At 46.5% G+C, this 72,089-nt stretch overlaps 1 protein-coding gene across 1 annotated transcript; it reads left to right on the top strand.

The window, feature by feature from the left end:
• The first annotated feature begins 36,527 nt into the window (after nucleotides 1-36,527).
• Nucleotides 36,528-61,526, top strand: PPP1R26 (protein phosphatase 1 regulatory subunit 26). The gene is made up of 3 exons (XM_069609601.1): nucleotides 36,528-36,668; nucleotides 54,746-54,837; nucleotides 57,437-61,526. Exon 3 carries the CDS (start codon nucleotides 57,492-57,494, stop codon nucleotides 61,071-61,073), a length of 3,582 nt encoding a protein of 1,193 aa, XP_069465702.1. The 5' UTR covers nucleotides 36,528-36,668; nucleotides 54,746-54,837; nucleotides 57,437-57,491; the 3' UTR covers nucleotides 61,074-61,526.
• The last annotated feature ends 10,563 nt before the right edge of the window (nucleotides 61,527-72,089 follow it).

The raw sequence follows: 72,089 nt of genomic DNA, 5'->3' as shown, positions 1-72,089 counted from the left end.
GGGACATCTCACAAGACACCGAGTTGATCTTGAAGTCCTGATGGTTGCCGAGAATTGGATTTATTCTGAGCACAAACTGCACAAGATCAAATGTATGTTTTAACGTCTTGTTGTCAACCTCCTTGTCCTGATTACTTGAAACGTCCCCTTTCCCCTCCTCCTCCTCCGTCTCCTCCTCACCTGAGTTGGCAGTGTCTTCTTCTTCTAGTGGGCTGAGAAATCGATGTGCTCTATAATCTTTTTCCTTTTTTGTTTGAAGCTTGCGTCTCCCACAGGAAGAAGCCACAATCAAGGCCGTTAGAAAGCACCACCTAGTGACCTCTTTCCCGGGAGGGACCAAAACGGGGAAAAAGCCAAAGGTGGCAGAAAAAAACCCTGTAGATGGAAGGTCACGGCAGGACTCCTTGTGGAACTTGGGCTCGTGATGGATTCGACCCAATGTGCATGGAATGCCCTCCGAAATCCGAGGAAAGTCGAGGAAGGTAGGTAATGAGCAAAACATAAATTGAGCAAGCAAGAAACTCGGAAGAAATGCCAGGAACTAGCGCAAAGGAAAGGAAAAGGGGATGAGTCAAGAGAGCGAGCTCAGAGGGGCAGAAGGAAAAGGGCACCGAACAGACCGAAGTGCGAACGGTGGAGGAAGAAAGAGGGGAAGGAATGAGAAAGAACGTAGAAAATAGGCCAAGCACAAGGGCTAAGCAAAATGTAAAGCAAAGCGCAGCATGGGAACAGCTGACTGTAGCGGTTGCAACGCAAGGAGTGCAAGAAAGGGCGTGGTTGAAATAGTGCTACGTACATCCACGCAGACCGTTGGTTGCACGAAAGTCCTGAACGTAATGGAAGTCAGGAAGAATCATGGAGGGGTGTAAGCATACGCGGGGCCACAGACGCCAGTTATAAAGACGGTGCATGACACTTGTGCCATCTTTGGCACCAGACGTGTCTTTTGAGGTTACACAGGGTAACCCTCTCGTCCCCAGTGACCTGAAAAGCTTGTATCGTGGCAAAGGAACATGACAAACCTTAAGGACTCTGTAGGTATAAACAAGGAGGTACCCATGAAGAGCTTCCCTTCCTTATCGGTGAGACACCAAGAGTTGGTAAGTGAATACTGCTGCCGTTCCTTGCAAGTAAGAGTGTCCTTGCGCACTTGTTCCAGGAAGTTATCAACATAACAGATAAACACAGTTTCTGGGAACATCGTGGGAAAACTTGGAGAGGGATCCATGAGGTAATCAGGATGGCGTGAGAGGGCTTCTGCTATTATGTTCTGTTCACCTGGAATATAGTTAACTTGGAAATGGGCAAAGAAGTAAGCCCATTGGGCATGTGTACTATTTCTGTATTCCAAGGACTGTAGTGCATGAAGTTTGTGATGATCAGTTCTGATCTGTACAGGAAACATGGTGCCAAGCATAAGATGTCACCACTCAAGGAATACTTGATGAATAGCCAATAATTCCTTTTCCAGGACCGAGTAATGTCTTTCACTTTCCGACAGTGTCATTGAAAAGTATGCAATAGGGTGTTCTGTCAAGTCGTCTTGTGTCGGCTTAAGTACTGCACCAATCTCTTGAATGCGAGGCATCAGTCTCGACAAAAAAAGGTTTAGAGGTGTTGAGTTGGCGAAGTATGGGGCCCTTAGTAAACTTCTTCTTGAGTAACTTGAAGGCGGATTCTTGAGTTGTTGCCCAAACAAAGGGAATACCTTTTTCAGAAGTGAAAGAATGGGTTGTACAGAGAAATTAGGTATGAATTTCCTGTAGAAATTGGCTAATCCCACAAAAGAATGTATCTGTTTCACAGTTGTGGGGGAAGGCCATGAGGTGATAGCAGAGATTTTATTGGGATGCAATGAAATGGCCTGAGGGCTTGGAACAAAACCCATATAAGGAACAGTCGACAAGTGGAACTGGCGCTTCTCGTACTTAGCCAAAAGCTTATTCTCTCGTAAATTAGTCAACACCATGGTGAAAATGGTCCTGGTGTTGTGTGGGATATTTGGAAAATATGAGTATGTCATCTAAGTATATGATGACGAAGTGAAACAACATGTCAGAGAAAATCCAGTCCAAGAAGCGCTGAGAGACAGCAGGAGCATTGGACAACCCCAAGGGCATCACTAAGTATTCAAAGTGTCCACAAGGGGTCCTGAAGGCTGTCTTCCATTCAACACCAGCTCTTATATGAATGAGATGATAGGCCCCCCAAAGATACACTTTGGAAAAAAAGGACTGCTCCCTGGAGTGCTTCCAAGATATCAGAGGCAGAGGGTACCTATCCTTTTGTGTGACCTGGTTCAATCCCCTGTAATCCGACAGGGACACAGTTCAGTGGTGTCTTTCTTGGGTAGAAAAAACAATGAAGCCCCAGCAGGTTACTTAGATGAACTAATCAGACTGTTTTTTAGGTTAGCCTCCAGATATTCCTTCAGGGCCTTCTTTTCCGAGGACGATAGTATAAACATTCTTCCAAAGGGAATACCTTGATCAGAAGTTTCGTTGGCACAATCTTCTGGCCGGTGCGGAGGCAAGGTCTGCACAAGAGACTCAGAAACAACATCAAAGAACCTGTGGTATTCCTGAGGTACATGATTCAAGTTAGATAGGGACACGGTCTGTACTTTGGTACAACCTACCAAGGGATTCTGGCTGTTGGCCGTGCTCTGAGAAAGACAATGGGAAAGGCAGTATTCTGAGCCTAGAAACAGAAAACAGTCAGACCAGTTGATGTAAAAATTATGCCTGTGCAGCCATGCCATACTTGAGACCACTGGATAATGAGCTGTCTATATGATGTCAAAACTGAGGTATTCCCGGTGGTTGTTGATGTTCATACTAAGGGCCTTGGAACGTTGTGTTATCGGTCCGGATGACAGGGGGCAACCATTGATTCCTTCAACAGCCTGAATCTGTTCTTTGTTTTCACAAGGTATCTGATGTATTCGGGCCCATTCATCATCCAGGAATATGCCCATGGCCACACAATTCACCAATGCCAGTACTGTTATGGGATCCCCAAGATTGGACTGAAGGGTGACCTGTGACAACCAGAGAGGAACGTAGCGAAGGCCCTAAATCGGCTGGAGAGAAGGAGCAAGTATCATCCTCCTGAACCTCGGCTCCAGTTAGGAATGGGAGGTGACCTTTCCCGAACGTCTAGGTGGAACTATGGGGCAATTGCATACCATATGTTTCACGGAAGCGCAATACATACACAGTCCCAACACAATCCTTCTGTTTCTTTCCTCAGTGGTGAGAGGACCACGTAGAGAACACATTGGGTTCGGACTGCCCTGCACCAGCAGGAGAAGATGCCTCACGTGGAGTGGGATACACCGGAGTAGGTTTAAAGAACGGGCGATGTTTCTTTTCTCAGCCTTCCTTTCCTGGAAGTGGAAATCAATCTGCATTGCTATATCGAGGAGGGCCTGGAAAGATCCTGGTCTGGCAACCCTTGCCAACTCATCCTTAATATCTTCATTTAATCCCTTGTGGAATAGAGTGAGGCAAGCATGAGCCGACCAATCAGCATCCTTAGAAAATTGCTTGAATCGGGTCACATAGGTCAGCATGTCCTGAGAACCTTGTTGAAACTCCAAAAGTTTAAATGTTGCTCTAAGCTGTAAAGAACTTGTCAAGTCGATCAAACGTAGCCTTGAAGGAGTTCACAAATGCATTGTAATCATCCAACTGTGGGTCTCCAGCGGCCACCAAAAGGGTAGACCAAGTAAGGGCATTACCGATTAGGTGAGATATTATGAATCCCACCTTACCTCTACCAGTAGAATAAAAATAGGGTTTGAAGGTGAAGTGAACCATGCAAGAATCCAAAAACGGGCGTAGCTTCTTGGGGTAACCATCGTATTTTTCCACTTTGCCCCCAAGGAAGTTCTTCCCTACATATAGGCATCCTGTGACAATACTAGTTGTTGCAAGTCAGCATTTTGAGCCGTCAAATGTACCTCAGTGGACAATTCCTGCATGCCTCGCAGTAAATCTTGAGCTGAGGGTTCCATCTCCAAGGTCTTGAGGGTCTGGTGTCATCTCAAACTGTCAGGATCTATAGGTTCCTGTTTGGGGCTCAACTGTTGTTTCTTGTGTGAGGACTTTTTAGCTTTCTTCTCCTCTGTGGATTTCTTTTTTGTGCGGGTTTCGTGGATGAGGGGGCGAGCCTCTGCTGACGCCACCCTGCCCAATGGTAAAACAATCAGGCAGAGTAACCCTGGGGAGACAACCCAATAAACAGGAATAAAACCCTGTGCAAGAGGAAACAACCTGTAGATGTCGTTCACGTGTTGTCCAGTCTGAACTTAAGGGTCCAGGAACTATGGCGGACTGAGGAACAGCAAGGGTCTGGAAGGTATAAAGGAGAAGGCAGAAGAGCAGCTGTATAGCTGTATGGAGAACCAGGATCCAGACGAAGGCAGGAAGGAAGGACGGGCAGGAGAGGAGCCGAAGGAAGGAGGGGGGGAACAGGAAGAAGAAGGTAACACACAAAGTAGCGCTGAGCTGGGCACCAGGTTTCCAAGCGTTGAGAAGCGAGGAGCTCTGGCACTGCGAGTGCATATGTATGCGATGCGCGGAAGACCTAGTCCTCGCGTAGTAATGCTAGAGTAAGCCAGTGGCGGCCTTGTTGTGAGGAGAAATGGCCCCTGCAAATCGGGAATCGTGTCTCCAACTGGCTAAATGGGTCCTGGGATGGTAAATCATGACACGCAGGGGTGGATGGCAAGGGGCATGAACCAATGGTAAGCCCACTACTCTACAACAATGTAATAGATCGTTTCGTGGGGATGGGACAGGCCAGCCACCTGATATGCAAGGACCAGTAGAATAACACCTATAGGATTCCCTATAGGTAGTAATACTCTCAATACCCAATCCCTTGCGCTGATAGGTTTTTGGGCGAAGGGCCCAAGTGGTGACGCCACAGTCACCCAAAAATATGCCACATGTCATGGAAAGCTGAGATGTACCAGAGAATTCTAGTTTTTCTTGTATTGATCCCTGTTGGTTTTATTTGTAATAAACTGCAGTATTACTTGCCGTTGGCTGAGTCCTCCATTTGTTCTGGGGAGGGTGTTGGACCCTCGAAGTCGGCGTACCCCCAGCCATACTCTGGCATGCCTAGGAGTCCCTCCCAACAACCTGATCTAACCAAAAACATTATTTTGACAGGTGAGGAACCTTACAGGTCAGCTTGGAATGTTGGGCACTCCTTTGTGACATGAACAGGGAGGTGGCTTGAGGACACAAAGAAAGGCCTACATTTCAGGAGAACAGTCACAGCCTGGTGGGGTAACCTGTGCATGCTCCACACACGAAGTTACTGTGCAACACAAGGTTTCGCTGCCACAAGCTCCAGCAGGAAGCCAAGCGTGTCGGACACCAACGCCAGCCCATCCAGAGCAGGAGGCAGCCCCACTGACAGGAGAAGTAATGTATTCAGGCCTGACACGCAGGAGGCTGCTCATACCACACTCATAGGACCATTTGAACCCTTCTCCTCAGGAGCTGCGCTTTGCTGGGCCATACGGCTGCAGCAATTTTAACTGCATTTGGAAGCAAGAGAGGTCACAGAAGAGAAAAAAAAGTGCACGCTCTTGCTACTTAACATCGGCACAGCAGCACTGCACCTATTTAACACGCTCCCCAACAACGGAATTGCTGATGACTACAACGCAGCCATGGTAGCACTAACTAGAACATTTAAACCAGACATCAACACAGATTATGAGAAATTTCACTTTTGCATGGCGAGGCAACAGGAAAAAGAGACAATGGACAAATTCCATGCAAGGTTGAGGGAGCTAGTTGTAGGGTGTGAATTCCCCGACAAGGAATTTGCAATCCGCCTTCAAGTCATAAACGGTTTGTCATCTGAGAAGTTAAGGAGAGCCGTACTATCAGAAAAAAACATCTCACTAACTCGAATACTAGGGATGGGCCGGCTCCGAGAGCAAACGGATGACCAAGTGGCCGTGATGGAAGCTGCGATCCAGCGTCTACCGCTAGACAGCCCACAAAAGGACGAGCACATTGCTGCAATCAAGAGGCGTCAAGCCAACTGGTCACAGGATGAAAGACGCCCAGACAACGCGACACCCAATCGCGCACAAGGGAGCAGTGACACGTGCAAATGGTGCGGTGGTCCATGGCACCGTGGCGAGAGGTGTCCTGCATAGGGTGTGACATGCCGCAAGTGCAAATGCCTCAACCACTTTGCGACCGAATGTTTCAACCCCCCTCGCCCGAGGGAAGGGAACCGACATCAACAACAGCAGTAAGAACACCAGAAAGACCGGAGGGGCTCCCTGCAATGTGAACCTTCCCGCCAACCAAGAGGAAAAGGTAGAGCAAGAGCGGTCGATAGAGCACCAGACTCATCCTGCAGCAGTGGAAGCTAGCATCATCAGACGAAAGCACATCCCGGACAGACGCCGGAACAGCAGATGGAAAGGATTGAGCAAGGAAAGACATCGGGTACACATGATATCCGCTGTGAAACCACGAACAATGAAGTATGGGAATGCAAAGAGACAGAGGAAGCGACTGTCATGCACCATCACGTCGGATGGGAATCCCACAAAGGTGGTCATCGACATGGGAGCAATGGTCAATGTAATGCCTGCCACCACCTTCAACAAGCTCAACCCGAAACCAACACTCCACGACAGGAGAGTACAACAGTTTGCATATGGCTACAGAAGCCTCTACCAGTGAGAGGGTCCTTCTGATCCGACCTGTCATACAACAACTCCTCATGTCGAACAAGGATCTACGTGGTCGAGGTAGGCCTAGAGATGCTACTGAGCTGCAGTACCACGGAAAAGCTGCATCTGATCCAGTTCGCTTTCAGCATACAGCCAACAGAGGTCGAAAACCTCCTCAAAAAGCATCACTGAGTATTCCAAGGTATCGGGTGCCTCCGCGGCAGGACCATTAAACTGCATATTGACCCGACCATTGAAACAAAAGAAGTGCACCACCACAGAGTCCCCTTCCACATGAGGGAGGCTTTAGAAAACGAGCTAGAGAAATTAGAGAAGTCAGGGATCATCGAAAGAACATCAGGACCAACTCGATGGGTGTCACCAAAGGTAGTCATGCAAATACCAAAGCAGCTAAACGCAGTCAGAATCTGCGTAGACTTGAGGCTCCCCAAATGGCCATCGGGAGGGAGCGACACGTGACACCTACCATTGATGAGCTAATTGTCGTCCTGACAGGGACTAAAGTGTTCAGCAAGCTAGACCTCAGGACCTTATCATCAGCTATGCTTAGCCAAGGAATTGAGATACATTATGACATTCTCTTCGCATCTAGGCCTACAGAGGAACAAACGTTTGAACTTTGGCATTTCCTCAGCAGCCGAGGTGTTCGGAAACAAAATCTGGAGGGTCCTGAACGGCCTATAAGGGACGACGAACATAAGCAACGACATTGTGTATGGAGCCACTCCCAGTGAACACCACGAATGACTCGCAGCAGCACTGCAGCTGCTAGAAGAAGCCAGACTCGCACTGAATGCCAACAAGTGCGAGTTCTCCTTTTTCGTCTTTAATTCCCAAGGAGTGTCACCCGACCCGGCTAAAGTTAGTGACATTAAAAGTGCCAAGGCCCCGATGTCAGCGACCGAAGTGAGAAGCTTTATGGGCATGGAAACTTACTGTGCACGATTTATCCTGGACCTTGCCACCCTTGCAAGCCCCCTCCAAGAACTAACGAAGAAGGACTTGTTGGGGAGAAGTTGGACCCTCACCCGGGCTACTGGGGGTCTGAGACATGGGAGACCCCAACATCTCCCATTTTGCCCAAAGAAATGCAGCAGAGTCCCAAGCAGGCAGCAACATATTCCAAACTGCGTTTATTTCTGGGCAGCAAAAAAAAAAGAAAAAACACACAGAGAGCTTCGTGCACAGCGAAAGTCCCAGCACCGTCTCCTCCGGGGCTGGCTTGCAAGCCAGCTTTTAACACACTGCAGGCTGACCTCACAGAATTGGACCAGCTCCCAGAAACCTATCTCATCCTGCTATTGGCTGCTAAGTGATAGGTTACCTCTGTAGCCCTTATAGGAAGCCTGATAATTGGACATTGTACTTTTGCGTCAGTGGGTTGGTTTAGCTGCGCCACCCCCATTACCTAACTCTGAAATTGTTGCAGTATGAATCTGTTCCCATCACTTTTAGCTGAAACAGGATTTTTTGCCCCTGGGCTCTCAGTGTTCATTGGCCAGAGCTAAGCCATTCTTGTTACAATTATGTTTCAAATGGTGTGTGAGTATTGCGAAAATGTCTTTCATTCCCAGGAAAAAACACTGGGCTCTGGATGTTCTGCTGTGGCTTACTCATATTTGTGAAGAATTAAAAATGGTTGTCTGCCAGGCTTCACTGTCATTCAAAGGAAGGAATCTTTTCTTACTGTGCGACCTTGGCTTCTCTGGGTTTGCGAGGAGAATTGCTGAAGTCAGCATGAATCCCCACTGCGGCTGGTGTTCAGTGAGACACATGCACTTGGCTGTGATTTTCCTGAAACATGGCTTTACATTGTGCAATTAGATCAGGTTAGTTCATATATAGGCATCTGCAGCCTTTAAAGGAATGGTTCGGTCAAAAGTCGCTCGATTTTAGAAATATTTCCTATGGACATTACCCGAGTTTTCGTACATTAAACGCACGTGAAAACAGGCATCAGGGAGCTGCCATTTTGTGATAATCCTATCATTTCCCCCATCGCCCTGGCTGACCTGCTTTTGCGGCACTAAATCATATCCCCCGCCCCTGAGCCTGTCATCAGCAGACGTGTTCCGCCCATTTCACCTCGCCAAAGCACGTCTCGTGTCAACATTCTCTGCGCTTCAGCTAATGATGTGTCGCCATGGAAATGGCAGGACGCCTCTTTCCTCAATAAGTATAAACAGACCGTTTCACAACACACAGCAGCAGATTTTCGATTCCATTCCTCTCTCTGTGTTACTTTGAGTATTCTGTGACTCGTTTCTGTGCTCTGAATACACAATGGCTACAATAATGCCCTACATGTACGAGCCCGAGTATACCGAGGAGGAACTACTGGAAAGGGAAACACGCGAAAATGATGGGTCTTCGGACGGCAGTTGGGAGGACGATTCAACAGCTGAAGAGCCTGGACCTAGTCGCATGGACGGTGTTTCCACCTGTTGCACATGCAATCGGTGCAAGCTAATGCCAACCGAGGACGAGAACTGCAGATGCTGTGAAAACTCGAGATGCGTGGCTTACATTTCGGAAGGCGAGCCACGACCGCAATGCATCACCGAGCTGCCAGACTTCAGGGCAGCCTGCCTCACACGGTCTGTGTTGAGGATGATGATGGTGCTTATGCACGAACTTCGCGCAACTGTTCGCCCCCGTAATCCGAGTAACGAGTAAGTATACTCTGCTTGTCATGCCACTCCTATTTCATGGTCTTCTATTATATCCAAAATTACATATACATATCATTGTAACGCATGAAGGTCGTTCAATAGTGTGCAGTGTCTAGATAGCATTTGTCCGAGCAGAATGCCATTAGTTACAAGAATTGTCATTGACAACAAACGTTTATTAAACTTATCTTGGTCATTTAAAAACAGTTTGTTTAATTCCTTTTCACAGGTGGTACAGGCTGGTGGCCTATCGTTCCTTTACGTGGTGGCTTCACGGGAGGCTTGGACATCGCGTTCGAAGAGTGATACCCGCCTGTGCCGTTCGTGCCATAAGAGAAACGTTCCCGAGTGACAGCGGTCAGTACAGGGGATTTTCTCTTGCTGTGCTGCAACCTGAACTGTACAATGTTTAAAGTCTTGTATTTTTGTGTCATCAAAATAAGATACAAAATAAAACACCACATACATTTTAACAACGGTTGTTTCGATTTTTTAAATGAATCAAGTGTGTCTCCATTCAAGGATGGATGTCAGACATCTGTGCTCGGAATGGGTGAAGTTCAGGTCGCTGTGAAGCGGGGTGGTCACTATCTAAGCTAACATAATATATTATCAATAATGCATGCGCTAAATAACACTTGTTCAAAGTCTTTCAGTCGGTTATGTCTCTATAAAAGTCACACATATATCTATACTATCAATTAACATTGGATTATACAGGCCTTAGGTCTGTTTGAAGTGTGGGTCTGGCTCACAAGAATCTGCGGTATGTGGCATTTGTTATTGATAGGCAACGATATACTGCAGTAGGGGTCAAATATTAGTTTGGGATCTGCTAGGTGGGCATCATGGCGTGGTCAGTCGTCTGGCACATGAAGAGAATACCTTGCAGGGACACAGGGTCAGAATGGCAGTAAGTTTCCACTGGCGAGGGTGTGTGGGCAAGGACACGTTTGTGGAGATGAACAAGCTATGTGCTTGGTTTAGGCCGGTTCACATGCAGGACCGTGATCTCAAAGGAAGAGTGATGTGTTACATTTATTAGCTGTTGCAAATACCTCTGGAGTTTTCCAGTCAGAGTGGGAACGAGGGTGTGGGCCATGTGCTCTGCGCGCTGTACTATCGCAGTGAGGCCTGGTCACCAAGATGGAGTGGAAAGGGGGTACAAAAATGGATGCCCCGCGTCCTGCTCAGTGTTGCCATCTATGCGAATGTCATCCAAAGTTAACATCACATAAGGGCAAGGGGCGAACCCACTACTGGAGGCACTTGGTACGAGTTTCTACTGAGAAGTAAAGGATTAGAGGGGCCTGATGGCCCCTCGCTCCCACACACTTGCCTGCACACCCCAGGCCCATCCATCCCACCCCCTCTATCAAAGGCGGTTCTCACCCGGGGATGAGCGCTGGCATGGGGGGCTGTCACGGGCACAAACGGCCAAGGTGCCAAACAGCATGTACACTTCAAAAGGTATCCCACGCCCAGGAGCTATCGCTCACATGGCCTCCTCAGACCCCGTGTCTCCAGGCAGGCCTCCCCCGAGGCAGGCCGCCCCCCTGCAATCCACATAAGTGTGTCTCCATTCAGCAGTCTTCCTGTGCCTTATCTGCACGCCCCAGGCCCATCCATCCCACCCCCTTTATCAAAGGCGGTTCGCACCAGGGGATGAGCACTGGCATGGGGACTGCCACGGGCGCAAACGGCCAAGGTGCCAAACAGCATGTACACTTCAAAAGGTATCCCACGCCCAGGGGCCATCGCTCACATGGCCTCCTCAGACCCCATGTCTCCAGGCAGGCCTCCCCCGAGGCAGGCCGCACCCCTGCAATAAACATAATACCACGACATACACACGTCATTCATTCACAAACACACCCCTGTTTCTAATACTTTATAAACCACTTGATATGTCTCATGAGAACATCTTTGTGCTTTGCAAGTCAGCTCCTGAACCTTCTACCTGAGAAGAACTGAGATCTATGTTAATCTGCTCGTCGCCGTGCTATCTGTGACCGCTTCGAGCAAACTCGTCAGTGTGCTACCTGTGGCCATCTACCTGTTCTGCTGCAACATACTGCTCGGCCTGCTGAATCCAACTGTTTGTTGGTCAAGGTAAGGCCATGTACCCTAATCATATTTAGGTCATTTTTACATTTCAATCTATTTGCTATTACAGTACCCAATAGAGCTGTGGTCATTGGTCTCATTGCTATTGACTTGAGTTTCAATTGTTATGCTATCCATAGATCTATTTATTTTCATCTGTGTCAATTGTCATCGAATGGCATCCTTCGGGGGTCCAGTCTATAATGTAAGCATGTTTCCTTTTCGTGCAAGACAGAACATCCAAGGGACGAGTCACATGTTCAGAGTTTAGTCACATAATTTAAAATATTTCTGTAACTTATGCAAATACCAAGCCGCACATGATGAACTTGTATAGTTCCGGCGACCAAAACAAACCTTGCATTGAGCATGGTATGGTTCATTTACTTTTTTATGACATTTTTATTCATCAAGGTTTTATAATAATCTTGATATTTAATTTTCAGGATTTTTAACAATGCCTGCCTGTTCGATTAGCGGTTGCCCTTCGAAGACCCATGCTAAATCTGAAGGCACTACAATGCATGTATTCCCGAAAACTGTTGATCGAATAAGAGAATGGGTCAGACATTGCGGATATCCACTGGATGAGCTGGAAAGTAGAGTCCAACAAGTCGTTGAGGACAAGAGGGGTGATTGATACCGCATCTGCAGCCGTCACTTTCCCTCGAACATGTACACCACATCTTGGGTAACAAAGAAGAATAAACGCTGATCGACACGAAAATTGCTCGCAAACGCTATTCCCACTCTATTCGTCCACAATCATCCGCCACTGGTGAGTCAAGTGTCCGTTTTTAGCTTTAGGCCTTGCGGTAGTGTGTAGGGAGCCGAATGGATTCATTGATATTTTAGGTGTTGTTTCCAATTTGTAATACTTTCGATATTGATATGAGTGTATAGCTTTTTGAATAATGACATTTATCAATATTTTATTTTTAAATTTCATGACCCACAAACAAAATCTATATATGGGCACAGGCAACTGTGCTATATTGCGCATTACTCAAGTATTCTGTCTCCTTACATGGCAATTTTAAATATTGGCATTTCATTATCAAACAATAATTTACCTTTACAACTTCTTGACTATCCCTTGAATCTGAAGCAAGAACATTCTACTTCCGTCACATGCTCGCAGTTATCAACCACTTCTAGCGCGTATCAGGTAATCATACTTGGCTATTCCGCAACAGACTTGTTTTATGCATGTCAAGTAATAGTTTTTATGTATCGTGTGATTATTTTACCAATTGTTTTGTTAGTGCTTTCCAATTGATATACACCTTAGTTGTCGTCCCCTGGTGTTTGTTTTCAGTTATAATTAGTGTTATCCATACTAATGCAAGTACTGTCTTTCAGGGAGATGCTGAAGCGTCCACCACATTGACAACAGCCCTAGATGTTCTTCAGCAGCACGAGGTATGGATACTGACAGCTCCATCGACCGTGATCATCAGGACTGGAACACTTGTTGTTTGATTGTTCTACACCATGTTTCATTCGTGGTTAGCCGTTGATATGTACCTGTGCGGTCAACCCCAAGCATGTGTTGTGTTTTCAATATTGTAATCCTTACTAATGCAAATACTATGTTTCAGGCAGTTGTTGAATCGTCAACCCACGCACTTGATGCGGAGCCTGACATTCAAGTAACTCCGGTGGAAGCGGGACAATGCGGATACGAATCGGCGCAACATCTTTCAGAAGTGCGCACCACATTGACAACAGCCCTAGATATTCTTCAGCAGCACGAGGTATGGATACTGACAGCTCCATCGAGCGTGATCATATAACGTGATTCCATTCGCTATACTTTCTTCCCTATTAACGCAAGAACTGTGTTTCAGGGAGGCGATGGAGCTTCCACTACAATCACAAGATCCCATTTAGATGATGCAGATGTAAAGAAATCGGAGAAATAAGTCAATTAAATCTTATCATATTTAAATATTCCTTGATTCTTTTAGACAATGCAACATATGTGGTTATCTCTTTAGATGTACCTGTGCCGTCGACCCCAAGTGTGTGTTATGTTAACAATATTGAAAACCATTCTAACGCAAGTACTGTGTTTCAGGGAGTTGCTGATGCCTCCTCTTCAATACAATCATTCGTGGCAGTCCATGCAGAGCCAGAGGTAGGGATACTGACAGCTCCATCGAACTAGGTCATCAGAGCTGGAATACTTGTCGTTTGATTGTTCCACACAATGTTTAAATCGTGTTTGGCTATTGAGATGTACCTGTGTGTTCGTCCTCATGTGTGTTTTATGCTAACAATATTTTGATACACAGTAATGAAAATACTATGTTTCAGGGAGTCGATGGAGCCTCATTCCGTGCTGTCTATGCGGATACAGAAAATATAGTCGTTGCAGCGCAAGAGGAAGGGTAGACATGCGGATATGTATCGGAGCAACAGCGTGCAGATGTTGAAGGTCGAGTCAAAAAAGTTGCAAAGAAAAGAAACAAAAATAAGGTTAGTTACAAACAGTTCATAACTGTAGAATTTGTTTTGTGCTGAGGACTATTTTATGTTTTTTTCAAGTCAATTGTACTATACTTTATCTTGTGTTTAAACTGAACATCCCTTTTCCAATCTGTCCTCTAGTTACCCGTGGGTTTACGAACTATACATACACAGACAGTAAAGCGAATGAAAGATGTTGCTTGCCAGACCATTTACACCATGGAGACTATGGAGGAACTATTAATTCAGACGTGGCGTGTTGAGACTGGGATGCTCATGTCCAATGTACAGAAAATGAAATTAATGTGTCCGGAGAATCCGGCAAAGTTGTATTGGACCATTGCTACAGTACGACCGCACCAACGCAACAACATGATACTGGATGTATTGAGGATAGCTCTGAAGTAGTCGCAGATCAATTCACACAATCTACACCCGCCAGAAAATTGCCACCAAAAAAGCTGTCGACATTGTTGTGTCCTCCCATCAATGTTGAAGTAGCAGATGTTGAAATGACAGAGAATGAACCAGCAGCAGCATTCACCGACGCATCAGAACTTGATAGCAGCAATATTTCTTTCAAATGTGGTGATATGTCCTCAACGTCACAGGCCGAAACAACTTTGACGCAGGATGACAGTCTAATGAAAGAGGACAAATACATAGTATTCGACAGTTGTTTGATGGATATTATAAGTATGCTGAAATGTGGGCATTCCGTCAGAGGGAAAGTATGTGGGAAGCCATTGATTCATGTGACTCGTCAAAAACAAGGCAGTAACGTCACAATACATGCCGCCTGTAGATTACATCATACGTTCTCATGGTCTGCACAACCGATGCTGGGGCAACTGCCAGCAGGCAATCAACTATGTGCAGCTGCATCACTTTTTAGTGGCTCCAGTTTTAGAAAGTTAAAGTCTTTCTTTCAGTTTGTGGGACTCCATTTCATTTCAAAAACGCAGTAGTACAAATACCAACATGATTATCTGTTTCCGGCCATTAGTGATGCTTGGAAAATTGAACAATTGTCTCTAGCAAGTACATTCGAAGGCAAACGATTCAGGCTAGCCGGCGATGGACAGTGCGACAGCCCTGGATTTTCTGCCAAATACTGCACCTACTACTTTCAGGACATGGATAGTAAGAAAATTGTGAGTTCGGTGGTCGTGCAGGTAACACAATGTACATCCTCAGTGGCCATGGAGAAACTAGGATTTATAAAATCAGTGGAATATCTGCAATCGAGGGGAATGCACATCGACCTCATAGCCACGGACAGACACGTTTCAATTGCCAAGACAATGAGAGAGCAGTTCCCACATATTAAACATCAATTTGACGTATGGCATCTTGCTAAATCAATCAATGAGAAAATCTCGGCTGCAGGGAAAAAAAAAGGTTTGGAAAGTATTTCAGAGTGGTCCCAGTCTATCAGAAACCATCTTTGGTGGCGCTCCAAAACTTGTGAAGGGTCAGTGGAAATACTACTTGAAAAATGGCGGTCACTGATGCACCACTGTACCAACATGCACCGTTGGTCAGAAAACCTACATTTCCACCAATGTGAACATGGCCCTTTGTCCCCAGTGGAGGCACGGAAGAAGAAGTGGTTGAATCCATCTTCACCGACACACAAAGCCATTGAGAAGATTGTTTTCGATAAAACTCTATCAAGAGATTTGAGGGGACTGACAGAATTCTGTCACACAGGAGGTTTGGAGGTGTTCCACAATATGTGCCAAAAGTACAGGCCAAAGCGCTTGCATTTCAGCATACAGGGCATGAGACATAGGACTCTACTAGCGGTCTTGGCCCATAACGAGAATCTCGGCCGTGAACAATCTAGGACTAAGGATAATGTAAGGATGCCTCGCTACACTAAGGCCTTTTCAAAAAGAAGTAAGCAATGGGTGATCAAACCATCTATGAGGAAATGGAGTTCGACTTTGTCAAAAGCCTTATTGTTGCTGTATTAGAGAAGCACAGATATGGAATTTTGAATGTTTCTGTGCAGAGCACTGATCCATTGCCACCCAACATTTCCACTGTGCCATGTCCACCAAAAGGAGAGCTGGTTGTGAAGTACAAATCCCGGTTTAAATAATTGTAATACGATTGTCTTTTTGTAAATAAATGTTATTGTACAGTGTGTATACAAAGTACGCTAACCCTAACCCCTACCTTCACCATCCTGGGTGCCGAACTACCTGGGTGTCATCTTTGAATTCTCTCTCTATTCATCTCATATTGCTGACCTTGTCTATATGTGTATGTATATGTTTTTGTTGATGTAATTAATTTTCATAATCTCTTCTAAATGCTGGGCACTGTTAACCGAGGGAAGGCTTTCATATTGCAAATAATAAAACAAACAAACAATAAATCTCATTTTCAACTCAACTCCTCGGGTACTTTATACTTTCCCTGACCTTCCCCAAAAAATTAAAAGTCTCAATAGTTATGGTTCTTTGGGGCTTCAAAGCTCGCAGACAACGAGGACAAAATTGGGGGCCTTAGAACGCGCCAAGCGAGCCGTTGCAGATGGGAGAGAAGCCAGTTCGCATTTGCACATTGAGGCGCACTACATAGATGGATTTGAAACTTCAAGTTCTCACAGATGGCTTTACTACGGGATGTTGCAAAGAAAGAATGTATGCTCATTTCTAGTGAAGGTCAGCTGCTTTGATTTTCAGCTCGCGCCCTGAAGAGGCCCACAACTCGCACTGACAGTATAAGGTTCTATTGTTTTTTGACCTTGAGAGACAGGGACCATGCCAAAAGACCTTCATTTGAAGGTGGTTTGGGGGGTACAATAACGTAAGAGACGATAACGCAGAAAATTCTGAAACTAGACTGAGTTTCATGTTAGTTCAGTATACGAAAAATCGTTGTCAAGAGCACAGTGGGATTTACGGACTGCATTACGCAGAGACACAATGGAAATTGCAAATATAATGTAACTCTTTAGACGCTCTTATACCGGAATGAAGAATTAATGAATGGATGCATGAATAAATGAATGAATGAAGAGCTTTGAAAACGTTTGTGGGATCGTCCTTGTAGCGGGCACATGGGCATGCAGGTCCACATTCCACACACATGTAGACAAAAAGTTGTTTCTCATTGTGTACTAACCTCGATTTATTTCGTTAGTTTTCGCATTGATTTTAGAGCTGAACATACTCCATTGCACTATCCGTGAAAGCAAATAGTTTCAGCTCGGCCGTAATAAATAAAATGAATAATATTAATAAAGATCGGCTGGCGAGACTAATTATACATTTTATGTTTTCAAAACAGGTATATCCTTCCCTTTTGCCACTGCCACCAGTTTCAGACACCGGCAGATGGTTTTTTTTAACTGCCAGCTGCAGCTTAATGTAAACAACTGCACAATCCTGATGATCTTATGGGACGATCGCCAAGGGCCCATATGCCCTTACATGGTAGTAGCGGCTAGAAGCAACATATCAACCTTTACGCTGGCCTAGTGCCTACTTGATGGAACAGCCTTGCGGTTCAACGTGCGACAAAAGTGCTTCTTTGAACGAAAACCAACACCCTATGTACCATAAAGGAACAGCGCGTGACTCACGATAAACTTTTACGGATTTGCGGTTAGAGATAAAAGAAAATAAATGACTTTCGGAGTTCATATGGCAATTGCTGAATATTCTATAAACATTTAATGTCAAATAAATGTACTTTACCAAATTTACCGTGTGACTGTTTGATTTTAAAGTACAGATTCATATTCCAAATTGTGGCGCGCTGTGTTGTGAGCTGATCTGTGTTGGTTTCCGGGTTCTGTGTGAAGTCGCGTAGTGGACGACTGGGCGCGTTTGCCTACGCAGCACAGAAACGTCACGGAGAGAGGCCGGGAATATGAATGTTTTGATAATGTCAGGCTCAGGGGCGGGGGATATGATTTAGTGCCGCAAAAGCAGGTCAGCCAGGGCGATGGGTGAAATGATAGGATTATCACAAAATGGCAGCTCCCTGATGCCTGTTTTTCGCGTGCGTTTAATGGACGAAAACTCGGGTAAGGTCCATAGGAAATTTTTCTAAAATCGAGCGACTTAGGCCTAAAAACACATGGCCGACCCGTAGGCGCAATAAAAAATTTTGACCGAACCATTCCTTTGAACAGGGATCCTTGTGTTTTGTAGATTATGGTATTGCTGCATTGATTCTAATGTAGCATGGAAGTTGCAATGTTGGCGAAGTGGGTGTCTTTCAGCATATTCAGAGAGGGTCTGCCTAAACACGGAGAGGGTTGCTAGGGAGACGTGTAAACCCACTGCCGGGCTGACGAAGGAACGCTCTTATCTGTTCACGAGCCGCGCGACGTAGAGATTCACACTTTGAAGTGACAAGCTCCTTTCCACTCGTTAATGTGGATCGTGCGATTCACACCGCTGAGTTTTTTTACAGAAACCGAATCTTTTTCTGTTCTAACTGTGCCTAACACTCCATGTGATTCGTTTAGGACATAGGATTTAACTCTTTCAGACCTCCAGATCTCCTGACCTGGGCGGCGCTCCGCATTCAGGATAGGAGCCTCGATATAAATGGGTGTGTTTAGATTTGGAACACATCCTCCTCAACCATCACCGGGGACGACACAGTTCTCATCCACCTCACACTTAAGTTAAAACCTGCTTGGCTCAAGAAGAAGGGATATTCTTCCCGAAACGCGTCAGCCATTACTCAATTGTATACATGGACTACCATCACTCAGCTCTCCGAGCCCCTTCTTCTTCCCACAGGGCTTGAGTCCCCACCTCCTGCGCACTATTCCGACGGATTTGCTTCACTGCTTCCTGGGCCCCTGTACTTCACTCAACCTCGGAACACTGTCTGCACTATGCTGGTCCCCGGCTGATCCATATTTATGCCTTCGAGAGACGCTGCGCTACACTAGTTCCACTTGTATAATTGTCGCTCCACTGGCTGTGTTCCAACTCTACTCCCACAGTTCCTGGCTTGCCCAGCTCTGACTTTGAGTTATATGCTTCTTCTCCCCCTTCTCCATTGTTTGTTCCCACACCTTTTCAGTTCTACCCTGTCACCACCCTCGGCAGTGCGGATATAACTTTGGACTCCTACTTTGTCATACATCAAGTACCACTTGACCCGTCCATCTACACTCTCGACTTCCTGCACCATCTGACTTTTTTGGATCCTTCTGGCTCTCTTTGTGAGGATAACCTGGTGCAATTACATTGTCCTGTCTCAAGCATCTCTGGTCCCCTCTTTCCACAGTATTGAGTTCTTGAACCTCCGTCTCTTTTGACTCCAGTTGGGCCTCCAACTTGAACTCCTCCTATCCTCACCCTTGCTGATCTATACCCTCTACATTCCCGTTACTACTATTCTGCTCCTACCTACCTGTCTGTACATAAGTCCTTGGTATGCGAGCCCCCTTATTTCCTTCTCACCCCACTCTCTCCCCTCTCTCCCCCATTCCATCTCCTCCTCTCCCTCCTATTCCCTCCTCCTGATGCCTAGTCCTCTCCACTATTTTCCCCCACACTCACCTCCCCATCCTCCTTCCTTTTTTCATCGCCCTAACCTTCTCTACCCCCCTACTGCCAACCAATCTGCCCTCATAAACACTGCTCTCTGGAACGCCAGATCCATCTGTAACAAGACCGCTGCTACCCTTGATCTTTTCTTTCGCCTCAATCTTCATTTCCTTTACCTAACTGCGACATGGATTCCACCTCAAAACACCTCTGTCCCTGCTTCCTTAATGACCTTGTCTTCCTCTTTCATCCATACCCCTCGTGCCTCTGGACGAGGTGGCGGCATTGGTCTCTTATTCCACCCTAAATTCATTTCCTCCTCTTCTTCTCCAACTCTCCCCTCTTTCTCTACTTTTGAATTCCTCTACAAGTCATTCTCTTCTCCCTACTCTATTTCCTTCCTGATCGTCTATCGACCCCCTGGTCCTCTCTCCTCTTTCCTTGATGATATGGATCACCTCCTCTCACTTATGTCTCCACCTGCCTCTCCTTTAATGGTACTCCCTTTGTACTCTACTCACTCCTCCGGCTCCACTCTTGACCTCATCTTTTCCTCCTCCCACTCCTCCTCCCCTGTCTCCTCTCTCCCTGTTTATCTCTCAGATCATGCTCTACTCTCTTTCTCCCTTTCCCCTCTCTCTACATCTACTGCCACTAATCCTTCTCCCCCAATCTACTTGCGTCGTGACCTCTGGGACTTTGACGCTACCCTCTTCTTAGACACCTGCTCTTCTTCTCTCCCATCTCACCAAAACTTTGCATTACTCTCTGCCGATGATGCTCTCTCTTCCCTTTCATCCTCTATCTCCACTGCCCTTGACCAACTTTACCCCCTTTCTCTCTTTCGCCCCACACTGAAACCTTCTCAACCTTGGCTTACCCCCCATCTCCGCTCTATGCGACGCCTTCTCAGGCGATTAGAGAGACTATGGCTCAAAACTCCCTCGCTCTCTAATCAAACCTCTTACTTTTCTTACCACGCTCTTTACAACTCTTGTCTTGCAACCATCAAGTCCTCTTACTACTCTAACCTCCTCCAGTCTCAAGCATCTCATCCTCGGTGAATCTTTCAAACTCTTGCCCGTCTTCTCTCTCCTCATACTCACGATCCCTCATCCAACTCCACGCTTTCTCCCTCTGATTTTGCTAACTTCTTTTCCTCCAAAATCATCTCACTCCGCCAAAAAATTAACTCCCCCTCTAACTCCCTCCCTTCTCCTCCCCCCTCTCCTCCCTCTTCCACTATGTCTGTTTTTACACCTGTCTCTACGTTGGATGTCTCCTCCCTCCTGCCCAAAGCCCACCCCACATCCTCTCCCTCTGACTTTCTCCCCTCCGTTCTCATCCCCAAAATCTACCCCCTTCTTATCCCATACTTTACCACTTTCTTTAACTCCTGCCTCTCCTCTTCTACATTTCCCTCAGCCTTCAAACACGCAACGATTATTCCTATCCTAAAAAAAACCCTCTGCTGATCCACTCCTCACCTCCAACTACAGACCTATCTCCCTTCTACCTTTCCTTTCTAAACTCCTTGAGCGTCTCGCTTATTCTCAACTCTCTTCTTTTGTCTCTTCCTCCTCTCTCCTTCCTCCCTTTCAATCTGTCTTCCGACCTAAACATTCCACTGAAACCGCTCTCACTTCTATCCTCAACTCTCTCCTCTCTGCTCAGCATTCCAAGCAATCATCCATCCTTATTCTCCTTGATCTCTATGCTGCTTTTGACACTGTTGATCACCCACTCCTCCTACGCACTCTCTCCTCCTTTGGTTTCAAGGGCCCTGTTCTGAATTGGCTATCTTCTTACCTCTCTTCTCGTTCCTTTACCGTCTCATGGGGGGGTCAGGCCTCTTCTTCCTTCCCTCTAATATACTTTGTTCCACAAGGCTCTGTACTTGGTCCTTTCCTCTTCTCTCTTTATACCTCACTCATCGCCCCTGTTATCTCCTCCTTTGACATCTCCCATCACTTTTACGCTGATGATACTCAACTCTTTCTCTCTTTCTCCTCCTTCACACCTGACCTCCATCTCAAACTCTCCTCCTGTCTCACAGCTATCAAGAACTGGATGTCCTCCCGCTTCCTCTCTCTTAGCACTGATAAGACGGAAGTCCTTTTCTTCCCTTCTAACTCACTTCCTCCTCCCTCTCCTCCCCCATTCATCCACTTTCCCCCCTCCAACCTTCCTATCTCCTCCCATGCTCGTAATCTAGGCGTTATATTTGACTCCACTCTCTTCTTCTCACAACACATTTCACTTACCTCTCGCTCCTGCCGTTACCACTTATACAACATTCGCAAAATCCGTCCCTCCCTCACATTCCATGCGACCAAACTCCTTATCTCCTCTCTCATCTTTTCCCGTCTATTCTACTGCTCCCCTTTATTCTTTGGACTTCCCGTATCCCAGCTTGCCCCCCTTAAATCCATTTACCACTCTGCTGTTCGTACTCTTTGTCTCCTTACCTCCCGTGATTCCATCTCCTCATAACTCTCTCATCTTCGTTGGCTACCTTTCCACTTACAGTTAAAATTCTGCTTTCTCTGCCTTGTTTTCAAATCCTTACATGGTCTTGCTCCTCCTTATCTCTCCTCCCTTCTCACCTTTTACTCGCCCTCACGCTCTCTTCGTTCTGCTGACCATTTCCTCCTCACTGTACCTCCTTCCCCTTGTGCTTCCTCCCGGTTCTGCTCCTTCCAACTCCTTGCTCCTCTTCACTGGAACTCACTCCCCCTCTCAATCCGCTCTTCAACGACCCTTCCTTCATTTCGCACATCCCTTAAATCCCTTCTCCTCCACTCTCCTCCTTGAAGACCTCCCTATTCTCTCTTCCTCCCCCTCTCCCTCTTCTAACTCCTCTATCCCCACCCCCTTTTCATTCTCCCACCTTTCTATTCTTCACTTGTTCTATCCTCCTCTGTTCCCCCTCACCAATCCTACTCCCTCTCCACTCCCCCCCAGTTAATTGCTTTTTGCACTGTTTTGTTGTCGAATGATTCATTATGTAATTTTGCTCCCAATGTTTATTGTTTATTGTTGTTCACTGTATGAGTTGTTCCATTGTACAGCGCCTTGGTATAAAGCGCTCTATAAATCAACAAATCAATCAATCAATCAATATTTGTCACCCATGGGTGCGCTGGGGCCTGGTTCAAATGATAAGTGTGCTGCTTATTCTTCCTGCTGTTCTTCTGTATATGCGCCTGGGGTGAAGGGGCAGGGGTTTGATCTCGATTTTCCCTCTTCAGTCCCCCCTCTGGTCGACTTTGTCGACCACACCACCAACCAACATTCACCTCCTTCCATTCTTCATATCTTTGTCAATTCTAGTGCTTCCGTTATCACCTTCAATCGACCAGCCAGTCATGATGGGTTCATAGACATAATTTCGAATACAAAATATTCGAAAGTCAAAAAGTCGAAAAAAAAACGTCGAAAAAAAAAATGTCTAATTTTTTTTTAATGACGTTTTTTTTTCGAAATGGGGGTGTTCCCCCCCAGCCCCCCCTTTTTTTTATTTTTACCTATTTTTTTTAACAGAAACTAGAGCCCAAAAAAAAATATCAAAAAAAAAAACAATTCGACATTTTTTTTTTCGACATTTTTGATTCGACTTTTTTGACTTTCGAAATTATGTTTTCGAAATTATGACTGGCCAGTTCTTGCCTTTCTCTGTTCACATGTGTTTTCTGCTCAACATTCTTTTGTGTGCTTGTACTTCATCCAATGTTGCTTCTGTCACGCTCGAGAAGTAATTCCCCCCTCTTTTCACTCCTCTGTCTGTTTCTCTTCTTCCGTTGTTTTCCATCTTGGGGAATGTGTCATTCTTCACATCTTCCTTGGGCATCACCAACAAGGACATGCTGATGCGCACCAACGAACAGTCTCCTCCCCAATTCGGTGGTAGTTTCTCTTGAGCTTTAGATCCATGTGCTCAATAGTAGTCCATAAGCAGTGGTGTTCCTGCTCTCATATCCCTACTTCTCTCAACCTTCTTGCATCCAGCATGATTGTCCACTTCTTTTCACTTTTGTGCTGGTAACATAAGGCCGGTGCCTTCATAGTATAAGTCCTTCTTCATTCTCCACCCGAGTCACCATCTTCGCTCTCCTGTCCTACCCTGTTCGGCACTTATCATATTTTTCTCTTTTTATTGTTTCTCCTCTCTTTTGTTTTTTCTTTCTTCTTTTCTTTTTCAGCTTGCTCACTGGTGCATTTGCTAGTTTTTTATTTTTTTAATTTTTTTTCATCAATCTCAATGTTGCTGTCTTCCCTTGCAATCTTTTTCACGTTTGGAACACTTTGAGATACATGGGCGTCGTGCTATGCTGTAGTAATTTCTGTTGTGATCAATTCTCTCAAGGCATAAATTATTAAAGAGCAGTCATGACAGCTTTCCCCAGTGGTGTCCCTACCAATTTTGTATATGTGTGCATGTTGTTTGTTAGTTCTGCTATGTGTGTGATGTGTATGGTTTACTCCCTTTGTGTCGGCGCTCACCTCTCCTTACTTTTTCAGCAGCTTCTTCCTCACCCACTGACACCGTAAGTCTTCTTGCTTGGGTTAGGGAATGTTAGTAGGGGATACAGCGGTAATGCTCACTATTACATATATTTTTTAAATGACCACCCCCCATTATTTCGTTCATCATTAACAGAATGGTTCAATGAGTAGGCCTCAGGGTGACTAATGGAAGATAACATTATGGAAATTTCCTACACAATTCTAACAGCATACATACGCAACAACCTGCATGTGCGAGACAAAAAGAAAAGAGAACATGCACGTGCCTACACAGTGTGGTGTAATTTTTCACATATTTTTACAACATTCTTTATTCAGGTAGTGCGGGCTTGGTGGGGTGGGACTTGTTGGGGCAGTGTTTGTTTTAGTCTGTGATCTTGTGACCATGGGGTGGGCAATGGGTAATTTTTCAGTTTTTTCGTTGGTTACCGTTGCTGCTGCGTTGGCCCTGTTGATCGTTGCTCCCTCGTTGCCAGGGTGGCCACCGCTTTGTCGGGCTTGACGCCTTACACATCTAACAAGGTCTGTCAGAAGGGCAAAATTGTCCCACTCTAGTCCATAGCCATTGGGTTTTAGTCATCCGTTGTCTTCAGGCCTGCCCTGGGTCCTTTGTATCTGGTGAGAAATGAAAAAGAAGCGCTTGAGACCTGAGAATTTACATATTCTTCAATTTCTTGACCTAACCTCTCTGCACTACTCTTGCACAATTCAGTGTCCTAGTGGGTGGAGCCAATTTATGTACCATCCTGTTACCACCTGGTGGCGTTCAATCACGGTCTGACCGTAACTTGTTGCACAATTCGAAATGTACCCGGAAAATGGGTAGGCACTTAATTTAGGTGAAGATACTCATGACACACTTTGATCATATATATACGTAATTTAGGTGGTGGTGTGCAATTGGGCCTTTGAGACTTGCATTTACTGTACTTTACTTTAAGCTATTTATATTGAGCGCCTTTGTCCCGGGGAATTAGGCGCTGACAAGCTAAACAGGGAAGCATCGGGGTGGTAAATCTGTCATACTGGGTGGCTGTGTGTCTAAATTAAGAGGATCATGTTACTTAGTTAAGATAATCGCAGGGTTTTTAAATCTTTTTTCTATGGCTCCTCTCACAACTTCTCAGGGTGTGCCCCGCAGTGAACTGCAGGCACTTTAAGCTGCTACTAATGAAATTTGCTACCAATTATTCGCTACCTGTCCCTCCTCATTTATTTATTTATTTATTTCCTCTTTTCTTTCAATCCCAACTGTCACAATTTACTCCCATGTCCTGTATCCCACTACATTTACATTTGTTAAACCCTAGTCTATTAACTACTCATGTATTTAAGCCTAGCATTGTAGTACTCCACTACTTCCATACTGTTAAATTAGAACAATATATTTCCCCCCATTATCTACTCCCAAATTTTAATACAACCATTATTCTCCAATTCGTGCAGCAATGACCTCTTTCCCATTGTGTGTTGGCTAATGCATTTGTGCCAGTGCTATGTTCACAAGCGCTAGTGGCATTACTACTTGTTATTTTGTCGCCAAATGGTGTCTGTTGGGAACATGGATCATCCACCCTTTACTCCTATTTCTCTCCTCCCGTGGTGAACTGTCAATGAAATGTACGCCTCCCCCCTCAAGTGCACCTTCCTCTACCTTGTGTGTCACATTCAAGTGCTCTGTGTTATTTTTGTATGTATGGGCCCAGTCTCCTCGCTGAAAGATGGGTGCTCAGAATGTAGCTGAATTTACTCTCTTGTAATGCACCCCCCTCTATACCGTGCACCCCCAACATGCCTAAACAATCTTCCTTACTTCCAACATGTGTATGCCTGGTGTTTAACAAGTTATGTCGTTCTCTGTTAATAAGGTGGTCATATCCACTCTGCTCATGATGTCACAAATGTCTCTTCTCTAATGCATGGCCTAGTTGCCCCACTGTCACCCAGAAAAGAAAAGAAAATGTTTTGTTACCTATCACCATCCCTATGCAATTGTCCTCTGCAGTATTGAGTGTGCGTGAGTGTGTGTGTCGGAGTGCGTCTCGCCCGCTCTGTTGGGGAGGTGGAGCATGAGCGTGTGTGACAGAGTGAGACAAATCAATTTTGTCTGGGGCTGTCCTATTAAGGGTATAATGTCAATCTATGTCCTTTGAAAAGTTTGTTCCCCATCAAAAAGACCCCTCCAAGTCATGTTATCGGTACTGTTGCTATTGTGTCAGTGTTCTGTATGGGTGCTGGCTGCTGTGCAGTGCCCCTGGGTTGTGATGCTTGTGAGTCCTGGGGTAGTGGTGCTGTCATTTGTTGTGTCTGTGCCTGTACATGTAATGGTGACAAGTGCCTGCGTTGGTGCTTGTGGTGTCTGTTGAAATGATCCCGTCCTGCCCCATGTATCCTCCCCACATGGGCGGTGCATATTGTGGTGGTTGTTGATACTGCTATTGTGATGCTTGTGCGTGTGAGTCGGGCTGATTTTAAGTACCCCTTCAATTGCATACTTTAATAATTTATTTTGTGCTTACTTGGCCTCATCTGCCTTTCTCTGCCTCTGCCGTTTGTTTAACTGTCTTCTCTTGCCACAATCTACAATGCGCACAGTCAATTTCTAGCGCGCTATACTTCCTGCTTCCCTTCCATAACCCCATGCATGCTGCACTACCCCCTACCGAACCTCTATCATATTTGGCTATTATGTCTTATTCATTCCTTCTCTCCTCCTCCCATCTCTTCCTTTCCCATTCCGGTGCAACCCACTCACTTACCACTTTTATGGCTCGTTTATCCTCCTGCTTTTGTACCCATTCCCCTGCCATCTATCCCTTCTCCACACTCTTTTCCCATAAGCTCCCTCTCATCCATCCTTCTCCATTCCCTTTCTTCCTTTTCCAGTTCCCCCGCTCTCTTCCTGTCTCTCTCTCCTCGCACTGCACTTTCTTTTCGTGGTCCCTCTCCCGTCTCTCTTCTCCCTCCATTTGTACTGGCCAGTCAAGCTTTTTGTGCTCCTTCTCCCCACTCTCTGTTGCTATTGTTACACCTTGCACCTCCCCCGTTATCTTCCCTTTAAATTTAATTCCTCTGTACCTGTGCCTTCAAATCTGCTTTCATGCACTGCAGCCCTCCCTTGCTCGCTTGTGTGCTGCTAATGGGTTGTTCTGTCCCTCCTGTTTGTTCTTTTTAGTGTATTGTGATTGTTTGTGTGTGGTGTTTAAATGTCCTTCTGCTGCTTTAAATTCTCTCATAGAATGCATTCCTTACTTACCATCTGTGTCCTCAAATATTACACTCCCGGAGGTACAGAAGGGTGAGACCCCTCTTCCCTCTGCTCGTGCTAGTTCAGCATCTGCTGACGCCCTGCATCTTCCCTTTCCTTCATGCGCACAGTTCAACTGTAGCCAAGTGCTTTTAAGCCTCTTCCTGTGTAAGTGCTGTGTATGTGTGTCAGTAGCAATTGCTGCACGTCTCTGGAGAAGCCGCCTATGCCAGCCATGGTCTTTTTTATTTTCCTTCAGTACTTTTGAATGTTTGCACACTATGTTTTACTAACTTATTTATCTTGGCATGGAAGCTGTGTGCTACACAACAGGTGAAGGGGAGTCAGTTCTCTATTGTGTGATACCTTTTACCTCACCTCAATTTGAAAATATTGATAGTCCGCTGTTCAGGCAGCAAAAGTTAGAAAATAGTGTAACATTTTTTTCTCTTTTTTTTTCTTAAAGTTCTATCAGCCTTCTTGGCTCTGCACCTTAGCCAGTGCACTCCACGTGCAGCCCATCTTCACCAAACCATTGCCTTCGCCGGCACACCCCACAATCTTGCGCATGTGTCTTCCACACACCGCCTCTGGGTCACGTCTTCTTCTCCAAATCCACACCACTAGCTCCTCACCATCAAAACTCTGTATCCTATGCACCAATCGAAAGTTGACGTCACCAACTAAAAACACAGTACAAATGAACAGACAAATGTGCATACACAGATCAATAACCTATTTCTTCCAACCCCACAAAAATCCCAAAATAAAACCCCACAATTCCCACAGCTGTCTTCCTGATTCAACTGGAACAAGGTAAACCACAATAAAACTCTTATAATCGGACTGTGCATGCTGCGTCGCCTCGCGTGTGATACGCCTCTCACCAGGGGAGCTTAACCAGCCAACTATCTACCGCACTCGGGAACAATCTAGCTACCTCCTGCGGGGAAACATTAACCACTCACCAAACTAAAACGCTCAATTAGCAGGGAACCTCATCTACTCATTGATCTACAACGTCAATTCATAGGAAAACCATACCCCCGTACATGTAATCGCCATCCAGACAAACCAGCGCGGCACTCCGTCCTATACGTGGGGAGTCACTACCGCACCCAATATCCTCATAAACACAAGAAGGGACCACTGCAACCGCTCCAGTCCCAACTACAATTCAAGTGCCGATCACCACCAATACGCCAAATTTTTGTGACAATGTACAATCTCCCACCACCCAATTCACAATACCTCCCCCCCCCTGAATCGATAATCAATGTGTCATGATGCCTAGCCCCGGACATCCAGACCAAGTCCATCAGTCCAGGGAGAAGGCATCCAGACACCTATTGAAAACCCAGCCACCCTGGCTAGGGGCTATCTGGGTTCAGTCCTGGCGCCGTTGACGCCAGGCTCACATATGGGATCAGTCCTGTCACCATAGGTGCCAGGCTCATATGAAGAAACTTAACTCATGCAGGCCATGCTGCAAAGAATCCAAGCCAACGTGAGGCCTGGAAGGATCTGCTTTGTTTCAGGGACTATTTTTTACTCGGGTGTGGTCTTGGGGAACTTCTTACCTGGGACTACTTTGGAGGCTATTTAAACCACGCCCGATGAGCAGCACACGCTTCGCGTTACTCTGCATCCTGCAGCATAACGCTCTCCGTGCCTGTCAGTCCAGCATCCAGTCTTCTGCCACGCCCGCCTCGAATCCGGAGCTCCTAGAAAGAAGGGAAATAAGAAGAAAAGGTTAGAGCAAGAACATTACCTTCATTCTTCATCTGATCCTGGATCCTTCGCGCATCCGAACAAGGAAAAGACTTTATTTTGTGCGCGTCGCACCGCCAGCTGCAGTGCCGTATTATGCTTACCAGTCTTCACAGCACCTCCTCGACCCGGCGCTGCTCATCATTCATCGCTGAGCTCCCGACATCTAAGGGGACGAAGAAAGACAATAAGGTGAGCCGAGAAAACCAACAAAGACAATTTCTATTATCATTATAGACTTACCGAGTTACCGCCGGAGATATTATTCTTCTACATGCCACATCGTTTTACGCTGCACCTGTAAGGAGAGAGAAAGCAACAGGTCAAGCACTGGCATTTTTTACCGGACAGTGTTGGGTAATACAGACTCTTACCTAAACGCAATCAGCTGCTATGGGACAACCTTTTCTCGAATCAAGCTGCAAGACAAAAGAAGGAATCGGACAAGAGTGAATAACAGACATTTTGAACTCTTAAGAACCAAATACTTACGGCTCCTCGCCACTTACCTCAGAGTCAATATTCGTCTGGAACTCACCCAATTCCTTCAGACCAGTGAAGTAACTGGTTATCTACGCGCCCCTGCACTCCACGCAGGATGGAGAGCTCATCATTCAAAACCATAATGTGAGACTGGTGAAAGGGAATATCGGAGGTGATTAGTGGGAAAACGGTGGGGGTGTGCTCACTCAATCCACGGGTGGCTAATTCCTTTTCTCCGCTTTCAGGAGAATACTCCTACGGCTCAAGCAGACGAAATTGAGCAGGCCGGTCCAGTCAGTCATCTCTGCACTACAATTCACGTTGGTGGAGGCCTCAGATATCCAGTTCTGACCGTCGCCCCTGTGGGAGCCAGGTGAGCATAACAGAACGCGAAGCCGCCCAACAAATTCCCACCCGGGCGTTATGGAGACCTCTGAAACTGACCAACTGGCCCAATTATTAGGGGAACTTAGGGCAGAAGTACATTCCACCCGCCAAGAAACTAATGCTCTCAAGGAGAGAACTGATTGTGTCTAAGGAACGCACTGATGATCTTGCTAGGCAACTGCTGCAAAACCAAGCTGGGCAAACACCCTTACCTGGACTCAGCGGGAACCCAACTCCTGCTCCATCAAGCAACCCTGTGCAAATAGTTTTACCTGGAAATATTCCTTTAGCACCACCCGAACGCTTTGCCGGAGACCCAAAAAGGTTCGCCGTATTTATGAACCAGTGCCGCTTGCACTTTTTATGTAGACCTGGAGCCTTTCCGAACGATCAAGCCAAAGTAGCCTTTGTACTATCGTATCTCAGTGGCAGCGCAGCTGATTGGTCAATTCCACTAGTCAACCAGGATGATCCTCTTCTTCGAGATTTTCAGGGCTTTCAAATAAGCATGGAAAGACTATTCGCCCGACATTTACAAGGACAGGCCTTGGATAACGAACTTTTGTCCCTACGACAGGGTAACCTGGATCTGCTCACCTACATCGTAACATTTAATAGGTTGGTGGTGGAAACCGGATGGCCTGAGGCAAAACGAATTACGTTATTTCATTGTGGACTCCGAGGAAAACTCAAAGATGTGTTAGCTCAAGTAGTGAATCCACCCCAGGATTGCGCTGAATATATAGACTTGGTAGTCCAGTTAGATCACAGACTTCAGAATAGAAAGGCTGATCGAGCTAAATTTGAGAATCGGGTATTTATTAAACCCAACGTTACCCCCAAGGGAACAGATGCATCAGAACCCATGCAGATCGGGGGGTTAAAGGACCCTTGACTCAAAAGGAAAAAGAAAAGAGATGACAATTGCAATTGTGTCTGTACTGTGGAACTTTCGGGACATTTTCTGCGAGATTGCCCTGTTAAACCACCCAAGAAGGTGGTAGGAGTTGCGGACAAAAGCCATATAGAGCCTGACTCGGGAAACAACCACGCCCGACAAGCGTAGAGGTCCGCTTGCCGAGCTTAAAAAAGGACACTCAGACCTTGCGCCTAATTTTGCCAATGGTCCTTATTGATCCAAGGCAGCCATCACGTATGCATGCAGTGAGAGCATACATTGATAGCGGGGCCATCGGAAACTACATGGACCACGAATTGGCTACAAGGATGAACCTGCCTCTTTGCAAAAAGACCACAACTGATGTCATCACCACTGTCGATGGGACTGAAATTGCCTCTGGGCCAGTAACTCACTCCACTACAGATGTGAAGCTGTTGGGTCAAGATGGGCATCGAGAAAGCATTGTGTTTGACTTAATCAATGCCCCGCAGTTCCAAATAATTCTGGGAATGCCATGATTGGAAAAACATAATCCTTGTATTGAATGGCGAGAGAAGAGAATGACCTTCCCGGATTGTGCACACACCTGTTACCCGGAAAAAACCTTGAATAAAGGATTGGCCACTGTTGTTACTCCAATTGCGCAGTTACCTCAGGAATATCAAGAATTTCAGGATGTTTTTCAGAAAGAACAGGCAAACACGTTACTGCCTCACAGATCATACGATTGTCAGATCCATCTTTTACCCGGTGCACAACCTCCATGCAGTAGGATCTACGCCCTTACGGAGCCCGAAAACCGTCATCTACGACAATACCTGGATCAATACCTTGCTAATGGATTAATTCGTCCATCCAAGCCCCCAGGAGCCTCAGCTTTATTCTTCGTGCCCAAAAAGGAAGGTGACCTTAGAACATGCATAGATTACCGCGCATTAAACAAAATTACGGTAAAAAACTGATACCCATTGCCTCTGATGCCCAAATTACTGGACCATGTAAAGGATGCTTGTATCTACACCAAGTTAGATCTCCGAGGGGCATATCATCTGGTACGTGTAAAGAAAGGTGACGAATGGAAGACTGCCTTTCGCACCAAGTATGGATTGTTCGAATATCAGGTGATGCCTTTCGAGTTGAGCAATGCACCGGCAGCCTTCCAGTATTTTATGAACTATGTCCTTCGAGAACTCATTGACGTCTGTGTTGTTGTATACATAGACGATATCCTTGTGTACTCCTCCTCAGAATCAGACCATGTTAAGCACGTTTGTGTCGTTCTTGAAAAACTACGCCAGCATAAATTATATGCAAAATTGGAAAAATGCGTTTTTCACTCTACAGAAGTCGAATTCCTTGGATTTATCCTGACCCCAAAAGGAGTTTGAATGGACTCTCGAAAGGTGGATGCAATCCTCAAGTGGCCATCACCTCGTTCAGTTAAAGGAGTACAAAGCATGCTTGGATTTGTTAATTTCTACCGCAGATTCATTCCAGAATTCTAACATATTGTACACCCCATCACAGCACTCTTGCGAAAGAATAAGCACTTCCTATGGACCGAAGAGGCTGAAAGGGCCTTCCAAGAAATAAAATTGAAATTCACGTCTGCACCTGTTTTAAAATACCCACGCCTTGAAACTGATGCATCCAGTTTAGCCATGGGGCCTGTTCTTTCCCAGAAGGATCCTGAAACCGGCCAACTTCATCCAGTAGCATTCTGGTCAAGAAAATTTTCGGCACCCGAATTAAACTATGCAGTTACCGATAAGGAGTTATTGGCCATCAAATCTGCATTCAAGGCTTGGCGGCATTATCTTCTCGGTGCCAGGCATACCATCACTGTAATCACCGATCACAGGAATGTACAATATTCGAAGACAGCCAGGGCCCAATCATCACGTCAACTTAGGTGGCCTTGTTCTTCGTGGAATTCGATTTTGTGATTACTTATCAACCAGGTTGTAAAAATGGCAAAGCAGATGCCTTATCTCGTATAAGAATGGCAGAAGCATATTCGAACCCTGAACCGGTGCCTATAATTTCGGAGAAAAGAATCCTGGGTATAACTACTTTACAAACTCTAGAAGACATTCATTTAAAGATCCAACAACTTTTCGATCCAGCTGCCTTGCAGGAATGGCTAAATAAAGGCCAAGATTATTCAGTCATCGATGAACTACCCTACTATCAAGGTCGTCTATTCCTACCACACAAGGAACTACAAGATCTAGTTATCTGCAATTATCACGATTCTTTGATTGAGGGACACCCAGGAATTGCAAAGACAGAGGCCAAAATTAAAAGACAATTCTGGTGGCCCACCTGGCGAAGAGACGTAAAGTCATTTGTGCAATCTTGTGGTATCTGTGCCCAAAACAAGAGTCTGAAGAAGAAACCAGCTGGTCTTTTACAACCTTTGGATACTCCGCCTACACCATGGCACACCTTGTCCCTAGATTTTATTACTGACCTTCCCCAATGTAGTGGATTTAACACCATTCTAGTTATAGTGGATCTTTTTTTCCAAAATGGCTCACTTTATTCCTTTAAAAGGATTACCTTCAGCTTCAACTTTGCCCAAGGAATTTCTTGAAAACATTGTCCGAATACATGGATTTCCTTCTGTGTTGGTCTCTGACCGAGGTAGTCAGTTTATTTCGCAGTTTTGGAGGAAATGCTGTCAATTGGCGCAAATCGATGTGAGGTTATCAACCAGTCATCATCCCCAGACTGATGGTCAGACCGAGAGGACCAACCAGACTCTTAAGCAATACCTACGTTGCATGTTACACCAAACCCAAGGCAATTGGAAGGATATTTTATGGATTTCTGAATACACATACAACAACTCTGTACATTCAGGAACCAGACAAAGCCCCTTTTATACCATATATGGGCATCATCCTCAGACCTCAGAACTCGACTCGCCCCAACACTTGGAAATGCCCGCAGTAAACCATCTACACTCTACTATTACACAAGCCTTTAAGGAGGCAACTGAACATTTGAAACGAGCAAAAGAAAAATACAAGAAAAATGTAGATCAACATAGAAATGAAGCCCCACAATACCAGGTTGGGAATCAAGTTTGGCTAGCTACAGGAAACCTACCTCTAAAAGGAACTCGGACCTTTAACCCTAGACATTTTTAACTCTTAAGAACCAAATACTTACGGCTCCTTGCCACTTACCTTGGAGTCAATATTCGTCTGGAACTCACCCAATTCCTTCGGACCAGTGAAGTAACTGGTTATCTACGTGCCCCTGCACTCAACGCAGGATGCAGAGCTCATCATTCAAAACCATAAGGTGAGACTGGTGAAAGGGAATATCAGAGGCGATTAGTGGGAAAACGGTGGGGGTGTGCTCACTCAATCCACGGGTGGCTAATTCCTTTTCTCCGCTTTCAGGAGAATACTCCTACGGGTCAAGCAGACGAAATTGAGCAGGCCAGTCCAGTCAGTCATCTCTGCACTACAATTCACGTTGGTGGAGGCCGCAGCTATTCAGTTCCGACGGTCGCCCCTGTGGGACCCAGGTGAGCGTAACACAATGCCCCACGAAGCAATACAAGGTGGGAATCGGTCAGCATGGACTTCTGCACCATTTCTGGTGAGGCATACCTCCTAGTGCTGATAGACGAATTAAGCCAATATCTAGAAGTTGAGCATGTGCGATCTACCAATGCTGAATCAGTAATCACGTCCCTCGAGAAGACTTTTGCAGTACACGGAACACACGCCAAGCTGAAAAGTGACAATGGCCCACTATTCACCAACCAGGAACTAAAGCAATTCCTCCAAGACCTGAACATCAAGCACAAGAAAATCACCCCATACTGACCACAGGCCAATGGCGACACAGAATGTTTTATGGGGTCTTTAAACAAAGTCATACGCATCGCAAAAGAACACAATCACCCATGGCTAGCAGTCGTGTACCGGTTTCTGCGACCCACCGACAGACCCTGCATGTGTCAACAGGCGTGAGCCCTGCAGCTCTCATGTCCGGAGTACCAATCCAAACAGAGCTCCCCATGCACCGGAGTTGGACTGCCCCAGACCATGACATTCCCCTCATGGAAGAAAGACGAGTTAGGAGAAATTAGCAGGAAAACCAAACACGCCATGCTCGGCACAGAGAACTACAACCAGGGACACAGTGCTAGTCAAAAACAGTGCACCTCAAAAGAAGGTGACGCTAAACTTCGAGTCCCGTCCATGGACTGTTCAAGACACCAAGCACAGCATGATCACTGCTGCCCACGGAACTGAAGTGGTGACCAGAAATGTGTCCCATTTCCGGAAGGTGACAGAAATTATGTGAAAGGAACAGCCGGGACTCCAGGAAACAGGTAACGGCCAGCCTGCACTGCTTGAAGCAGCCGAACAGACTGCGGTAGACCCATCACCCCTGGCAGCAGCAGAGCAGGCTCCCCAACTGGACATGACAACCCCAAGCTTCCATGGAGCAGAAGTGACAAAGAGGACCCATTCTTGTTACAAGCTGAGAGAGAAGCCAAAACCATCATCCCGTCTCCACAGGTATGTCCTGCAAGGGTTATACTACAGAGGAAGTGATGCGGAGACGTGCTGGTAAAAGACAATGAGCAAGGACATAGTAAATGTTTTATGTGTTAAAATAATGGTGCTCAGCATTCCAAGTTTGGGAACAATGTGGTGTCACGTGTTCCACGGGAGACTGGGTCACGTGAAGGGGGACGGGACAGTAAAAAAAGGAATGACCGGATCTGGTATTCAGTCTTGGTTTATGCAGCCACAGAGCGTGTTGTGTGTTCCTTTCAGCGTGCTGCTTATGCTAGGCCCAATTAAGGTACGCCAACACGGATACCCTCCAGTGCCATCAGAGGTTATCCTAATAACAACAGAACAGCCCCCACCTCAGTACCTAGTATTACACTTAGGGGGCAACAACTTGGTTAAATTGGGGGAGAAGGCAGCTAACGTATGACACGAGCACATCTTTGTCTGGCATATCACAATGTTAGAGGGATACACAAATCTTCATATCTGAAATCCTACAAAGAAGCAAATGGAGGGGAGCCAACTCCAACAAAGCAATTGATATAGCCAGAAGGAAGCTGAAGAAAGGAATAGGGTTTCTGCAAGCGAAGGGTCTAAAGGCCATAAGGCAGGGGGAATAACATAATTTTGTCACATGGTGATGATTTTAGTTGTTTACCAGTTGCCTTATGTCGCTAAACAGCCTTATTGTTTCACCTAAAAATGTCCGATGGTACAATGGCACCAAACTAGGGTCACTCAGAGGGCTGCGGTTGCCGCCAGTACTCCTCGGTATCACTGTAGTTATTGAAGGAAACTATTTAATCATTTCACAGACATTCTGCGTTTTTTATTCTCTCCACAGCTACAATTATAACTTTCTGCTTGGTCCTAGCCGCGGCAGGCTGGTGAAATATTGCTACAATGGCAGGTGAAATGCCCGCCCTCGCGCCACTCTTTCCAGCGTTGTCTCATTGGTTTCATAGTAACTTGGGCCCGCGCGCTTGGATACTGTTTGGCTCGCGGGGACAGCAAGCAGAGCTCGCGCCTGTGTTATCGGCCCGAGCGCTCTGTTTGCAGTATTTCTTCCATGTCTATTGCCAGTGGAGGCGGGCGGTTTCCAGCAGGCGGGAGGGGAGCCGGGCTTGCGCGCGCGCGCCCAGTCGGAGCTGTCTGTGTCGGGGACGCGCTCGCAGCGGACGCTTGTGCTGCAGACGGGGAGGCTGTGGAAAGGGCTCCGGACCCCCTGACAGGGGAGAGTAAGTGGAGGCTGCCCGGGAGCCCCCCCTCCACAACAGCTCCCGCTGCAGGTGAGCCCTGGAGGACGGAAAGGAGCTCTGTGGACAGGGAGGGAAGCCGGGGGTCATCCGGCCTGGGCGGCCGGTGTGGTGCCACTTTAGAGCGGCTGCTGCTATAGGCAGAGGACCGTTGCCGGGAAGCGGGGTCTCGGGCTCCTTCAGCTGCGTGGGCTGCCTCGTGCATGGCGATTTAGTGTGGTTGGGGGTGCAGTTGTCACGGTCAAGGGAGCCTCCCTAGGTGGGCGCCTGCACGGTAGGTTTGGGGGTTTGAGGGAGGGTGGCCCGGGGAGCTTGGCGCTCCAATATCCCGGGTTTCGGGGGGGAGGAGGCGCGCGGGCAGGCACTGAAGGGGATTGCAGAAAAACAGGCCTGGCGCACTAGAGGGAGGGAGCGAGCCGGGGACTGCATGGTGGGTGGGGGGAGGAAAAGACAGCCGCAGACACTCGTGGAGACTCCAGAGCGGCAGGCCGGAGGGGGAGGGAAGCGAAGCCCAGAGACAAGGCTGGGAGGGTCCGCGGACTTTGCATGCAGCCTAGCCGCTGGGCAGGCCTGGGGGAGGGACTGGGTGTAGCAGCAGCAGCGTGTGGGCCACTGCAAGCAGGCAGCCGCAGAGGCAGGCAGTGGGAGGTGGTGCTAAGCCGCCCGGGCCACCGCAGGGAGGGAGGTCGGAGAGACGCAGACTGGGGACAGGGGAAGATGCCATTGTGGAGAGGTGCCCAGGTAGCTGCGAGACAAGCGGTGGTGCAGAGAAGAGTTAAGCCTCACACACTCTGGTAAAATGTGAGGAAGAGCCGACTGCACGCACTCGGGACAGGGGGTGTGTGCCTGCAATCCGGGACACTGCAGTGGAGCCGCACTTGTTGCCGGTGTAATGTAATCAGGGGGCGGGGGAGAGATCGCCCTGGTCTGCCGGAAAGGAGCCGTACCTGGTAACGGGCTTTGTTGGTTCATCCGGCTGGAGACTGGTGGGAGGATCGGCCGGGCCTGCCGGAGGTCTGCCCGAAAGCAGCCGCCGCCTGGTAACTGGCTCTCTTGGTTACTCGCCGCAGCTCTGCGGGTTCCGTGCTGCAGCAGAGCCTGGGGCGTGTGTACATACGATGCGAGACCCTCTCGGCCTATTCAGTGTATTGCTGAGGACTAGGCATTTGGACAGCTCCCCAATGGGTAGTGTGAGGCCCATTGCTACAAGAGATCCTCTCACTAGATACGTTTTTTCTGGATCCAGTGAAACGGCTTTAAAACAAGTTGGTACTTGAGGGGGGTGTAATCACTGTCATTTGGGTGCGCGATGAGCTTGTACCTTCAGAGGTCCTGGCGCCCCTGAGTCATTTGTTAGTTTTCCTGTTCGTGAACTGAATTGACGCACGCAGTAGTTCTACCGTTAATAACAGGATGGTTTTGATAATGCTTGACACGTAACGTTTCTGTGACTTAATCCAGTATCATTTTCGGCTTTCGAAAAGTCCCAAAACAAGCCCGCTTAAAAACACCCGAATTAGAAATGATTGATAATGTGTTTGCGCTGACGAAGAAGGTAAACGAACTTTATATCACTTTTGAATGGGGTCGTGCCAGCTTGCAACGTTTTAGTGAAAGGGCTAATGTGCGCGTTCGATTGATTTATTTGCAACGTTGATGCCAGTGTGCTTGTTGATTTTAGGTGCCCGACTATATGCGAGGTATGTATGGATACTCCACAGTTAGAACGAAGTTGGGACATTGAGCTCGTTCGACTAATGTACCTGCTACGGGGATCAAAGCAGTGGTTGGTGTATGATGCACTTGGGTAAATTATGTATACGACCTCATTCATACAACGATGTCTTTGTTATAGTGATTTCTAATGGACATGTTCCAGTACGTTTTTCTTGTAAAAATGTGAGATAATAGGAAAAAATACTATACATTAATTGGAGCAGTTTTAGACAGTTATGTTTCCTCGGGGTATACTGCAACTGTTTGCTAGTTCATTTATGGAACGGTCCTTTTTCTTTTCTAGTGCTCTTTAAGTGCAACAAGAGGCTCGTATTTAGAGTCATACCGAAAAAGAGTGGGCAGCCCTTCATGATTGTGTCGAGGTTGCCTCCCAGAGCCAAGGCACCTATCTCTTGGGCACACATAGTTGAACTTTGGAGTGTGAACTGTTGGGCATACCTAGTTGAACTGATGGGGTTTTCGTCCAGGAGACCCTTAGGAATTTAGGATGAGATTTTGTTGCAGAGAACGAGAAATGTATGTGATGCTCAGACCATTTATGGGTCATGGCAATAATGCGTGTCTTTGCTTCGGTATATGTGGGCCTTTTTTGCAGCCTTGTGTATGTGCATGCCAGCAAAACATGCATTTGACTTACTAAACGCAGTGAGGCCACCAGTAGTGGTATACAGGTGCTATACACGACCACTTAAATTTCATTCCTTTTTGGAGATCTTGTTTCATGTAGGTTCTGAGTTGTCTTAGATGGGAGGACTTTTAATGCCCTGTGTGGTCTTAGGCAGACATGCTATGGTTGCTGTTATTTTAGTGGTGTGCGTTGTTTTCCTGTTGGACCAAATGTTAGAATGGGTGAATAACGCGTGTGTCTAGGACCGATTGTCACACTCCCACTTTTTTTTTTTTTTTTTTTTTTTTTTTAATTTTCATGTTTTATTTCTTTGCTTTGTGCATTACATAGTCCCTATGTAATAGTTACTACATTGAAGAAGATAGTAGGGAGGCAGCTGGTAATAGTAAATGGGGACAGCACAAGAGTTAATCTCGATTAAATAACAGTAGTTAAAGATAAACAGTGCCGTTTTGACAGTAATTTGAGATAGTTTGGTTTGTTTGAAAGCCCTATCCAACTGTGAGTCTCTTTCCTCTAAGGAAAGGTGTTTCTTGCGGTTGGTCCTGATGCCATTATTACAGAGCCAGTAAGGTGAAGATGCAAAGCCGGAGGCAGCACATGGTGGATATGGGATGGTTGAGTTGGGGGGAACAGAGTGTCAATGGATGAGGATGATGATGATCTAGACCTACTTGGCCAGGTAGATGCTGTACTATCCCCGAAAAAGACTTCAACAAAGAAGGCATTGAATAGGGAGCTTTTTTTTTGTTTTTTTGTTTGTGTGCATGGAATAGCAGTCAGTTGAAAGTTACATTCAGGTGGCAGAGATGAGGAGGATTGTGGGAGGCATGGATAGCTTGTTGAAAAGTGCAATGGAGTGGAGGGAGGCAGGTACAAATGTAATGGAGTTGCGGTGGAGGGAGGGTAGCAATTTAGTGTTTTGATACTGTGCAAAATGAGTTAGGGATAGATTGAACATTATGCCACATTCATCCCCCTCTTTTGACAATCTAACAATGTGAAAATATCGATGAACTCCTTCCTCCATATTTTCTCCTTTACTTTGTCATTTATGTACCAAGCCATTGCTTTCATTGACCTGCCCTGTGCATCTTTACCCATGGTTGGCCTGCCATATTTCGTCATGAGTGGCCCCCCATTCTCTGCCGCTGGCACAGTCGGTGCTGCCCCCGGTGGTGGGTCCCCTGACCCGGTTGGCACCCCCAGTTGTGGGTTGGGTCCTTGCGGTGCTCCCCCTGCGTTTTGGCCCTACCCGCGGCCCGTGTGGCGCCGGGACTATTGGTGGCCCGTGTGGCGCCGGGACTATTGGTGGCCCGTGTGGCACCTGGACCGGGGTTTCCCTGGGTTCTGCCCCTAACCCCCCTGCCTCTGTTTTTCCCTGCTCACCACTCCTCTCCATTTTATCCAAGCCCTTAAATGGTCCCTTTCTTCGTCATCACTGCTTTCTTCAGTTGAGGAACTCCCCTGCCACTCCTCACTGGATCCCTTCTCCCGTCTGCTCTTCTTGCCATTGGTTCTGGGCGACTTACCCGAAACCGTGACACCATTTTTAAAACATTTTTATGATTTTATTCCCCACATTTTTATTCACAGTACACTTTTTTTTTTGTTGTTTTTATCTTTTTGTTTTTCTTTTTTTCTTTCTCTTGGTCGGTGCCTCTGTTCCTCAGATCTCTTCGGCTCTGCTCTCCCCCTCTTCTGTCCTTGCGGTACCTCGTCTCCTCCTTCGCTGCTGCTGGGCTCTATGAACAGCAAAGGTGACGTTGCCTTCGCCCTTTCTTCCTTCTGCATTATCTCCAGCACACATTGTGCCCCATATTCTTTCTCTGCCTTTCTCACCCATTCTGAGAATTCTTGAGCCCTTTTTGCTCTTCCTTCTCGTCTAATTTCTGTTAGCCCCGCTTTCCAGCTCCACCGCACCGTGCGTCCTGTTTTTCCTGGTTTTCTACTCCCGATCTTCCTCGCCCGTCTCGTTTGTCCACGGCGAAGGTGTTTTGTTCACTCGCTGCGGTAATTCTGGGTCGCTCCTGCTCCGGCACAACTGGGCGAACTCGTAGCCACTGCGTTTAGGTCGCTTTCAGAGGGGGTGGAAATGCGTGAGCCCGCAAGAGCAAACGTTTTTCCTTCCCCTTATCCAGGCACTAAGAGCCTACCCAAGAGAGGTGAGCTCTTACCTGGTTTGTGCCGCCTCTCCTTTTCCTGGCTTACTTATACACACACCGGCCTTCTTGGGGGCGGCCGGGTTACCCCCTTGACCCCTCGCTGTTATATTTTGCACCTTCCTAGGTGCTGCTTCCTGCCTTTTCCTGGGCCTTTATTTCTTGTGGCGCTGTTCGGATGCCCCTCCCTACGCTTTCGTACCTTTTCCCCCCACCTCATGCCTAAACTCCCAGACCCTCTATCGTCCCGCATTTCATGCGGCCCGGGGCCTGGGGAAGATTCTGTAGATGCAAGGAGTGTTCTGCCCGGCAACTAAAGGAGTGGGGATGAAGAAGTGCTGAAGTTTCAGGTCACTGTTGGGGAAACTCCAGTTACAAGCCTTACAAGGATGTGTATAATGTAGTCTGTAAAGTGGGAATTATGTGTTCACACCTTTGCAAGAGTTGAACATAGAGCAAGGCAGTTGGTCATACAAGAGGAAAGCTCAGGGCTTAAGGAAAAGAATGAGCATCCCCAGCAAATTGATTTGTGAAACCAAAGCAAGTGAGTTTGCAGCGAGGTCTTGCAATTTGAAGAGGGGAGCAAAGATGGGCCCTTGCAGGACTTTTACTGTAGGCGTATGAGGTCCCAATCCAGTGGGCGGCCACGCAAGAGAGCACAGTGGCCTGAAAGCCAACTTGTGAAAGAATTTGCAGACAGTGGGTGGTTAACTGTGTCCAAGGCGGCAGAGAGATTTAAACTAAAAGAGGATGTATGGTGGCTGCAAGGCATACATTACTTGCTAAATAACATTGTTTTGGAATATTTTTCCAGTTTGATTAGTGGTATTTCAATGCAGGCTTGATGAGAAGTTGATTTCTCCCGCCCCGAGTCCCTGTTAATTTCTGGTAAACTGCAATACTGCATCACACTCGAGGTTGCTCTTTGATGTGGAAATAGATTTAAGGTCTAGCTGAGGAGGAAGTCCACAAGGGAGCAAGGGTATGCTGTCCAAGACAAATGCCAGTTCTGAATTGGGCACCACAAATGAGGGAATTGTCCAGAAGTGGAGAGGGAGCTTGAAGGGAAATTTTCACTTGGTTTCGGTGGGCCCAGTGCTCCAGATAAGATTTTGAAATGTGCTCAATCAATTCCATGACCTATAGAAGTCTGATGGGTTCGCACATCCCAAATTGACCTTGTGAAGCAACTTTCTGTAGCTGCCAAGGCTTATTCTATGTAGGACTATCTAGATTGAATTTTCATATTTTGATTGCCAGATGGTGTTGAGGGAATACAGTGTGCATAAGACTTGTGTGAAGTGAGAGTAAGATTGGGTTGAATGAATTTGCAGGTTATGCAGGGTGACCAGTGAATGGTCCGATAGGATGGTTTCCTGCCTCATTCATTTTTTCATTTTGGGGCGAGCTTGAAGTCTTGCATGAGTGCGACTGGGATTTGAGGGTGAAGGGATCTTTGTGGAAGAGGCCGAGGGTGCTAGTTGATGAGGCCGTACTAAGAGGGACTGGTGAAATTATTTGAACAGCAATAAACTCAAGAAGAGAGGATACATTTGGGGCGGGGGTCCCGTTTGCTACGCTTGGTCATTTATGAGACTAACATTACCACTCTTAAACCAAACCTATTTCATTGGGATAGAGCTGCAAGGGAGATCACATGTGAGGTGGGACACACTGCTTGAGGACGTTTGGTTACTTACTTGTTGACTGCCCATGGACACACTAATCCCTGACCATTCCCACCTGCCAAAAACATATCCTTCTTGGATCTCTGAGCTCGTTCTAGCAAGCAGTAACCTCACACCTTGGCCTGCAAGTGTGATTCTAAGCAGTCTGCTAAGTTATTGTCTTAATTGCTGAGTTAAATTTACTAGCGGTGTAATAAAAATGAGTTGGGAACACTAGAAAGTTGAAGCGACTGCGCCTGATTAGTACTCTTTGAGTGTATCCTGCTGTGTGTGATGGTGCCTCTTAGGACAGTGCCCCACTGTCCTGAACTTGCAAGGCAGGAAGGAGTAGGAGACCCTGCAGTCGTGCTAGAATGAACGAGAGTAGAATCTCTCTATTGATGAGCCAGAAACTGGGTTCTTGGAGCAGTGGAGCAAGTGTTTATATTCATAACACTTGTTCCCTGCTCCAAGAACCAAGTTTCTGACTCATTTAATAGAGAGATTCTACTCTCGTTCATTCTACTGTATATAGCGCGACTGTGCAGGGTCTCCTACCCCCTTCCTGTGTAATAAGACTGTCTTAACCAACCGTGCATTCAGCTACTTGATTTAGGTCTGTTCCTTGAACTGAAGTCCTTTATAAAAAAAAAAAAAAGCTATGACGAAAAAAACACCGTTTTGCTTATGTCTGTTAAATGGGCATTCAGGAACATGTTTCATATTCCAAGTAACTCACCATTTTCCAGCTGTTTATCCTTTTAGGACTAGGTAGCACCGTTTGGTCGTGCCTGGCAAATGCCTAAACCATGCCTAACCAAAATCAAAACGGTTCGCTTTGCCAATGACTGTTTAGGTCGGCGAGCAGCACGAGAAAAAGTAGCAGGTCAAATATGCAAGAGTGGTATTGTCACAGTGGGAGTTCAAGGTCGATAAGATAGGTGGTCTTGCTTAGTGTTAGTGAATTCCAGAAGGTGTGGGTATGAGCATTGAGTGAGCGGAGGTTGTGACTGGAATACCACAGTGGAGAGGGGAGTTGGGAGTTGGGTCGGGATGTGGTAGGAAGAGAGAAGCACTGGGGGCATGCATGTAGTCCGTAGGTGAAGGGTTAGGGGTTAGGTGCAAGGGCAGGGGGACTCTTGTAAGGTTTGAGACGGGAAGTATAAAATTCAAAGTTGAAAGCTACTAGCCAGTTCTAAAGTCACTTGCCACCTACATACAGCTCATACTTGTGTACATGCGTGTTATAAACACCAAATAATATATCGTTAGCTAGTGGTGAGGGCAGATTTTGCTTCCTGGTTAGGATATGCATGGACATAATGGTAGGAGAATAGTATAGGGTAACATACTTTGGTATACAGACGCACGCATTAACGTTACCGATGAGTCGAGCTGCAGAGTATATGGGCCTCATTACAAGTATGCCTGTCCAGAAATAATGGTCGCATCAACACCCTTTTCCCACACTGGCACACTACAACCCGCGGTGCCAGAAACTACGTACCTGAAAACATGACCCATAGTGCTACCGTTGCTGGCAGCACAGTAACCACCAACAGTGGCAGCCCCCTGAAGGTTGTTCCGGAAACACTGGCACAGTGGTAGTACAGCATCATTACGACTTCTGTCAACACAGGAACACTGGCATAAAAATGCTGGTGCTACTGTGAAAACCGTGCTGGAAACCGCATCACTGAGCAGACGTTAAGCAGTTTCATGTGTGCAGCAACAGGTGGCCGTAATCGGCCCAGCTGCACACCATGAGTACTGTGAATGCTCGAAAGGACAACGCCCCAAACACCTTCCAACACAACCATGCTGGCAGCTGCAGTCAGGGGTGGGAGGGTTCCTGTATGCAGGGATCCAATATGAGCTGGAATTGGAAGAGGCAGAGGAGGATGATGGCCGCCCATACCCCGCAGGCAGCCACCCATACCCTGCATAAGGGCCACACCCTTGAACCTCACTGACGCACAGATCCACATCCTGCATCGGCTGGATAGGGAGACCATAACCACTATAGTCAACCTAATCCAGGACAACATCCAGTGCTTAATTGGCATCCGGACCACCCCACCACTTTGCTAAAGGTAGTATTGGTGCTGCATTTCCTGGCCACTGGCACCTATCGGCACACTGTGGGAGAGCTGCACTGGATACACACAGCCCTGTTTTTCAAAGATGCTAGTACAGGTCCTGTCTGACTACATTGACCTCCCCAGAAGACAGGCACAGGTTAATGCCTCAAAAGTAGGACTTCATGTACTGGCAGGCATGCTGAATGTGATGGGCCCGCTGGACTGCAAGCATGTTGAGCTGGTGGTCAAATATGCAAATGAGGACGATACCACAACCGGAAAATGTACCACTCGTTGAATGTCCAGGCTGTGTTTGATGCAGACCTCCCAATGACCCACTGCAGTGGATGTTTTCCTGGAGCCACACATGACTCCATGGTGCTGGGTAACTCCACGCTTCCAGGTTGCATGGGACAATACAGCAGAGAGCGTTCCTGGCTGTTGGGTGAGGGAAAGTACGTGCACATAGCATGTGCACTGGACAGGGGACGGGGGGGGGTTATTGTGCGTTATGCAACAGTATGTGCACAGATTGCATTCATGAGCGGGATGGCATGTGGGGCATGGGCAAATGGAAGGGCACACCATCACAATTTGTGCACAGCTGGACAGGCACATCACATGCACTACAGGTACCAGAATTCATTGCCCATGCCACCTACCCCAGCATGTGCACACTGTGGACATATCCCGCTGCCTGCGTCACTGCCAATTTGACTTGCCTCCCCACCAGCAGTGTATCCCACAACATGAAGCCACTTCCCCAGCACACCCAGGTAAATCTCCTTTTCCATCAAGGTGCTGGTACCCCCTCCACCCCCGATTTCTATAAAATCTGTCGACCTAGGACTTTGGAATGCTAGGTCACTGCAACAAATCTGCCGCAGTTCTGGACCTGTTTCTTAAACTAAATCTTCACTTTCTGTGCATTACAGAAACATGGATTCTGCCTCGCAATACTACTGTTTCTGCTTCTCATACCAAATCTTTGACCTTGTTCATCAATGTCCCCACGTCTTCTCCTACTGATCTTTCATCCTACTCCTCATTTGAATTTATCTATAAAATGTACTCTAACCCTTTTCCTGTCTCATTTATCATTGGGTACCGCCCCCCTGGTTCCGTTGGTTCTTTTTGTGAAGACATTGATCACCTTTTGTCTCACATCTTGCCTACTCCTATTATACATTTAGGCGACTTTAATCCCCATCTTTCTTTTTCTCTCAGTTCTTGACTCCCACTTTCTTCTTTCTCTTGCGACTCCTCCTTCTCATGTCTGGCTCCTCTTGTTCTAATCTTCACCTCAGCTCTTACTGCTTCTCCATTGATCACCTTTTGTCTCACATCTTGCCTACTCCTATTATACTTTTAGGCGACTTTAATCCCAATCTTTCTTTTTCTCTCAGTTCTTGACTCCCACTTTCTTCTTTCTCTTGCGGCGACTCCTTCTCATGTCTGGCTCCTCTTGTTCTAATCTTCACCTCAGCTCTTACTCCTTCTCCATTGATCACCTTTTGTCTCACATCTTGCCTACTCCTATTATACTTTTAGGCGACTTTAATCCCAATCTTTCTTTTTCTCTCAGTTCTTGACTCCCACTTTCTTCTTTCTCTTGCGGCGACTCCTTCTCATGTCTGGCTCCTCTTGTTCTAATCTTCACCTCAGCTCTTACTGCTTCTCCTGTGTTAGCTCTACCTGTCTCTTGTCTCTCGGATCACTATCTGCTTTCAGTATCACTAGTCCCCCAGTTCTCTCACTCCCAACTACATTTTTTCAACGTGATCTACATAACTTTAACCCCACGCTTTTTAACACCACTTGTATCTCTGTTCTATTTCCTTCTCAACCCTCGATGCTGATGAGGCTGCTTCTGTCGTTTCCTCGTCTTTCTTCCTCTCTAGTCCAACTCTATCCGCTGTCTTCCGTTCACCCCACCAGGAAACCACCCCAACCGTGAATGCTATCTCACCAGCTTTGCTCCATGCGCCGCTTTCTCTGACATCTCGAAAGGCACTGACGTAAGTCTAAATCTACGTCTGATCACTCCTACTTTTCCCATCATGCTCTGATTGTTTATTCTCTGCAAAGCGTCTCCATTTTTTGATCTCTTGCATACTCCATCTACCCACCGTAGGTGACTCTTCCAAACTGTTGCACAACTTTTCTCCTGACGTTAGATCCTTCTGCTAACGCCACTATTCTATTTGCTCAACTTGGCCCATTTTTTCTCTTCGAAAATCCTCTATTCCAACTGATGTGCCACCTCCTCCCATATCCATTCCTCCTGCTTTGTTTAATCATTCTGCTTCAGTCTCTAATACTGTCTCTAATACTGATGTTCTTCTCTTACTAGCTAAAGCCCACCCCACTGCTTCTCCTACCAATATGATTCCTTCTGCATTAATCCCTAAGGCCTATCCTCTTCTTGTACCCTACTGTTTCCTTCTTCTTTCTACCTCTATTTTTCCAGCATCCTTTAAACCGGCATCTTTTCTAAAGAAACCTACTGCAGATCCTTCAAACTTTCACCCTATCTCTCTCCTATCATACCTTTCTAAACTGTAGAGAACAACTTGTTTACGCCCACAGTTCTTTATTCGTCTCGGAATCTTCGCTTCTTCCACGATTTCAATCTGGCTTTTGTCCCATGCATTCTACTGAAACTCCTCTTGTCTCTGTACTAAATTCTCGTCATTCAGCCCGCTATTCTAAACACTCATCTTTTCTTATTCTTCTGGACCCATCAGCTGCCTTGACTGTGGATCACTCTTCTGGCATCCCTTTCCTCTTTCGGTCTTACAGGTTTGATTCTGTCTTGGTTTAACTCCTAACAATTGTTTTCTGTCTCCTGGGCGGGCAAGTCCTCTACGTCTCTTTTGCTTGCCCAAGGGGTACCTCAAGGGTCGGTCATGGGCTCCTTTAGCTTTTATCGCTATACATCACATCTTGCAGCTATTATTTCCTCTATTTCCTCCTTTAGCCTATTTCATCATTTCTACGCTGACAACACTCAATTGTTCCTCCTTTTCTCCTGAAATTCATCTCTCAGCTTGCTTAGTTACTTTTAAATCTTGGATGTCTTCCCGCTGGCTTACTCTTAATGCTGGGAAGACCTGAAATACTGTTTTCCTGCTAACACTCTTCCTCCCCATCTTCCACCTCCTTTCATATCTTTTCGTCCTCCTCGGCTCCCAATCTCATCCACAGCTCGTAATCTTGGTCTCTTCTTTGACTCAAATCTTTCTCTCATCACATTTCTATAACCTCTAGTTGTTGTCGTTTTCATCGTCACAACATCCGTAAGGCCTGCCCGTTTCTCACATTCCAAGCCTCGAAACTCATCATCTTTCGACTGTTTTACTGCTCTGTTTGGTCTTCCCAATTCTTGTCCTGCTCCTCTTAGTTTAGTCTTTAATTCTTCTATTCACCTACTGTCTTCTCACATTTCGCGATTCTACATTTTCCTCTCTTGCGGCACTTGGTTGGCTGCCCTTTTATTCTCAAATTAAATTTTCTCTGTCTCGTCTGTCTTTCTGTGGTCTTGCCCCTTGCTACCTTGACTTAATATCCCTCTACACTCCCTCTAGCTCTCTTTGGACTTCCTTAGTTCAGACTCCCACTCCCCACCCCCGTGCTAAGTCTCGTTTTCGATCCTTTGAACTTTTTTTCCCCTTCATTGGAATGTTCTTCCACTTTCCCTTCGCTCTATCACTCTCTACCCTCTTTTCCATGGTTCCTTAAAGTCTTCTCTATTACAACATTCCTTATTTTCTGGACTTTTATTGCTTGACTTTTATTGTACAGCGTTTCATTTTTATGTTCAGCGCTTTGGCTTAAGGCGCTTATTAAAAGTCAAATAAAATGCAACTAATTGTCACAAGCCCACATACTCATATGCATGTAACATGAATCTGAACAATGAAGGAACACAGAATAACTAATGGGAGAGGTGACCGATGTACAACATGCAAACACAAATTAACATAGCACACACAGGCCATGAAGAAGCCTGTGCCGGCATAAGGTTAATGACCATGGTGTGTGTTGTATGGTGTGGGGAATGTGGGCGCAACCCACCTCCATGCAATACAATGCACCAAAAACTCGGGTCATCTATGCCTTTCGCTACGTCTTGCGGCACTCCCATGTGACGCCGACCCACATCCAAACATGGCTGCATTGTCACTACCACCACAGTGACTGTGCCCCCTTTGTGTTCCTCCCATGCATGTGATTCCGGATGCACATGGCTCATGACCCCTGTCGGGCAGCCACAAAATCAGCACGTGCATGCCTACAACCGTGCCCACATCCAGACAAGGCGCACCATCAAGCAAACATTTGGACTCTTGAAGGCAACGTTCCGCTGCCTAAGTAGATCTGTGGGTGCCCTGATGTACAGTCCTGTGAGTGGGCGACATCGTCCTGGCCTGTTCCATGTTACCAACATGTGCATCAGGCACAACATTCCCTTACCCCCAGACATGGACATGCCTCCAGCATAGGGGGCGACGGCATTGATGGTGAGACTAAGCTGCCACTGCCCCATTTGCAGGGATGACGTGGGCGGACATGAATTCCACTATCAAACTCAAACTCGTCACAAACTACTTTTAGGCACAGAGCACATGCCCCAGGTCGTACACCACAATAACACTGTACAGTAAATAAACCATACTCTGATGAAACGAATGAATGTCCAGTCATGATTTGCAATGCAACACCCAGTGTATTAAAAAGGAATGAGAAAAAATGAAATGGTGGACCAACACCCCCTCCCCAACGTGTGACACGATGTCAATGAGTCACTCTGAGAAACCCATGCCACATGTTTGTCCAGGGCTTATTTATGTGGGTGCTTGCCACCTGGGCTGCCCTTTTGCTGGGTAGCAGACGGATGCATAGACCATTGCCTCGGGCTGCTCTGGAGTGAACTAGTAGGCATGGAGCTGGTGGATGGCATGTGGGATGGATGGTGTCATTGAGATTGACTCTGCCATGTCTGACTTGATACTGTTTCCCCTTGTGGACCCTCCTGGCCACGTGTGCTATGGTCGACGTTGTACATCCAAGGGCACATACACTGCGATGCCCAGTGGCCTGAACACTTTCGCGCATGAGCTGGGCCTCCGCATCAGGCGGGACTCCTGCAGGTGCTACTGCACCAGGGCCGACCCCCCCCTTCCTGCCTTACCTGAATGCAGCGCAGGCGGCCGCCAATGTCCCCGACACTGGGGAAGGGTGGGTGTGGGGGGCTATGCAGCTTGATGAGGCTGAAATCCGGCAGCTCATATTGGGTGTGATCCGTGGTGTCCCCTGTGGTCTCAAAGCATAATCTGCAACTTCATTGCTGGTGTCGGGCGCATATGATGGAGGCTGTTAGGGTGGGGGAAATGGCTATCCTCCTGCAGTCGCCCTTGTAGGCAATTGTGCCATGGAGGGGTGGCTGTTATGACCACTGCAGGAGCTGCCGGAGGGGTGGGGCAGCAGTGACAGCCACAGTGGGTGCTGCCATGTCCTGTGTGGTGGTGGTGGTGGTGGTACTTGGAGTACACCGCCTTCCACGTCTGGTGCCCCTTCAGTTGCCTGGTCTGCCTCCATCTCTGTCAGATGATGTGCCTGATGGTGGAAGAAAGGCATGATGTTAGGGACCAGTGTGGCTTCCAAATGCCCTGATATATGCAATATGTTGATCATGTGGCGTGCTGTTGAGGGGACATGCCGTGGTACATTGCATGGTGCACTCATGCATGTGTTGTGTGGCCTCAGCTGCAAGGTCTGGGACGCTGGCACATGCAACACAGCTCTGCTCTGACTACTGGGGTTGTGACCGAGCATTTGCATGCAGGTCTGTCTGGGAGTGGGGATGTTAAGTCGGGGGGAGTGTATGGGGACAGGGGGCTTCGGAAGGTGCAAGGCACAAGTTGATGGTTGACACATTTGCAGGACCACCATGTGAATGGGGGTTTGTGATAGGTCTGGCAGGGACATTCAATGGGAGGGTGGCTATGTGCGTGTGTGCGCGCGCATGTGTGGGCTGGCATTGTTGTTTTGTGGTGGCAGTTGTGGTATGGCAGGCACACAAGAAGGACCTGGTGACAGGGTGCCTTGTGTGCGTCTGGGGGCATGCATTTTCACTTGGCAGTACAGGGTGCCAGTGGAGTGTTCATCATGGAATTTTAAGGCACAGATCATTGTCATGGTGCCTGGTTATATGCCCACAACAGTGCCCTGGGTGTTTATCCTGGTGTGTAAATGTGCCTTCAGGGTGTGGGTGTGACACAGTGTGCAGGTGACAGTTAAGGTGGCCTGTCATGTGGTTGGGAATGTCTGGCACGGGGGACCAGAAATGGGACTTGTTTGTCACCATTTCGACATGTTCGGGAGGGGGAGGCTGGGCTGGGTATGATTTTGGGGAATGGGGACTGTGCAATTGTCATTTCAGTTCTGTAGCAGTATGGTGGAGTGGGCAGGGGGGTGGTTACTGTTGGGGTGACATGTCCATTGTGTTGGCCCATGTGTCCCAACAAAGATGAGTGGGGGGGGGTGTTCTTGTGCACTGGTTAAGGGCGCAATGCACCTAGTCAAATGTGTATGGCAGGTGTATGTCCCGACTTAATGTGACATGGCCTTTGGGAAGGCCATGATAATGGGTGGCTGCTCAGTGCACATTGCACACGCGCCAACGGGCGGTGGTACGTCCATTTGGGCTAGGGGTGGTGTTGTACATTGCCATGGCATGCTGAACAGGGCTGCAGCGCCGTGTGGGTGTGCTGATGGTTGCAGGCAGTGCTAGCATGCAACCATGGGCATTATTTCATGTGTGCCTCCACGTGTGTCTGGACTGGAGTTTCACAGTGAATGACATCACAGGCCACAGGGACTGGTGCTGTCCCCGGGCCTATGTGGTTGCAGGCCTGGGGAATGTGATGCGTGTTGGGCACATACTTCACAGAGGCAAGGGGGGGCTACCTACCTGGGAGTCGGATGTGTTTTTGATATTGCGGCTTCATGTCTTCACTGCCGTCTGGACTCTGCAGCACCACTCCTTCGATTCCCTCCACATGCAGCTCACTGCTGCACTTCTCCCAGGGCAGGAGTCTTATTGGGGGGTGGGGTAGAGTCAACCGCTTGTTGCCATGCACTGTCTGCGGTGTGCGGACAGGAGGTTCCTGGCCCTCAGACAGAGGTCTCACCGCTTGTGGCAGTCCTTCACTGTGCGTGGGGTCGTCCCCACCATGGAGCCCTTTGTGCCCCTTCCTGCCATATTTCCTTCTTCTGCTGGGTTTGGCGGTGCTGTTCCGTTGAAAACGGCTCCCCAGCATGCTCAACTATGATATCAGTGAGCTTGTGCAGCTACGCCTCCGTGAAGTATTATGGCTTGTGCAGCCGGGATGTGCAATACCATGGGTGAGGGATTGATTTCTGGAGTCATGAGGGGGTGGATGGCTGCTGGTACCTTCGGATTGCAGTGGTTTGCGATTTTGATGGCTGCCGGCCAGTTTCCTGTTCGGGATCCCATAATTTTCAGTGAGTGTTTCCAGTCACAGTATTTGCAGTGCACTTTTTCCGGTGCTGCTGTGTCTGGCATGGGCATACCGGAAACGGGGGCACCGGCACCCTGCATATTGCGTTTTCCACATTGTTACCGTGATGCTGGTGATCGTTTCTGGCATGTCAGAATGCATGTGGCTGACAAAGTGCAAACTGCTGTTGATTCCAGTGCTACCGGGTGAAGGATATATTGGGACCAGCATCACAGCAACACCAGGGATTTACCGGCATACTTGTAATGAAGCCCTATGTCTTGGTCTTAGTTTGGTCAAACAGTTGGTCTCGAGTAGCTCCTTTTGGTGTTTAATAGGCGTCCCGGGGAGACGGAATAATGTATACCTATAAAGTCATGTTGCACTGTCTTGTCAGCAACCCTACAGCTAAAGGGTGTATCGGCCACTTGCACTCTCTAAAAATAGGCAATACTCCCAAAAAATAAAAAACTGGGAGTAAAAATCCTCCCAACAAGAAATGGGAAACACCCCTGGGACCTTTTGTGCTCCGGTTTTTCACCCATACGGCTCCATGGATATGTTAGTGCAACTAGTACACATAGTACCACAGGAAGATACTACTACTATTACTGCTTCATTGGAAGAAGTAAACATATTTTTTAATGTGAATGAATAACTAGAAGCAAAGGAATATTTATTAAAAAACATTTCCGTTTGCAGTTGAAGCATTTTTACTCGCTCATAAAATACTTCCATTGGGAATTCGACTTACATTTGTACTCCCCATCATTTTACTCCCAGCTTTAAAATACAGGGAGTAAAATACTCCCACTTCATAATATTATCTGGAGTACTGCTTGTCATATATATAGATTTTGATGAAACTCTGGTTATTTGAAAGCAAACATCAGAGCTTAAACCATTCCAAGCTCCTTATTTTGTGCCAGGATTAATTATCATGATACAGTAGTACTCTTATTTCTTTTATCTTTGCATTCATTTCAGCGCACAAAACCTGGAGGCATCTAAGCGCTAGTTACAGTAAGTGTTGGTACAGTTCGAAAAGTACACAAACGCGTGTTGGTTACAGTGAAAATAGGTGTGTGTATACCGACTGGCTAAACTTCGACTCATATGGTGGCTACTGGGCTACTTCGGGTGTGCAGACAAGTATTAGAGACAAACTTATGTGAGCACAAACTGGAAAAACCTCACCTTGTGTTGCAGGGGGCTTTATCAGGCATGCAAGTGCAGGTAGGTAATAGGACCCTTCCTATTTGTTTTCCAAGATGTCTTATTGCTTGCACAGTGCAAACTTGCTTGCCATACCGTGCATCTTTACTCACTGCTAGATTTTCCCCTTAGTGGATGTAGAGCAAAGAGGATGGATGATCCGTGGCCTTGTTGCTCCCCCAGAGAAACGAATTCAGCATTTTGTCATCCTAAGTGTTTCCAATTTTTAAAAAAAAACAGCATATCTACTTTACGGACCCTGTTGTTATTTTAGCAGTAGTGTCTCTTCTCCTTGGTTAATGTGTGCAAGTTTCGAAATTTCGGATTACTTGTTTCATGAGAACATCTTCAATGAGGCCAATAGCTCGGAAGCCATGAAACCGATGAGGCTTGTTTGCATCCACGCATGCACGTTAAGTTTGGTCAGGGTTCGCTTGTTCGTATTGCTGAGGTAGTTTGACCTTTCACTGCCCTAAGGGAAACATTTTCTGTGGTAGCCTATTGTAAAGAGTTCTGGTATTATGACCGTGTGATGCCTGCAGAAAGTTAAATCGAGGAATTTAATCCGATACAAAGCAAAGTGTGGCAGATTTTAAGAGCTCAGCCTTTCTTGGCCAAGAACAAAGGGTGAATTGACCAAAACCGTTATTGTCTCTGTCAATTTGCTTTGCAACCAAACCATTTCTTCTGCTAGAGTAGTAATTTGCGTCGTAAAGTTTAGTTTGTTAGTTGCATTACTACTATATGTATATTGAACTGTTGGCTCACTACACAATGAACATGCGCTGCATCTGAAATGGCGACATTTCCATTTTTAGGTCAAATGGTCCATAGTAAACTTTGCCTTGTAAATTACTGGGGACCATTTGATGTCAAAAATAAGAGTTTCTCGTAGTCTATAGTACCGCCTAGTGTATCTGGTTTGTATCTGCCATTTCTCATGCTTTGAAAATGGAGGTGCTGTAATTTAAAAACTCAGCTAGTTGTAGTGGATGATTCAATAACGCCCAAGCAAACTGTTTTTATTGACTGTGAGTTCCCATACATACTTTCTTGCACAATTTTAATGGTGTGATTTATGTTTCATTTGGCAGGTGAAGGGAATCCATTGGCATAATACTGATGCCTCCCATCACAAGATTGCATGCATAGATGGTAAACGACTTCTGCACAATATCCCTCGGAAGTAAGTGAAATGCTTTCAGCGACAATACTATATGGTTTTCAAGTATGAATGTTAGTACTCGGATTTTTATATTTTTAATACTATTAAATATAACCCATATTTACAGAGCTTGGACCGTAGACTAGGATGATTATGAAATCCACAAGTTACAGGGATTTTTGAACATTGCCACTGTAACCAAATCTACCTTGCCGTTAAAAGAATTGTGCCCACTTTGCATATATTAGCTTGGAAGTTTCCTCAGTGGTTATAGTATCCTTGGACCGAGACTGCAGACACGCATCAATTGTGCATGTGTTGGCATTACATTTGCCACTGACTAATATCCCAAAAAATGCTGAATCACAATAATAGTTAATGGTGTCATGTTGTTGTGTCCATGATTAAGCACAAAATTGTTTTTAAAGTGTACTTTTGTGTGCAAATAAAATAGCTTTTGCCCCATTAGCTTTTGAACTGACAGGAAGACATGTCCCTGGACAAAAATGTAATTTCTGATTCCCAACATGCTTTCTGAAAAAAAAAGGAATCCACATCATAGTTGAAGCTTTCTGTCTGAATCTTTTGATATGAAGAAATGTGCAGGTCTGAAGAAGCGGAGTTGTGTATAGCTTTTTTGGAAAATAGCCTTTGATCGGGTCCCTAGAAACCTGCTGTGGGAATCTCGAGTGAACTGAAGGCTGTGAATGAATTGTTGGCCGTCAATGTACATTATCACTTGGCAATCATTTTCTGCTGGGCTTGAAGGGGGAAGTATACACTTCTCTCCAGTGGCCATGGGGGAGTGATGGGGATGTGTGGTCACTGCCCCGCCCCCTCCTGTGACAATAAATGTTATAGCGGAGGTAATACTCCATCCCAGTGCTGATCTCCTAATGGGGCAAGCCTGTGGATCTGCCTTTTTTTGCAGATGACTTAATTTAAAAAATGTAAAAAAAACACGCCAGCAGGGTTACAAAGTCAATTGAATGTTTTGCATTAAATGAGCCCCCTTAAATGATGGATGCTAAATATTGCTAGAACTCAGTGACTTGGCACGTAAGGAGACATCCCCAAATGCATCTTTTGATTGCATAGGTGTGTGATGTTCACTGCTCGTTTCTCCCGGAAGCATCAGATCTCGAATCTTCCCCTACCTCTATACAGTGCTGTGGAGCTAATCTTTGCCTTTAATCGTTTTGGAAAAGGGACGGTTTTCCTGACTCTGGAGTGGAGAGGGGGGGGGGGTTCCAATAGGAATGGCCTGGCTAGCAAGGAAATGCTGTTTTTAAAAGCGTTCTTTCAGTTGCTTAAAAGTACCCTTAACGCTCCCGCTATTTGGAACTTGGTTACAAGCAAATTGAACAATAAGCTTGTCTAAAACCTGTTTGCTGGATAAATATTTTGGCGCTCTAAATATAAGGAGCCCCTGATTTATGTGGTAAATTCTGCAGCAGTATTAACGTTACTCGGTTTCAGCTACATCTGTCATGTAGCCTGTGAACTAGCCAATAACTGGGACAATGCCATGAGAATTGATAAACACTCACTCAATAACTAAGGCAGCAGCAGTAACTAGATAAATAACGTGAACATAAATTTATGTCTTGGGAGCAAATTGGCCCAGATTATTGCACTGAGCGCCTGGAGACATGCAAATGGCATTGGTGTGCTCTATAAACGCTCATACCTAACACTAAGAGTGAACTTGGTTGTGAGAACTATTTAGCCGTTATGGAACCATATTTTAGAAGCATAAATTGCGGCATTCTACTGCTCACATGCTTTAAGGAAACCAAATATTGTTTTGTCACACTGAGGCTGTAATTTGCCCATGTTACAAAATTGTGACTCTTGGTTGTTGCTCATTTTGAGATGTTTTACTTGCAGAGAGGATCTCATTCTAAAGCAAAAGTAGTGTTTTGTTTTTTTTTTCTTTTTTGTAGCAAACTACTTGAGATGGTTATGGCTGTTGAGAGTTCAGTTGCAGAATTGCACCATAGAGGTTTGATTTAATTGAGTTGATATTAGCTAAGCAAAAGGTAGACACTTAGCTGTTCGAGTAAGGTTGAATTTTCTTTCTTAACATCCATGTTTATTATTTTTTTTCGTTTGAGGCTGCTGTCTACTTATTCATCTTTTGAGATTGCCACATTGTGTGGCAATATTTGATAATCAAGGTATTTTATTCATTTGATAGCATTCTAAAATTCTAAGCAAAAACTTAACTTTATAATGTTTTGTCAATGCGGGTGAGGGGGACACATCCCTACAACCCTACCACAAGCCAGCTCCCCACCAATATTGCCTGACTTCAACAAGCCATCTTGGTTTTGAGGGGAGAAAATTTGAGCAAATACAATTCAAGCTGTTTTTGCTCAAGCATTCGAACCACTACCATGTTTGTATAATGTGTTTGTTTTATGGACTAGCCTTCCAAAACATTCATTTGTTGATTGAATGGAAGTGATGATTCGGTTCTGGTGGTTGAATGCTGGTTTGTTAGTGTTTTCAGTAATGGGTCAGACACTGTGCATAATGACTGGTTAATAGTTATTACTCTTACTGTGATATTTATTGGAAACGCGTATATTGAAATCATTCTTTCTTTTCCTTTCAGAATGTGAGGCTCGTTTAAGGTGTATTAACAGCAGACTTCAACGTCTTCTGCTAGAATGTTTCTTATGAATCCCCCTCCAGTGGTTGCTCTGCAAACAAAATGGACATCATTTGGACCATCGAGGAGCTATAGATTTCCTGTCAATTTTTCTGAATCCGAGGAGGATATTGCTGGAACACCCATCAATGCTAAAGTGCAGATGATCATAAGTAACCTACACACTGATGAATCTTCTCTTGACATGAACAATGAGTATGACTGCATTATGCAAAAGAACAGGAACGGAGATAAGTGTTTTGATGGACTTCCAGTAGATGCCAGATTGGTGAAAGTCCAATCCCAGGAATGTGTGAAGGTTGGCTTGCCAGTTGAGCTTAGTAGCACGGAAGAAGACAGCACAGAGTTTGGGCCCTTGGTATTGGATTCGGATAGTGATGATTCTGTTGACCGAGATATTGAGGAAGCCATTCAAGAGTACTTGAAAAATAAAAGTGAAACGGGTAATTCAAATCCTTCGGATGCAGAGTGCTCTAGATTCACCCAAGATGTCAAACCTAGCACACGTAATATCCCACAGTCCAGTGCGTTTCATGATTTGATGGCTGCAAAAGCTAAAATGGATTCAAAAAGCTACAACGAAGGCAGTTTAGACATATGCAAAAAGTTACAGTGCTCGTCCCCTGCTACTGATGACAGCGAAGATTCTTTCGAAGAGAGCATCAGAGCTGAAATCGAGCAGTTCTTGATTGAGAAGAAACAGGTAGAAACCACCAAGACACAGTCCACTTTGGATAAAAAGACTGAGATTCATATCAAAGTGAAGTCTGATAAGCGCATGAAAGTACCAGAAAAAAACAATTTCACTAACTTGAAGCAAAATTGTGAAGAACTTGTCATCGGCAGACACAAAAAACACAAAGCAAGGCCACCATCCAAATTTCCTACCTCTACAGTCGTGGCAGCCTCTAAGCGTCATGCAGCTCTCATCAAAACACCACCTTTGTTAGAACAGCAAAATGTGTGCTTTGCTGCACCAAAACAAACTTTTAATGACCGAATGGATGAGTCTGGAGGTTCAAGTAGCGATGATGGTATTGAAGAGGCAATTCAGCTTTTTCAGATGGAAAAACAGAAAAAAGAAGGTAAACCTGTCCCGCACAGCCACTTGTTAAAAGATCCCTTTAAAGTATCAAACTGTGAGGAATCTTTCCATCATGGTTCCACTAACCCTTTCCCAGCTGAAAGTCCTAAAAAAGTAAGCAAGAAAAGAAAGCGGACTAACCTAAAGTTAGAACAAAAATTGTCAAGCAATGCCCAGAGCCAAAATGTTCAAGCACTTAAATACAGTAGGGTTTCTGCACCACCAGTGGATAAAATTGCAAAGTTTGAACCCTCCTTGATGTCATCTTTCAGGGCCGAATCTGCTGCTGAGCTGATGTGTGCAGAAGCCATACTTGATATTTCAAAGACTATAATGCCATTACCTATGGGAGAACCTGAGAAGTCATTGGAATTTAATTCTAATACCCCAACCATTCCACATCATTCTGACAGTGACAGTAGTGCAGTGGACAGTGACGACAGCATAGAGCAAGAAATCCGATCCTTTTTAGCTCTAAAGGCTCAAACCGAATGTAGCTTAAAGCCAGAGATTTCCAAGATTGAACATCAAAATGTTTTGTCCGGTCAACAGCGTATCCCTATCAGCAGTTGCACATTTTCTTCCCCTAAGACAAAGTTGTCATTGTCTCACAAAAGAAAAAAGAAGACAGGGAGCAAAGGAGTTCAGTTAAGTGTAGAACAACAAAACATCAACATAGCAACAGAGTCTTCTCAAATGACTGACCAAAGGGAGTTAGAAAATCGCCTCTGTCCAAGTATATGCTGCATAGACAATTTTACAAAAGCCGATAATGACATGGTTGTTAAGTGTACACTGCAAGACATTTCAGAATGCAAGGACTCTCTTGGCCCTGTAGCAGCATCAACTTGCATAAAAAATACGTGCACTGCTTTTGATGGGGGAGGACCAGAAAGGCGTACTTTCCGACTGAGAGAACCTAGTTTTACAGGTGACAAAAGTAGTTCATTGGACAGTGATGAGGACCTTGATGCTGCAATCAAGGATCTGCTCAGATCAAAACGAAAATGTAAAAAAAAAGTGAAGGACCAAAAACCACATTGCAAGAAAAAGGTTAGATTTGGTGACACTGAAATGCAGGGTTTGGAAGCGTGTGATGCACTAAAACAAAAAGACTGTTCTTTGAAGTGTCCGAGCACATTGAAAAGCTGCCTTTTGAAACCCAGGGAAGTGCCACAAAGTGTGGTCAACGTCTCTGAGGACACTCTGAACACAAAACAGGAAAATATTAAGAGTGGCAACGATTCATCATTTTTACCTAGTCCACAAAAAGAAGGCACAGAGTCTGTTTGTACTACAGAGGCAATAAGTGAATTTGCCACAGAGGAGTGCATTGTGGAAGTCGATGAGAACAGCTCGGTGGACAGTGACGACGGCATTGAACAAGAAATTCAGAAGTTTTTGGCAGAAAAGGCCAAAGAGTCAGTCAGCCCTGTATATTCTGGTGATGCCCTGGCTAGTTCTAACTCTCCGGAAAAGGCAAATGATTTGTCACAGCACAGCGAGAGGAGCACAGAAAAATCGAAGAAGCCTGATCCCATTCCCACTGTACTGCCACATCAATGGAATGCTAGTAAAGCGAGTGAACCCTACACAGATCACACCTATTGTCCTACTGTGAAACCATCAACTCCTCCTAGGAATGCACGCACTGTCAATGAAGTCACTAAACTTTGTGGGGGGAAAGGAGTCTTGTTAAATAAGAAAAATGCAATTGACAGCAATCTTGGAAGACTTGCAGACAACAATGTCAGGGCGACCTTGTTAAGTTCTGACCTTGCAGGGAAAACTATTTTTCCAGTAACTATTTTAGGGAATTTTGTAGCTGGTTTACAATACATTCCTGGGAATGTGAGAACTGTGTTTGTAAATGGGAAGCATGTTTACAGTGTAGTTCCTTCCACCAGAGAAAGTGATGCACAAGCTCTTCGTAGTAAAATGGCACTTGGACTTGCTGGACAAAGTGCCAAAACTACACCAATAACGAAGGTTCAAGTCAGTAAAGACTTGATAAAGCAACCTGTGAATTCCAAAGAGCCTGTGACATCGACCATCTTTAAGAGTGAATTGAAGGAGCAATCATTTGGTGTTCTACCGATTGTTGAGTCCAGAACAAAAGAAAAGTGTGAAGGAGTGTCTTTGCTGCCTAACTTAGCTCGCTCTAGTGTCGTAGAATCACCATTGAGGTTAAATTTAAATGTGCCCAAAGAGCCGCAGCCCATCCTGTCAACAGCAGGGACATTAGTCTTGTGTACAGAAAAAGTAACAATTACAAATGAGACAAAGGTGGCAGAAGGCAGCAGTCAGGAGAGGCTTAACACAAGTTACCCTGTACTTTTGAAGCCAGAAAGCGAGGTAGCATGCACTTATGTAAAGTATGACCGCAGAGTGGACCAAAGACAGGAGGAGTCTGTAGATAAAGACTCATGTAAATTTAACGTTTGTGTTCAGGAGAGCAAAAGTTCAGGAGAAACAGGAAAGGGCTCAAATTTGTAAGTACTTCCTTGCATATACATCTTGTAGATATTGAGTTGCTGTATATATATTGTTGGCATAGTATGACGTTTAGGATAAAATCATTTTGCTCACACAGTGGAACTTTACATTGTGATGTAAATATTGCATCTACTTTTGATGGATGTATCTTGCATAAAATGAATTGTTTTTTGTAGACTTTTGTAAAGATTATTTAAGTAATTTTGATAATGAATTATTTTACAGGGCCTAAATATGTACTGTAGTTTGCCAGGGTCTTACATAGCATTTGCACCAATGAGATGGCTATGTTGTACGTGAATCTACTGAATGCATTCAGCTCATATCATAATGATCAGTTCAAAAAACGAATTGTCTTCAGCTGGAATCCCGTACCACTTCTCTACAGGTGCTTTGACATGCAGCACATAGGATATGAATACAGTGTAAATAAATACGTTCTTTTGCATACAATTTGAAGAGCCTGGAGGCTTTAAAAATGTCTTGTTCCTTTCCAGCACTGTCCCACCCTGAAGTTGGTTAGTATGTTCTTTAAAAAGCGACATGCACGTCATTCTGTCTACCTATTATAATATTTATTGACTGTGGACCTAGCTTCGAGAAGCAACAAAGCGCTTTAGAGGTATACAACAGTACAGAGTGATAACGGAGCACTTTTCACATGTAACGGAACAGATCAAATCTACATCGAGGGTTAGAGTGGCACAGACGAGGGGTGCAGATCGGAGGGGAGGAGAGGGGCGCATTGCGTCTAGCTAGGTAGAGGAGGGGTTGCTGATTAAGTGATCTATCTAGAAGTCTTAAATAGGGTACTGAACTCTGCTGTGGGCAGCTGTCGTTTTATACACTGCTTTTAGACAATTGAGGTATTTGCCCTACCAAAAAATACTCGATTGTCCTCGAGTAATATTTTTGAAAAACAAGTGCTTTGAATCCTGGGCGATTGCTGATGAGGTGGGTAGGGGTCACCTATTTTAGTATCATAAATAGGATTGATGTCTGTTGCTGTTAAGTATCTGTCATTTAATAAGCATTTACACTGTGCCATAGGCCCTCTGTATAATATTAAAATGAATCCCTTTTGAAACTCCTATTTGGTCATGACTATCATGCAATGGGCATTGATTTTCGTGCTGTGTCCTCTGCTCACCTCCCACCTTTCTCTCTTGGGGGCACTCCCCAGAATCTCTGCCCTTTCCTTCACACTGCTTCGGCTTGCTAAATCGAGGGACACCTCGGATCCCTAGCAATCCCCGTCCCAACCTGCGGCTGATGCTTCACCACCACCACCGATTCTTTAATACTCTCCTCACCTACTCTGCTGGCACATCCCATATTGCCCCTTTTTGTGGCTCATGCATTCTGTGAGGGACCCAGTGTGTGCTGGATTAAATGCAATTCCCTTTTATGGAATGCATAGTATGCATCATGGTTAATACCACTGACCTTTTTGAGGTACTAAGGCTTGTTGTGGAAAACATTGTGCCCAGGTCTGCGGTGTCCATACTGGAGTGGGGATGGCCACTGGGTGGAGAGGGCTGAGTTGAGAGGGCGAAGGTAGCGTTTGTGCAGGAAGAATGGGGCTTGTTTGTGATGTGCATGTGATCTAATTTTTATTGGTGAGCAAAGTGCTAGTCCAGAAATGCAGAAAGTGAGGTTAGGGGAACTGAGGTCCTGTAGGATCTAGAGCTGTGATTTGTTTGGCGGTTCTGAATACTACAAGATAGTTGTAGATATGTGGCAGCGTGATGGGCTTGAAATGTGCTTGATCAATTCCTTGACCTGATGATGGGTTCACACATCCCAAATTGACCTTGAGAAGCAACTTCCTGTGGCTGCCAAGGCTTTATTTTTGTGTGTTACAGGCAGTGCTCCAGGTAAGATTTGGAAGTGGGAGTATTTTACTCCCTACTTTTTTTAAAGTTGGGAGTCCAATGATTTTAGGGAGTAAAAATGTAAGTCGAATTCCCAATGAGTTTTTTTTTTTTTTTTAAGCGCGTAAAAACGTTTTAACTAGAATATGTTTCTTAATTGTGTTCAAACGAGCTTTTTGTTTAGCATTATTAACCATAAAAGCAACCGTACAGTTAGAACAAATAATTAAAACTGATTTAAAATGCGTATACAGGCACACAAGCCATAACATATTATTGCAGTTAAGACTAAGTTGGGGTTCATAATTAAAGGAGTGTACATTTCGTGTTACATATATAGTGTCAATTCTGCAGCACTGATTTCGTTCTTCGTAGCTATGCTCTGTGTACAAATTTCACAATAAAATAGCATTCATAGCAGTAATCTTACAAAATAATACAGCTGTTTCGATTTGCCTTGCACCCTTTAACCTGAAAAGTGGCACAAGGTAGCATTTCCCGAGGTCCAGATGCCTGGGGCACATGAGTAGGAAATGCTTTTAATGTTTCTTCAGGGTCACCACAAAATTTTCTTTGGGTGTCTGATGAGGGGGGACCGCCTGGCTGTATAAGGGCAACTTTTAGTGTTTCGGTATGTAGTTGAAAATAGGGAGCTCAGGCATACCCAGGTGTTATCCAATCCAAATTGGGCTTAAATTACCTTTCACCAATACATATGGTGCACCTTTCTTTAATGCAGCACATGCCCTATACATTTTCTTGTTCAGGTCATCACTACACTTAATTTGGGTCACCTTCCTGAACCTCATTGTTGATTCAGCAGCCTCAGTCCAAAAGTTAAGGGCCTCAAAGCCTTCATGAATGCTCCGCAACCACAGGGTCGAGTTTGACCCAGGAGCACTTTGCAGACTCACAATTGCCTCCCTGTATTAAGCAAGTTCTGGGGATACTCCACAATCTAACTCCATATTTTAGTGGTCTACTTTCTGCATGTCACACAAGGGCTTCATGTCGCATTCCACTTGTGAACCACTTCTACATTTTTCAGGCAATTTAACAAATTCTTCTTTAATGTTTAATTATGTATTTGCACCTAGTTAATCAAGCAATTTTAAAAGATACATGTTACCCCTTCCAATAAGGCAGTTATAATAGTAGCTTCTTCCAGTGGTACTACCTGCACTACTGGTCCACAGTGGAGCTGTGTGAGTGAAAGCAGAAGCACAGGGTTCTACGTGTCTGTCTCCTATTTTCTGTTGGGGTATTTTTACTCCCTTTTTTATTTGTTTTGCAATAATTTGTCTATTTTTATGGAGTAAAAGTAGCTGATGCACTGCTTATCTGTAGAGCTGATTACAGGGGATAACTGAATGTGGAGGCCAAGAAGAAGGGAAGGTGGTTGATTCAAAACGGGTGTGCTAAACCTTTGCCTGGGTCTTTTATTGATCAGCCATTCTGTATCTAATGCTGATGGATGCCCCCCCGTTGCTTGAGCCAATGGGACTGTGAAGACTGCAATTTTGGATGGTCTGATTTTCCGTGACTGACTACGGTGCCTAGTTCCTAACTCCACTGTTCTAAACCCCTGTGTTTTGCTATCACTTAAGGTGTTCAGCCCAGAGGTTGCTCCGATTTTGACCTGAACGGCAAACAGTATACCTTTGTGATGGCATAAGATTACATTTCAGGTGGCCTGTATGAGCGAACCTAACTTTTTAACCAGCGTGCAGATAAGACCTAGGGGAAATGAGATTGGTGTGATGTGGTTGCATTCCACAGTGTAGAAAATATTGGAGATGCCAGAAGGTAAAGAGGTAGATGAGGTAAAGAGTCTTGCATAGTGCAGCGTCTGCCATTTTTAGTGACCTCTATGAATCAAAGTTGGGCCCTGTAGTATGAGGCAGGATTGATTCAAAGTATGGTGAGAGCAGGTCACCAATTCCAATGCATATTTATTGGCATTGACCATACAAAAGATAGATGGGAACGTTAACGGGCTGGACAGCAGGTTCATGGTATGCTTTCTGAATGGTAACGTTTATAGTTATTTACATTGTCTGATACTAAGATTGTAAGTATGCACCTTGTGTGCTTTGGACGTAGTGGCTTGTTGCAATGAGGGAAACCTGTTAGTGTATGCTACCTATAATTTGTATGGCCTGCTATAGCAACGCAAGGTGGAAAGTTCTTGTTCCACAGGATTACAATGCAAGTGGGTGGATCAAAGGAGTTTCAAAGTCTTTGCTGGATGACGTTCAAAAGTGTTTTTGGGATTGGCTAGGTGGGGGAGAATAACTGTGGAGAAGAGTGGTCGAGAGGAATGGTTGAGAGATCTGCTTATGTCCTGTACCATGAATTTGGAGATTCTGTAATGAGTATATGGGAGTGCTGAGTCTTGGCGTGCAGTCTATAAGGGGTGGCAGAACCGGGATAACGATAACAGCCCAAGGTGCTACTATCTACTGAGGAACCATGTAGGCATTGCATAGTCAGTGGAAAGTGCCTGGATAGCTTTTTTGGAAATGTGGTATTTCTTGATGCGATTCAATCAGTTTCTCTCTCGGGTACTACTATTGGTATTCAATTTCATGAGTAAGATGTTTTCTGACTAAGGGCTTCATAAAACCGTTTCCAAGGCAGTATGTAAATCTACCCAAAACTGTACCACCTGAGAACATGTAGACTGAGCAGACAGGCTTATCCTAGGAGGGAGAGAGGGCTGTTGCTTGGTACAAAGAAATTGTAGCATACATATGATCCAATGAAACACTATGTACCGCAGAAATAAAGGGTTTATTTAATGCAAGTAGGACAAGATAAATCTTGGGTAAGTACTAAAAAATCATATGAACACAATCATAAAAACCAATTGAATACATATGGTATGTCAACCAAGGTGTACTCTTATTTAGAGGAGCAAGAAGCAAGTAAAGGTGAGTCAAACCTAGCAGTTAAAGGCCTTGCAACTTGTTAAAAAATCCCACTAGACCTGTAGGGTGACTTTACATACTCGACCGAAGATTAATACACTCGCCCCATGGGGACTGGTGACAAAATATTTACTAGTGCTTTTTTGTAAACTGTTGCGTGTTCCCATAAGCACACTTGATATTTGGTGAAATGCTGCCATGCATGCTCAGTGAAACGTGCATTTGCCATTTACTGCCAACAAAGTGTGTTGGCAGTAAATGGAAAATAATTTTCTAACATCCACATACTCGCCAGCAAGGTTGAGTATCATGCAAATGGTACTCGCCCTTCATAAAAACTACTCGCAAATACTAGTGGACTAGTAGATTTTTCGAGCCTTAAGTTAAAAATTCAGGCTAGTTATATACTATTCTTTGGGGGGGGGGGGACAGGAATAAGTCCAGGTTAGATCTACGTTTGGAATACAATCAGTAATTCCCTGTTGGTCATGCAGTGACACTCTGTTACAGAAATAGTTTAAACCAACCTTGTTATACCTTGCAGCATGTATAACTTTCTTCTTTCCTAAATGGGTACAGTCAGTGCTCCAGATAAGATTTGGAAGTGGGAGTATTTTACTCCTTATTTTTTGGAGTTGTGAGTAAAATTATTTTTTGGGGAGCATAAATTAGGTTTTAACTGAAAAACAAATGTTTTTGTAATATTTATTTCTTTGCACCTAGTTTTTTTTTTGTTTTAAATATATTTTTATTGTTTTTTCCAAAAAAACATACAACCAGTATCATCAACACGACAATCAATTAAATATCCACAATAATTTCCCATTCCCTCCCCCCCCCAAGTGAACCCGGACCGGGGTTGCACAGTCTGCTGCTGGCATTAGGGTGAGCCCGGGCTGTCCGGGTCCTCGCCTGAGGTGCTGGCTTCCTTAGGACTGAACAGGGCCATCGTGAGGGCAATCCACTGCAGGAGGTCCTCCGAGTCATTTATTTTTTGCTGTCTTTGCGCCAGCTCCCAGGCCCCGGTTTCAGCCACAGTCCATCTGCGAAGGTCCTCCCACCATGTTACAAGTTTAGGGGCCCTGGGACACTTCCAGGCCATTGCGATGCGCCTTTTTGCGAGGATGTACATCAAGTCTTTGAGCCTGTTGAGAGGTTTGTTTTTTTTCCCTCGTGGGTACGAGCCCAATAGACATGCCTTGGGGGATTGCACGTCTAGCGTTATGTCCTCCTCTGCTACCTTGGTCTGAATTTGCGACCAGAAGGTTCGTATGTTCGGGCAGGCCCAAAACATGTGGGTCAGGGAGGCCGCGGGTTCTTGGCACTTGGGGCACCGCACCACACCAGCGCCATTGAATCTCGAGATGACAGCTGGGGTAAGGTAGGCCCTATGGATGATGTAAAATTGGATAAGCTGGAATCGGGCATTCCTAGAAACCTTTTTGTGATAGTGTTATTGATTCCCACTCCGTGTCGCCGAATAGTGTGTTCAGCTCGGCCTCCCATTTGCTCTTGCATGTGAGTTCGCTATGTGTGGTGTTGTCAATTAGGATCTCATAAAGCCTAGAGGTTTCATGTCCCCCTTCTGCCACACCTATCAGGTTCTCTATGGCCTCGTGTCCGGCGCATTGGGATTCTGCATCCGGCCATCGCCTCCAAGTCTGTCCAGCACCGCCCCGTATAGAAGGAACTGACCCAGTGGGACCCCAGTCAATTCGTGCAGCTCGGGAAATGTGTGGATGCCCTGGTCGTCCACCAGATCGCCCAGAGTGGCGACGCCGGAGGGTTCCCATATGTTCCGGATCGCCTTCCGGTCTTCCGGCCTAGTGGACATGATGGCGGCTATAGGGATCTGTGGGGAGTAGGGGTCGGACAGCTTGACCAACTTGCAGGCCCGACTCCAAATTTGAGTGCCTAGGCGGATGAGGTGCGCGTCCAGCGTTTTGGGCATTGGTCCGATCCAGAGGAGGTCCCTGAGCAGCCATGGTGCGTCTGGGGGCTGCAATAGGCGTGTATCCGTCGTGGCATCATCAGCCATCCACTGGATCACGTGCTTAAGCTGGGCCGCTATGTAGTAGAGCTCAAAGTTAGGGGTGTTCAGGCCTCCCCTCTCGTACGGTCTTTGGGTAATGTCTAAGGCAACTCTGTGCCTCCCCTCCCGCCATAAGAGTTTCCTACATAGCATGGCCAGGTCTTTGAAAAAACGCTGGGGGATGTTGTAGGGGACGTTGGTGAAGAAATGTAGGAGACGGGGGAGTGCTACCATTTTAAGGAGTCCTGCCCTACCAGCCATCGAAAGGGGCAATTTGCACCATAGGTCGATTGATTTAGCCAGTCCCTCCTTAGCCCTGCCCGTGTTCAGAACATGTTCGGTCTCAGGGTCCCGGTGGATCACGACGCCCAGATATTTGAACGTAGTGGGTTCCCATTTAAGGGCCAGAGGGGGGAGGTGTTCTTCCTTGGTTCCACTAAGTGCAGCCAGGGGGAATAAGCAAGACTTGCTGTGGTTAATCTGGACCCCTGTGCATCTGTGGAACCCGTCTAGGGTTTCCAGGATGTAGGGAAGAAGGTGTTCGGGATCCCTCAGGTAGAGGAGCATGTCATCCGCATACATGGAGACAAGGTGGTTCACACCATTTATCGTTATTCCCCCGTCACCGTATTCCTGCCTAAGGTATGCTGCCACTGGTTCAATCGCTAAGATGTAAAGTAGAGGGGATAGGGGGCACCCTTGCCGAGTGCCCCTGGCCAGGCTCCATTTTTCAGAAAAGGTGTTGTTGGTACGCACTCTGGCGGTGGGGTTGGTGTAAATGAGTTTGACCCAGTTCAAGAAAGCCGTTCCGATCCCCATCTTTGCTAAGGTGGCATAAAGCCATGTCCATCGGACCGAATCAAAGGCCTTAGAGGCGTCGAGGGACACAACTGCATATTTACCGGGCATGCCGTTTGTGCTGTGTATCACGTGGTGCAGCCTTCGCAGGTTCTCGGACATAGTGCGACCCTGCATGTAGCCCGTCTGATCCTGGTGTATGAGGTACGGGACGGCTGCACGAAGCCTTCTGGCCAGTAATGCGGTGAGGATTTTGTTGTCTACATTCAACATGGATAGTGGGCGGTATGAGCCGCAGTCAGAGCTGTCCTTGTCGGGCTTAAGTAAGGGGATGATGGTGGCTTCAGTCATGGTGTCGGGGAGGTGGCCTATGTCATACGCCTCGTTATATACTTTGGACAACAGGGGGGCCAGTATGTCCTCATAGGCCTTATAAAATTCGCTCGGGAGACCGTCCGGTCCCGGCGTTTTACCCGAGGGCAATGACCTAATGGTGGCTGTGACCTCGTCGGGGGTGACGGGGGCTCCGAGGGGATCTGCCAAGTGGTCCTCCAGGCGTGGGAGCCAGATGGCGTCTAGGGCGTCTTCAATCGCGTGGTCAGGGGGCGGGGCTGGATCGGAGTAAAGGGTTTGGTAATATTGTTTGAACACTGCGTTGATACCCACTTGCGTGTGGAGGGTCAGGCCGTCTGTATTACGAATGGAGCAAATGGGGTATTTGGGGGTTTCTCGTTTATAAAGCCATGCAAGAAGCTTCCCGGGTTTATCGCCCAGGGCATGATTCCCCTCCGTGAATTTTGTATAGCTCAACTTCCCCAGCGTCTCCCAGTGTGTTAGGCATGTTTGTTTAAGATCAATCATCTTTTGCCGGTGGGCGGGATCAGGGGACGGGGTGGCTTCGAGATCTTGGAGTTCAGTCTCAGCGTGCGCTAGCAGGGACGTGACGGATTTTAGGGCCCCTCCAGCCGCGGCTATCATTTCCCCCCTGGTTACCACCTTGTAGGCTTCCCAGGCTGTGCCTAAGTATCTGACGCTATCAATGTTGGTCAGCCAGTAATGTGTGGAACCCTCCCTGATTTGTTCGCTGAAGGCTTTGTCTAACAGCGCTTCGCTCCTCAATTTCCACGTGGGGATGGGGGGCCTGGGCGTCGTGGTCACCCACGAGGTCATCAAAGGGGAGTGGTCTGAAAGTACCCTGGCTAGGTACTGCATGTCCTCAAATCCCGCCACGTGCCCTTCGCTAATGAACAGGCAGTCTATCCTGGTATGGACCTTATGTGGGGGGGAGTAAAAGGAGTAGCCTCTGGTTTCAGGGTTTTGCACTCTCCACAGGTCTTTCAGGGCATATTGCTGCGTGAGGGCGTTCAATATCTTGGCGGGTGGGTAGGGATCCCCATGTTTACCATCCGACCTGTCTATGCGAGGGTTCAGGGTACAGTTGTTGTCACCTCCCCATATCGTTATGCATTCATTACTCGGGGTCAGCCGAGCGTACAGCGAGCGAAAGAAAACAGTGGCATCATGATTCGGGGCATAGGTGCAAATCAGGCGGACGTCCCGCCCCTCTATGGTGCCCTGAACCAGGGCCATCCTACCTTCATTGTCCGTTTTGGTGTGGGTCAGCTTGACTGGGACAGAGGGGGCGATCCATATCAAGACGCCTCTGGCGTAGGTGGAGTAGGGGGAGCCCACTAGGGTGCCCCGCCAGACCTTGGCCAACGCTGCAAGCTTAGGGCCACATAAGTGGGTCTCCTGAAGGAGGGCGATTCCGACCCTGTGGCGTTTCATGTAGGCGTGGATGCGGCGCTGTTTGATATAGCTGTTTAGCCCCCTGACGTTCCAGGACATGACTGATCCTCTCAGCCATAGTCTGTGTGTGGTCGTGCGGCTGTGGGAAGCGTGAGGTTGAGGGGTTTGACGAACTTGGTCGTCCTGGTTGCAATTCCGCTGCGCTTGGTCCTGGTCCGGTTTGTGTCCAATTCAAACTGCGATCCCAACTTGGGGTTCAAACCCCCACAAACAACAACGTCTAACTTAACAAAAAACACAACTTCAAACATAACACGTCTAGCGAGGTTGCCCTTGCTCTGACATCCCCGTTTCTGCCCCATCAGACCAGGGTCTTCCGGTGCCCTACGGGCGGGTGAACTCACCCAAAGTATCCTGGGGGCTGCCTCCGAAGGTGTTGTCAGGAGGTGCGCCACGACCGGCGCGGCTCCGGTTCCATCAGTGTCGCCACGTCTATTGTCATATGGATGTACGATCGGTGACTGCAGTCAATGAGTGGAGAAGTTCCTTTGTTGCGGGCGGCTAGGGCCCGCGCTGCTTCCGTTCGATGTCCGGGATCTGTTCTCTGTCCATCCATTCGCAGGCCTCTGCTGGGTTATCAAATAAGTGGGCCTTGTTGTTGCGCAGGACCTTGAGTCTAGCCGGGTAGAGGAGTAGATAGCGCAGGCCTGCTTCCTTGAGTCTCGCCTTGGTGTGGTGGAACTGGGCCCTGCTCCTTTGAACCTGCAGGGTGTAGTCAGGGTAGATTGCTATCTTTGCGGCGTCCCTCTGTATGGATCCGCCCATCCTGGTGAAGGCCAAAATGGATTCCCTGTCCCTATAGTTGAGGACTTTGGCTATTACGGGTCTTGGTGGGGTCCCCGGTGGGGGCCTCCTGGCTAAGGAGCGATGGGCTCTTTCAATAGTGAAGCCCTGCGACAGTTTCCCGGCCCCAATTTCCTGTATGAGCAGGTTCTCGACGTAGTTAGTAGGGTCATTGCCCTCGATGCCCTCGGGCAGGCCGATAATTCTGATATTGTTTCTGCGGGCCCTTCCTTCGGCCTCCTCAGCCCTGTCCTCTAGGTTCTTCACTTTCTGCGCCAAAATGTCTACATCCTTTAAAAGTTGAGTTTTGGCATCGGTATTGTCTCGGACTTGGATCTCGAGAGCGTCCATTCTGCCGGTGATAGAGCGCACATCCTGCCTCAGTAAATTCAGGTCGATCGCAACCGCATCAATCTTGTCCTCCATGGTTTTCTGGAGTGTCTTGATGGCCTCTAGCAGTTGGGAGTTGGCTGGCTCGGGTCTCGCGGCGCCCGGCACCTCCACAGGGGCAGAAGCGTCCGCGGGTCCGATCGCTCCAGCGGCCGCGAAGGACTCCATGGTAGTTTGGCGGTGTCTGCTTCGGGCGCCCTTAGTGGTCATGTCCTATCTTCGTGGTCCGTCAGGCCTCGGCAGGCACTACACAGTCTGTGTCCGATGGCGCCGTGCTGGGGATACTTCGTGGGGGGGGTTGTGCGTCGGCCGCCCGCCGGGCTACGCCAGTGGGCCGCTCAGCAGGGCCCGGTGAGGGTGTAGTTAAGGCCGCATCAGGCGCTCCCCCCTCCGTCTCCTC

This window comes from Ambystoma mexicanum, chromosome 8 (genome assembly GCF_040938575.1).
Source record: "Ambystoma mexicanum isolate Mex_15411 chromosome 8, UKY_AmexF1_1, whole genome shotgun sequence".
Taxonomy (NCBI): Eukaryota; Metazoa; Chordata; class Amphibia; order Caudata; family Ambystomatidae; genus Ambystoma; species Ambystoma mexicanum.
This window is presented reverse-complemented; position numbering and strand designations above follow the sequence as displayed.

Excerpts from the sequence above, each read along its gene's own strand:
- PPP1R26 (XM_069609601.1), top strand. The coding sequence starts at position 57,492 with ATGTTTCTTATGAATCCCCCTCCAGTGGTTGCTCTGCAAACAAAATGG.